The sequence below is a fragment of the Bemisia tabaci genome, chromosome 2 (assembly GCF_918797505.1).
Source record: "Bemisia tabaci chromosome 2, PGI_BMITA_v3".
NCBI classification, from domain to species: Eukaryota; Metazoa; Arthropoda; class Insecta; order Hemiptera; family Aleyrodidae; genus Bemisia; species Bemisia tabaci.
In genome coordinates, this window is record NC_092794.1 from 1,894,004 (window position 1) to 1,966,092 (window position 72,089).

The 72,089-nt window shown below is 39.6% G+C and overlaps 2 protein-coding genes across 2 annotated transcripts in view; both read right to left on the bottom strand.

Annotated features, from left to right (window-relative positions):
* Nucleotides 1-4,494: 4,494 nt before the first annotated feature.
* LOC109036004 (tetraspanin-9) lies at nt 4,495-45,326 on the bottom strand. The gene is made up of 7 exons (XM_019049896.2): nt 45,231-45,326; nt 40,059-40,171; nt 34,658-34,849; nt 30,549-30,728; nt 21,754-21,862; nt 12,431-12,558; nt 4,495-6,983 (listed from the first exon to the last, which is right to left on the bottom strand). Exons 2-7 carry the CDS (start codon nt 40,131-40,133, stop codon nt 6,897-6,899), a joined length of 771 nt encoding a protein of 256 aa, XP_018905441.1. The 5' UTR covers nt 40,134-40,171; nt 45,231-45,326; the 3' UTR covers nt 4,495-6,896.
* An 11,267-nt stretch (nt 45,327-56,593) lies between these two features.
* LOC109036003 (uncharacterized) overlaps nt 56,594-72,089 on the bottom strand; it is an 18,164-nt gene continuing 2,668 nt past the window's right edge. Inside the window, exons 2-4 of the mRNA XM_019049894.2 lie at nt 66,143-66,417; nt 62,993-63,124; nt 56,594-57,533 (exon numbers count right to left, since the gene is read on the bottom strand). Of these exons, the coding sequence (XP_018905439.2) occupies nt 57,444-57,533; nt 62,993-63,124; nt 66,143-66,385 (465 nt within the window). The 5' untranslated portion in view covers nt 66,386-66,417 and the 3' untranslated portion in view covers nt 56,594-57,443. The remainder of the gene's footprint in view (nt 57,534-62,992; nt 63,125-66,142; nt 66,418-72,089) is intronic.

Here is a 72,089-nt window from a genome sequence, read left to right on the forward strand (position 1 = left end):
GCGCGGTCAAATGGGTGCAGTCTCAACCCTGATAATGAAACCCTTTTGAAAATGTAATTACTGGTGTTATTTGTCTCTGGGGGTCGTAGGGGCGGAGCGAAAGAGGGGGTGGGGCGCGGGAGGGCAAAGAGGACCGGCTAACCAAGTTAGAGCTTAACACCAATCTTCTCCGCAGCGGGGAGTTCTTTTACTACCCACTTTATGGACCGCGCGCCGTTTTATATGTTTCTGACGCCATATTGCGCACGACCCGCGGGTTCTGATCCACTGGTTTTGTATTGGTTCCAATTACAACGAACGATTGTAGGAATTGTTTGCAAGTTGGCAAGAATAGACCCGTTAAATATATATAAAAAAGAAACAAAAAACAAACAAAAAAATCAGGTAAATATCAAAGGAAATTATGTTGTTCAGCTGAAGGATGGAAATCTAAATTATTTCTAAGTCTGTTCTTAAATAGGAAGTAGCAAGATTATCCGTGTTTACTTCAGAATCAGCTGCATCCGAGCAAAAGTTTACAGAATTGCCAATGTTAATTCTCACTAGCTAACTGAATCCTTCATAAGCATTCAAATTATCCTGCCCGTTCTCGAAGAAATTTCGTCAAAGATCCATGATTTGGAAAAATATGCAGTTTTTACAACTTTTTTACCATAAATGAACCTGAATTTGTGCAATTAGGGTCACCTTTCTTGGCACGAGAAAGAATAATAGAACTCAATTCAGACACCGAAACCAAATTCAGGGTTACGAACTCAATTCAGACACCGAAACCAAATTCAGGGTTACAACTCCATAAGAGTTGACCAAATGTAGCTTAACATTTCTTCGTACAGCAGTCCAAAGCCACCAATAATCAAAGTAAACAAGGTCAGTTCTGCTATTTCTTACCTGAGAAAAGTCTTTGCTTATGTTTTACATGTATTTCAACCACCTCTAAGCCACTTTTTTGCCATAAGCGATAGACGTAGCAGCTCACTTTTGCGAATGAAGTGTAAAATTTTGATCCCCTGCGGAGAGGAGGTGGATTCAGAAAAACCCACTTTTCTTGAGTTTTATCAAACCAAATTCAAAAATCTGTAGCGCGTTAGAGAGCTGACAGACGGCTTTTCAATGCTTTCTACAGATTTTCTTTACTTACCTTAGCTTAAGAGATATTGAACAAGTGAACTTCCTTTCTGGACGACCCTCGTATCAACAACTGCAAAAGACAGCATTAATGGGAAGCTGCAGAATCGGCCGCCGAATCATTAGCGATGACTACCACCACTACCTATAATGACTAAATCTTATAACCATTTTAAACCAAAGATGTTTGACGTTTTTTTTATTACATTTTCATATTTTCATTTTAGAATTGATGAGATTCGTAAATTTTTAGCTTTGAAACAATTTTTTGAAATTGAAATGAAAATGGGAAACTTTTCACACTAAACTCTTCAAAACTGCAGGGCGACCACGAGGATACGAGGATCTAGAAACTTCTATGAGCACTACTGAGTGATAAGCCTAAATAGGTGGTGCATGGAAATATAAACAGGAGGACCCAATCGTCGGTTTAGTTCACTACACCCTCTGCCAGGGAGCGCTGATGTCAGCGGTAACCGGAGTTGGGGGTCCTTATTTATTCTCTTGGTCCATGATTTCGATTTATAATTTTTTGCCTGCTCCGGGGATTGAATAACCTGGGACCTCCCTAACACTGAACGAAGACCTTACCTATTAAGCTATGCCGGCCGCCTGAAAACTTTGACGAAAAACCTGCATTTAGCTTCGAATTAAAAGTGCACTGTACAGCCAGGGTATCTCAACCAGTTTTTATTGATTTGTTCGTTTTTTATTTTAATTCATTTCAGTTTATTACTTTACTTCGGTTTATTTTTTTATCTAATTTTTTCATTTTTTCCTTTATTTCGTTTTATACTATTTTCTTAATAATTTTACTCTACTTTATTATTTTACTCTATTTTATTATCTTCCCTATTTTATTTTTTTACTATATTTTACTTTTTTAATTTACTTTATTTTTTTATTTTTTATTTTTTCACGCTTTGTTATTTTACTTTTTTCTCTATTTTATTTTATTTAATATGTATCTTTTTCAGACTGCATTTTATTTTTCACTTCATTTAGTTCTTTCACTTTTTTCATATTCTAACGTCCACTTCTTACGTCTATTTTTTTTACGACATCTCATGTCTGTACTCTATTTTATTTTTACTTCATTCTTGTTTTTATTTTACCTTATGTTCTAAATTTCCTTTTTTTACATACATTTATTCTTACAGTATTTTCCACTGTATAAAAATGTTTAGCACAAAGCAAATGTTCTATTATGTACCGATAAAATTATCCAGTAATTAGCTAATGTTTAATTTTCCCTTACTTAATCCTGAAAATCAAATGCGACCTGTGTGATGTCACCTAGCTTCCAGGTGATGTCACCCACCTTCAAGGTGATGTCACCTACCTTCCAGGTAATGTCACCTACCTCCCAGGTGATGTCACCTACCTTCCAGGTGATATCACCAAGCTTCTAGGTGATGTCACCTATTTTCCAGGTGATGTCACCTATTTTTCAGGTGATAATTTTTACCAGGGTTGGGCCGTGTTTTTTGGTTTTTTTCCTCTCTTTTTCTTGATTTTAAAGGAGATGGTCGCCAAATCACAATTTAAGGGCGGAGCTAATGAACTGATTTTTCTCAGGATTAAATCAAGTTTAGGAACCATTGACATATGTTTTCTAGAAATACCTTTCACGCTCTTTTCAATGAGCATAACAGGTTTTTTTTCTCAGATAATCGTGGTTGGAGATATGAAGCAAAGTTCCTCCTAAAATCAGCAAAACTACGCCTTTTTTTAGCTAATTTTTGAAGAAAACGTTCATTTTACGACCAAAAAATTAGGCTAGAAATAACAGAGGAGGGTGATTTCGGTAGGAAATTTTATGTTCTTTCTGCTGGTTTTTTTTGTTTTTTTTCGTAAAATTAACCGTTGAGGAGATATTTCCAAAAAACTGATCGTGGGTTTTCTCAATTTTGGAAAATTCGAAATGGCGACGCCCTGAGCACCAGCCAATTTTCCTGAAGTTATTATGGGCATTTTCGCACTTCTATATCACCTAGGAATCGAAAAATATTGGTTTGGTTCGAAGGGCAAACCAAAACCCGAAATTTGCTGTGCTGTGTTAGCGAAAAATAATAAGATCTGTCCAAACCGTAACTTTCTACGTTCAATATTAACCGAGATATCGCCCTTTGAAAAGTCAGGCTTTTGACGTCATCCACCGCGGCAGTGACACCCTTCCTTGGTTTCATCCTCTTTTGTTCGATCAGTGATGCAGAGGGTGCAACACGGAACTTCAACGACGTTAAACGTAATTGAGGTAAACTGACTGAAAGCCTCGCGGCGGGTGCGTTGTCTCCTGATATGAAGATCTTTAAAGAGTGAATCCGTCTGTTTCTTGAGTTTGTTTACGTTTTACGTTTTTGAAGTTTCGCGTTGCACCCTCTGAATCACTGATCGAAAGAGACCGAGAGTGTCACAACTGGGGTTAATGACGTCAAAAACCTGACCCTTCAAAGGGCAATATCTCGGTTAATATTGAATGTACAAAGTTGCGGTTTGGACAGATGTTATTATTTTTTGCTAATATACAAGAATTGAGCATCAAAACACAATTCTATGACCGCAACGCAACTGACCCATTCGATCAGGCAGTACGAGTACGCGAATCGCTAGCAAGTTTCCAGCGGCCGAAGAAAGCTAGCATCTGATCGATGAATGCGAGCGAGTTATATTGACAACAAAACAACGTACGGACCAAGGTATAAGCTATGAAACCTTGTTCCCCGAATACCGGCGAGTTTTTTTGGAGTCTCATCAAAAAACAATTAAGTGGCCTTGACGTCACAAATTTATACTACTATTCTCGGAAAAAAACGGGCCCGAGTCAGTATTTTTCAGGTTGTATATGTTTATGTCCGGAAGATCCTGGACTGTGAAGAGTATAAATATCTCGGAGTTTGGTTAACTAAGGACGGAAATTTGGATCGGCCATTAAAGATCGGAATGTGCAAGGCAGGAAAGCTATCGCGATGCTAAATGGGGTTCTCTGGGACCAGAGTATCTCCAAGGAGACCAAAAGGAAAATTTACAACGTCATCGTGAAGAGTATCGTAACTTACGGGAGTGAGGTCTGGCAACTTAAGAAAAGAACTGAAGACATGCTTAGGGCAACCGAGATGGACTTTTGGCGAAGGTCTGCTGGGATATCGAGAAGAGAGCGTATCCGCAATGAAAGGGTACGCGAGATAATGGGTGTGGAAAAGGACATCGTGCACGATATCAGGTCCAAGCAGTTGGTCTGGTATGGACATGTGCGAAGGATGGCAGATGATCGGTTGCCCAAGCAGGTCTTCGATTGGGTTCCTCCCGGAAGGCGACGGCGTGGACGTCCTGTGAAAGGTTGGCGACAAGGGGTGGAGGATTTTCTCCCAATATTTCGAGGCATAATAAATAAATTGTTTAAATATTTAAAGTAGTCCAAAGATCCGTAGTTTCTAGAGTAGGTAAGAGAATACAAAATATACGTGTGAGAGAGGAACGCTAGAATAACCAGAACAAGTATACAAGGAGAAAGAAAACCATTTACTATAACTTTTTTTACTGGTGTGTCCGCTCAAATCCAGAGGACATGCTATTTTCTAATTTGTACGTAAGTTAAGATGGCACTGTTCACTCCAGCAGCCACAGTGAGGGTCAAGTAGCTATACTAAATGTTTAAGTAATTTTTTTTCAAAAACAGTGCAACTTACCAAATTTTGAATAATTATAGAATTCAATGACATACTTATCAGCTATTTGTGTTTATTTTAAAATTGGACATCAAATGGGATCGAAATTAAATGAATTGCAAATTACTGGGTGAGTATACTGTTGATAGCTGATGAAGCTTTTATAGGCGCAGAAAGCGTTTGCTGTTCATCTTCCACCGATGTAGGCAATGAATAATACATCTACTAAAGTTAAATTACTTAAAATGAATATTTTAGTTAAAACGACTATTTACACTTTTAGACCTAAATAAATCAGCACCTATTTAAATCAGCAATATTACAAGTAAGAAGTTACGACAATGAACACACATTTTTGGGAAAATCTCTGGTTGGCAATGAGAAACGAATATCTGTTTGCAAACTTTTTTCCTTTTCATACCTTCGAATTAAGTTTACTTTTTTTATTTTTTTCTTCTTTTTCCTTTATGATTTTAAATCGGCCTTTAGAAATGATTCCAGTTAAATGACGTCATGTATTTATCAGGTTACCGTTCCTCCATAACTTTTGGTCAAAAATATTTTGTTTTACCTTTTGTATGTATCAGACATTTTCAAGCCGCTAAAAAACCAAACTAAGGCCATCGCTCGATACTTGATACTTCACGGTAAACAAGATTCATTTTGGTTCGTTCCTTCTTAATAATACCTATCTGTCCTGCTGCAAATCCACGATTCGAACGTCACGTTACATCCGAAAAGCAAAATAATATTCTTTTAAAGAATTGCTGCTCTCTTTTTTCTAGTTGTAATGTTAATAAATCAGAATTCCTAGATATATTCAGTAATTTCTTGCCCTTAAATTATTCCTTGAAATCTGACACTCTCAAAATATCATGAGGAAAGTTTCATGGATATAAGCTACACCTACTTTTAGCCTATCTCGAAAAACAGCCTGAAGATTGATTGAATTCAAATTCGAACCGGTATACTTTTTAAAAAGGGCGGAAACCCATTTTTCAAAATCGTTTTTTCTTGCATTTTTGAACTCTCGGTTGTCCTTACCGTACAGCGACAGTTCGCTCCTTTGAACGCGAGTGACAGTTGCACAGACACATCGATGTCTTGTAAAAAGAGCGTCAAAAATGCATAAAAAAATAAACCAGTTTGAAAAATCGGACTTCCGCCTTCTTTAAGAGATCCATATTCAAACTGCTATCAGTAAGGACATTTTGGGAATGAAGACGTAAGTATCTAGATTTGTAACTGACACGGCTCATTAAAAAATGACTTTCAGCCATTTAAAATTGATCAGAAATAATGATTTCAATTCACCATTAGTATCGATGGATCGAAATCGGTTAAACACTAGAAGCAGTACAAACTTTTGAATTTTTTTAATAATTTTAGTGATATAGATTTTCTCGTATGATCATTTCTGAATGATTACTTTGGACTTGCATTTAAGTGTTTCAAAAAAAATATTCACCAAGGTTGCTGGAATCTACGAGATACTAGAGTATGGTTGAGCTCAGTGGAAGTGAAAGCTGAGGATTCAGCCTCACGTTACCTAAGTAGGAGAAACGAAAACAATACATTTCCACCAGTGGCGAGGCGCGAATGATCGATTATCGATATTTACCCATTTGAAGCTATGTTAAAGATTCGACTATCAAGGTGTTCGTTAAGAACAGCCTGTATATCGATCCTTTTTCATCGGCATCAATGGTAGATCGATCGATATATCGAAGCACACGTCACGCCACTGATTTTCACAATAAAGGCACTCATTTTTCGGCGAGGCCTTCTGAACATTACCGAATGAGCTCGATCGATAAATTGATTAAGAAATCGAAAGTCAATGTCTTAGCAATGGTTTTTATCGATCAAGGCAATGCGATAATGCTCCAAGAATCGACTCTCACTTTACTCTCTGTCCCAACGTTGAGATCAAAGCGGCGAAGCGCCTTCAACGGAGGCCGTATGCAACCCGGCGGTATAACGGTTCACTCGACTTTACGACTTGAAGTTCAGCTGATAGTGAGCTCGGCTCCGAGGCTCGGGCTACGGTCACGAGGGGGCGTCTCCGCTACTCCGCCATCAGTTATCAGCCGCGCTTATTCAGATGTCCGTTACCCGGATTTTCGAGTCTTTGCTCCTCTTGCCGGAGGAACAAAATAACAGCAGGGACGCCAGCATACACAGGAACTGAATTCAGACAAGAAAAGACATGAGGTTACTGAGAGGTAGACCTTCGCGTTTAACGAGGTACATTGAAGAATCGGTTTAGGGTCGTATTCACAGTCGTTCCTTACAGTAGCGAGCCGTGATTTGCGATAAATCGATTGATCTCCCATTTAAACTAATGAAAAAGGATCGAAAACAGTGTGTTCGCAACGATCACCTTAATATTCGATTCTTTACTATAGCTTCTAATGGGGAAATATCGATTATCGATCACCCACGCCTCGCCACTGGTATACCTTAAACAACTCCTCTCTTTAGGAGACCCCATATAGTATACAACATTATAGATATGAAAAGGACATAAATGATCTCTAGAAAAATTCAACTGCATAATTCAGGAGCTAAACTTTTGCCCCAAGTAGCATTTTTCAACGGTAAAATCGTGATATCATGAAACTGAGTTGTGATCATTTTACGATTTTTTGTTGATAAAATTGCTATGGATCGTCAACATCTGAGCAATTATCCTCGGTCTTGTTGTGTTGCAATTTTATCCGTGGGCGAAAATTTCAAATGCGGGAAATTCCATGTCCCTACACTTTTATTAGCATTTAAATGTGTTCTACTCACATTTTTTGGGCTTCAATCTGAGGAAACCACTTTTTTCTAAAAATAACTAAAAAATTGCCTAGTATTCATTTTTTTCCTTTCTTTTTTTTTTTAATTTTTTACCTTTTGAATGGCGTCAAACTCACAACTGTCTCGCATCCCGATACTATGGTTCCTAACTTGCACTGTTACAACTCGAAGAGTAAAACGTAATTCGAGGACTTACACATCCATAAATGTTTAAGAACGTTCCCTGGTGAAAATTGGCAATAGGATATGCGTTTCAAAATACCATAGGTATTCTTATAGTAGGCTACGGAAGACGACGAAAAATCATATTGCTGGCTGTAGAAAGTGAAGAAAATCATACATCCGAGCAATAGTGATACAAAATTAAACAGCCTAGCTATAGTTCCTACCACCAGGCTATGCAGTATATCGCCTAGCTGAAGCCTTATCGCCATCGACTACAAAAGGATATCAGAAATTACACAGCCGGCTTTAGAAGCTACACGAAATCTTAGAGGTGGTTGTAGGTCTGTAAAGTATTTTGGAACACAGATCCTACTGCCAACTTTCACCAGGATTTCCTCATTGTAAAACAAAATATAAAAATAAAGAAAAATCCGCAGTGTAATTCGTTCACAAGCCGATGAGTGCAGTCGAAAAATTTTACTCACGACCGTCAGAGCTAGACTCTACTAGATAAATACTCTTATCAAAAAAATCGTGCAAGTAGCGCAAACGTAATCCGGTCAACGTCGGTGTTGTCTAAGGAAGCCTTGAAGTGGGAGGAAGTACCTATTAATCATTACCAGGTTGAAGTTGTTGGCGAATCGCAACATCATCAGTTGGCAGGTAATAATTCTGTTCACTTGGAAGCTAGCGACCGTCACGCTCGTTCTTTTTATTCTGAAATGTTTTTCATTTCAATCATGGATGTTATTTGTTAAAGGGTACGAACCAAGCTAGATATCTGGTGCTCATTTGTTAGTTTCCAAAGATGGTGGCACGTGCTGCGTTTTTGTTTCGAAACTCAATTGGAAAATTGTTGGAAAACAAATTCCGAAAACATTATAACCAAGTACGTTCTTAGATCCCAGAAATCGTCCAGAATTGCGAAAACACAATTTCCAGGGTAAATGATGAACTTGACTCCTAGACTTTTTTCACCCTGAAAATATGTCCCCTACCTATTTTAAATTTTCGTCCCCGTATTGATTCTCTTGACGTAGCCCGGAAATGACTCTGTTAAAGCGTGAAGTTGGACTCCGAAAGATCGTAGAACGTAAATGGGCTGGGATTAAGAAAAAATCAGCTTCAAAAATGTTTCTAAATGGCTAGATGCAGGCCCTAAAGTCTGACTGAGGAACCTTTATGAAGATTGACGGCGATGGGTCTGAACCGCAAATAGTAAAGGCTACTTCGTGCTCTAAAGTACTTGAAGAGAAAACACAACAGTACCTAGCGTGATCGTGGAATCTATTTAAAAGTAGAATTTTAAGTATACGAGGGAAAGGAAAAAAATAATAAAAATCGAACTCTCTCTGCGGTGAATGTTTACAACTATGCGTGAGTATCAAAATAAGATGTACTAGCCACACGAAAGAAATGATAACCCCTGTCATAGCCTTGGAGGCCAGTTGGGGAATATTAGAAAATTTTTCAATGGTATTGCTGAAATGATACTCACTTGACAAGATTCACCTAATTGAGTTGACTTTTAAATGAAACTGGGTGGGAATTAGTCAGCTAAGATATTCATTCGACGTCTCTAGCGTTGTGTGGGCCCTCGAAAGGTGAGGAACGAGTTACTTCTAACGAATCCCACGAACTGGTGGAGAGTGAAAGTGAAGCTGTTACAGTTGGCAACGCACGTGAAGAGGCGTTAGTTTTATTAATATTTGTTTCTCTCTTCGGTTTTTTGTTATTGCGTAATGACTTTTATTTTCATTCCAATAGGACAGACTAAAATGTAGACAGCATTTGAGGGTTTTTTTTTTCTTTTCTTTTTTTTGTAAGCGGAAGAGAGTAGAGGGAGTGACGAGGTGGCGAGGTTGGAGTTTTTTTACCCTGTAACATTTTCAGCAGGAAACCTTGGCATTAGATTGAAAATAAAGGCCTCGGGAGGAACTTAGCATGGTATAATCAGAAGGGAAATTTTGAGGAATCTTGAGTGAAATTCTTCAGTAAAATTTTGAAAATGTACCATTGCACGAGATTACTACAATTAGTCATTGCAACAAATGAAGAAAACAGGGAGAACAAATCCTATGATTTCAACAAACTTAAGTACATAAAAACCTACTTTAAAATTTCCAAAACCAGCAATACATTTCTTTGTACATTTTTTTATTAACTTTTTTTTCCGGGGCAAATCGCTTTAATCCCTTTCTGAAAGTAGCAAAGACCGCGATGAGTTGCGATTTGATCGGAAAATGTGTCGCGATTTCATCGACGTCGATTTCATTAGAAGTAGTTGATTAAAAATCGCAGTAAATTGCGATTTCATCGCAAAAATTTGCATTAAAACTGGAATTTTATCGTAGGTGATTTATCTCAATATTATGGAACAAGCGGTCGTCATAAATTGATATTACATTTCGATTTTATCGAACACGATTTTATAGGTGGGCGGAAATTTAAAATAGGTAGGGGACATATTTTCAGGGTGAAAAAAGTCTAAGAGTCAAGTTCATCATTTACCCTGGAAATTGTGTTTTCGCAATTCTGGACGATTTCTGGGATCTAAGAACGTACTTGGTTACAATGTTTTCGGAATTTGTTTTCCAACAATTTTCCAATTCAAATTTCAGCTATTTATGACGGTCGTGAGTTTCGAAACAAAAACGCAGCACGTGCCACCATCTTTGGAAACTAACAAATGAGCACCAGATATCTAGCTTGGTTCGTACCCTTTAACAAATAACATCCATGATTGAAATGAAAAACATTTCAGAATAAAAAGAACGAGCGTGACGGTCGCTAGCTTCCAAGTGAACAGAATTATTACCTGCCAACTGATGATGTTGCGATTCGCCAACAACTTCAACCTGGTAATGATTAATAGGTACTTCCTCCCACTTCAGGGCTTCCTTAGACAACACCGACGTCGACCGGATTACGTTTGCGCTACTTGCACGATTTTTTTGATAAGAGTATTTATCTCTAGAGTCTAGCTGTGACGGTCGTGAGTAAAATTTTTCGACTGCACTCATCGGCTTGTGAACGAATTACACTGCGGATTTTTTTTTTTTTTTTTTATCTTATATTCATTTTTTTAACAATGGAGAAATGTGTTTAAGTATTGTATTATGTGTAAGTTCTCGAATAATGTTTTACTTACTCTTTGAGTTATAACAGTACAAGCTTGGAATCATAGTGTCGGGATGCGGGACGGTCGTGAGTTTGACACCATTCTAAGGGTAAAAAATTACAAAAAAATAACCCTGAATATTGGGCAATTTTTTAATGTACATTTTTAGAAAAAAACTGTTTTCTTCATATTTAGGCCAAAACAATAGTAGTAGATCACTCTTATATGGTAATAAAAGACAAGAATGTTCCCTACCACAAATTTTCGCCCACGTGTATTCGATGGCTTTACATAGAAAAGAGAATGGGCTAGCTCTTTGAATGTTCATCGGTTTTCCGCGCTCTTTGAACGTGGCATTATTCAACGGTTATATATGGAATGACGTTGTCACTGATTTTATCCAATTATAGCCGTGTTACCGAGGAGGATAGCGAGTGGAAAAATGAAGTTTTCAGAAAATGAACCTGGTAGCGTCTTGCAGATTTCATTCTATGAACTAGCAGACTCTCTTATCTTCGTGGAATTGTCAATAATCATTCAGTCCATCCAATTTTGTTGAATTATCATAAATCAACGAATTTTAGCTCCCACTTGATGAAAAAAAAAACATGTTCAATTTCATATTAGCAAGACAGCAGAACTTGTATTCTGCACGGTTGCACAGAGTCGCTTTGAACACATAATAAACAAGTTAGATATTGGTAGAAAATGGTATCATCTTACTCAAGACAGCATAAAGTGCAACTATATAGTGGATTAATGTATGGGCTGGGCTGGACTTACTTCAGTTTTTCTGAGACGACTTACACTTTTGTGGAATGAATGCTTTTTTACAACTTCATATGTAAACGAATCAGACGCACTTTGCTGTTTTAGCATGAATTATTTCTTTCACTGAAACTAAATTAAACTAATTCTGAGAGAAACTCAATTTCTACACTGAAAATACAATTTAAAAAAATTGGCAGGTCGTCCGTCCGGGCTGAAAGAACAAAAGTTCTGGGTGATGGAGCTGTAGTTTCAACTGCTTCAGGTTCAGGTGCCAATGAAACATAGGCGGGTCTAGATACCTCGAGCGAAAGGGGGCGAAAGGGGGGTCCGAGGAGGCTCCCCCAGAAAAGTTTACGAATTTTGAAGCATCTAGTTCTAGTATGTTATTAAAGTCTATTTCGCCACGAATAATTACCAACAGTAAGCGTTTTTCCTTCTTCTTTCCTCTGTTCCTTCCATCTCTCTTTCTTCCCTCTTCTTTCCTCCTTTTTTCGTGCGGACGGGGGAGGGCACACCCCTCTTGCGCCCCCCCTGGATCCGCCTGAGCGATGGAACGGGTGCGATACCCAGAACTTTCGGCCCCTGCCTCCAGAAGGGACGGTATGTTTCCTTAGTCCGTAAGCACGGATTTCACATTCAATGTTTTTTTTTTCTTCAGTGTAAAATTTTGGCGTCATTGCTCTTTTCGTGAAGACGAGAGTGGTGCAATAGTGTAATGAAAAGTCAGACTATACTTAATTGCAAGCTGGGAGCCTGATAGAGGTTTAGCTACCTGTGCTGAAGCTATGACGAGTCCGACAGTGCCGACGAGATGGAGCCTCTGCATGAGCCATATTTGAACCTGCTCCGAGCAACCAGTTTCGTGCCACATGTCGGGGTTCCCGCTCTGCCCGCAATTCTCTGCAATCATTCATTTTAAAGCCTCCATCAGGCAAGATCCAAGATCAACGCTATTCAACGCAGGGGATAGAGGGTGATTAATTGCGTCAACTTGGCCGCAATTTCATTCCTGGTCCTCACTGTGGAGCTCGCGACAGTCAAGAGTATTGAGCGAGAGTGTCAGAATGGACTGAGAAATCAAGTAAACTGCAAGCTGATTACTTAAAATAGACGTATTTCTATCAAACGGAACTATGTACATTAAGACATGAACCCTGAGACCCATAAGAATACATGCATAACATGACTCACGTCATAATGCAGATAGTTCCGTTTGACAGAAATACGTCCAAATGGGAAACAAAGCAGTAGACAAAGAGGATGAAGGGAAAAAGGAACGATCCTTTTGGTTGGAACCAGTGGCGGACCCAGAGGGAGTCGGAGGGGGGGGGAGGGAATTTTCTTATGTTGGTTGGGGGTCTGAGGGAATATTTCCCAGAAGGAGGATGGGATGGGAAGGTCGGAGAAGGGGACCCGGGACCACCCCGGAAAATTTTCCAATTTTTTGTAAAAATTACAAAAAATTGGCCCTCGCAGATTAAATTTTAAGCAGTTTTAGCACTCAATGTGTGCATTATTTGAAAGTTGAGAGTTCACGAATAATGCCTCTTTTAGCGTCATTATATTTTAGTACATGGACGAGGTAATTACCTCTGCGGTGATGAGTACCTAACCTTCGGTCCGGTCAATTTTAGTTAAATATTGTTCCACCTTGATACCATTCCGGTAAATTAAGAGCACTTTTTTTCCTCTCCCTTTTTTTCTCTCCCCCTTTTTTCCTTCTCTCTTTTTCTTTTCTTTTTTGGGCCGAGATGGGGGGGGGGAGGGTCTACTGTGGCCCCTCTCCTGGCTCCGCAACTGGTTGAAAGAGGTGGTTGTTATGTACTGAGGGGGCAAGGATGGATTAACCGTAGGGCCTCTCGTGGGTTGCCGTTAGCTAGTCAGTTACTTAAACTTTCTTTGTAATTGGCAACCACCCGACCACTCGCTTCCTACAATAGGGTTGCTCTTCTTTCTCTTTGTCTTCTTTAGGTCTATCAATTTCAATAATCAACCTGTTTACTTTTGCGATATTTATGGCTTGATCAGAATAATATGTTTCTCTGAAAGTCACGTATCAAGCTATCAGTTGTTAACCCCGCTCATGCTTATTTTTTAAAAGAAGGATGTTGACCAATTTGTCTTTTTTTTTCAATATTTTTTTACTCGTTCAAAAGTATTCTGGTTCTTTATTATTCTATTTTCTTTTTTTCTGGGTGGTTCTCTGACCCTCTGGAGAACGATTCGATAGTCAAATCGATTTTGTTTTGTGTGTAGAGTGAAAGGTCAGTTAAGTTTGTTAAAGCCATTATAATATGTATAAATGAATAAGATATAACTTTTCGCATACCATTGTTGATTTTTCAAAGCCTGAATATTGTATTTGAAAACACATTTCATGACTAATAATAGAGTTACTTTTACATAATTCAAAACAATTAAAATGTTGGACCGGTAGATCTATTCTAAAAGGTAACATCCTAAAACCTCTCCTGTACATGAGAAAATTTCGCATGCGCCATAGCATTGTTTCAAGTAGCAAAAACTGCACTTGACTCTTTGACTGGACCATGACCGAATATTTTCTTCAAATAGCTGTCAAACTGAAATTATTCCGTCTGTATTGGTGTTCAAGCTTAGAAAATCCCCCTTCTCTCTCCCGCCATTTCATACATTTACTGCGAGAGCTTTCCATTATCCATATATATCATTGGATAAATAATATTGACAGTACCTATGTTGGAATTTTTTGTCAACGTGCGTTAAAAATTCAGCACAAAGCTGAAAATCTCAATACAGTTTGTGTAAATAATATTGAGTATAGAAGTGCAAAGATCAAATTTGCGTATTATTACGGGGAGTGAAAATGTGGCAACCTGTGAACGACAATTTTATAATATTAACCATAAGGAAAAAGCTTGTGCTTTCTATTATGTCAAAGGGAGCGACACCCGTCACATGCTCCAAGTTTCGCGAGTCTGCCAGGCGCGCTGATCGTGCTCTGCGGTAATTGCATTTAAATTATGACACTTGACTTGAAATTTCACTCATATTTACCAGCAAAGTGCACGTGACAATATTCGCAGATATGGATCCAATGTCCACGAGGTTTTTATCCAGTAAAGGTGAATCTCCAGCGTTAGTCCCGGCGAAATAACCACCATTTTAAGCAGCTAAATTTTATTTTGAGGAAATCGCTCTCTATATATCACGGCAGAGGGATTGGCTTAAAAGCTATTGCTTTATATGTAAAATTTCACCAGAAAAACGATGAGCACAATAAAAAGTTTTGAAAAAAATTGCTAAGGGGAGAAAATGCGATTTTAAAATCGTGCCCCTCAAAAACGTTATTTGAATCCGGGCCGTGGCGCGAACGCCGATTTGTGACGTCACACTTTAGGTGACCACCCTTGGTTTATTCCGAGTTAGTCCGAACAATATGGCTGCTGCCCGGTTTGTTTATTTAGCGAAAGTTTCTAGCTGTATATTGGGATTTAGTGGTAAAATTTGACGAGAAATTTGTTGAAACATTTGGTTTCGTCACAAATTAACTCTTTCTCGATGAAACAAGGCGTTAAAGTTCGCGAAATTTAGTCACCGGGCGACCGCGAGTGAGCATCGGCTATCGGAAACGACGGGCTCGTAAACAACCGAAGATTGATAACAGGAAGGATCCAAACAACTCGGAATCTTTTAATTTTCTCTACCTTTAAACCATTTCTGACTTCTACAAAGCATCTGACAATCAGTTTTATCGTATTTTACAACCTGGAGCTAGAGTCTATCGGCTCATTGTGATGTGTATTCAGAGCATTCTGAAACAGAAAGTCAGTTCTCACAAGTTCACACCCAGACATTCTTTTCTTGGATCATTCGCTTTTCATTTTCGCCTCAAATCAAGTGTTTTGTAGTTTCCTTATCTGAAGTATGCGGTTTTGAATTCATACAAGAGTTTGAAGTTCACCTTTTTTTAGCATTAAAGCCTGTTGAGCCCTCAAACTTTACCGATATGATTACCTACAGTTCAAGGTTCCTCTGGTCCGTACCAAGTGATTACACATCAAAGATGTGTCTTATGGTTCTTCAAATTAACAGTTCAGAAGTAAATTAGAGACTACAGTAACTTAATCCACTCCTGTCCTTTCCTTCAGTGTTTGTTCGTGTCTGTTCTTTATGCGTTACCACTCTAGTGCATACACCGGTAATGTAGGTTAGTTAGGTATTATCGCATATTTTCTACTAGCAGTACCTTCTCTTAAGCGTTGTAATTTAGCAAAGAAATTCCACCAGTTGCAGAAAATTGTGTGCGTAATGAATAAGTGAATATGAATACCTCCTTTTGGTGACTCAAAGTTTCTCAGATCCGTCTCAAGGAAGTTTTGCATATAGGTGCATGATCAGTTTTGCCAGATGAAATTACTGCTCTTGCAGCTTCAAATTTATACTTTGATCTCTGATTCACTAATAAATGACACTTTATGGTGTCATTTATATTTAATCAGTTCAAAGCTAATTCGACAATGAATCATCAAAGGTCCGATGGAGGAAGGAATTTTCCGGTGAGTGCCACGGCTGAATCAACATTCCAACTAGACTTGCGAAGGTATCACCCAAACAGATTCATGAGAAGTGATACCTATATGGTAAGTGGTATTATATTAAGGCTTTCATTTATCAGCCGTGGCACTCACCGGAAAATTCCTTCCTCCATCGGACCTTTGATGATTCATTGTCGAATTAGCTTTGAACTGATTAAATATAAATGACACCATAAAGTGTCATTTATTAGTGAATCAGAGATCAAAGTATAAATTTGAAGCTGCAAGAGCAGTAATTTCATCTGGCAAAACTGATCATGCACCTATATGCAAAACTTCCTTGAGACGGATCTGAGAAACTTTGAGTCACCAAAAGGAGGTATTCATATTCACTTATTCATTACGCACACAATTTTCTGCAACTGGTGGAATTTCTTTGCTAAATTACAACGCTTAAGAGAAGGTACTGCTAGTAGAAAATATGCGATAATACCTAACTAACCTACATTACCGGTGTATGCACTAGAGTGGTAACGCATAAAGAACAGACACGAACAAACACTGAAGGAAAGGACAGGAGTGGATTAAGTTACTGTAGTCTCTAATTTACTTCTGAATGTTAATTTGAAGAACCATAAGACACATCTTTGATGTGTAATCACTTGGTACGGACCAGAGGAACCTTGAACTGTAGGTAATCATATCGGTAAAGTTTGAGGGCTCAACAGGCTTTAATGCTAAAAAAAGGTGAACTTCAAACTCTTGTATGAATTCAAAACCGCATACTTCAGATAAGGAAACTACAAAACACTTGATTTGAGGCGAAAATGAAAAGCGAATGATCCAAGAAAAGAATGTCTGGGTGTGAACTTGTGAGAACTGACTTTCTGTTTCAGAATGCTCTGAATACACATCACAATGAGCCGATAGACTCTAGCTCCAGGTTGTAAAATACGATAAAACTGATTGTCAGATGCTTTGTAGAAGTCAGAAATGGTTTAAAGGTAGAGAAAATTAAAAGATTCCGAGTTGTTTGGATCCTTCCTGTTATCAATCTTCGGTTGTTTACGAGCCCGTCGTTTCCGATAGCCGATGCTCACTCGCGGTCGCCCGGTGACTAAATTTCGCGAACTTTAACGCCTTGTTTCATCAAGAAAGAGTTAATTTGTGACGAAACCAAATGTTTCAACAAATTTCTCGTCAAATTTTACCACTAAATCCCAATATACAGCTAGAAACTTTCGCTAAATAAACAAACCGGGCAGCAGCCATATTGTTCGGACTAACTCGGAATAAACCAAGGGTGGTCACCACCTAAAGTGTGACGTCAGCTCTCAGCCCGCGCGATTCAAACAGCGTTTCAGAGACCTTCAATTTTTGGCGTTTTTGAAGTAAGATTTCTCAGAGCCAGAGGGCTCAAAAAAATCTGAGAAAAATTCTGTATACTCATTTCACCAAGGACTTTCATAATATGTAATAAAAAAATTCAGCCGAACTGGCATTGACGTCATGGACGCTGGTGGTGCATAATATGCATATGCGCGATTGCAGTGGGGCATGCAGGTCAAATTAACCCTCATGTGGTTCAGCTGAATGTTTAGGTACATGATTAAATCAACCGGTTTTCTGGTAAAACTTAGAGTCCCTTCATACTGTGAGTTAAGGCAATGTGAATCCATTTCTGATTGTTTACCGTATTTTAGGCCTCCACAGTGTCACAAACAGGAATAAAGACTACATTTTCACCAATTGCAAACATTATGATCTGGAATGAAACGAGGAATTACGGGTTCGACAAGGAACAGACGAAATGAGAGAAGGAACGGAGAAAGAAATTCGAGAATGAGCCGATCGAAGATTACGAAAAACGTTCAATTTGTGTAATCTTTATTCCCGTTTGTGACTCCATGAGGGGGAGTTATCTTAACTATCAGTACCTATAAAGGGACTCTAGTAAAGCTGTAAAATTTTAAGTTATCAACGTAAATCGGAAATAACGGGATATTTCGCCATATTTTGGAGGATTTAACTAATTAGCCTAACATCAGACGTTGCCCATTTTTTTTAAAAAAAATCCTTTTTTTTTAAACCATAAAACTGAACAACATTTTGATTTGAAATGATTTAAGTATATTTTTCATAATTTGAGTAAATTCAGAGATATTATGTAAGTCGTTATGTTGTTTGAGTCTCCGAAAAAATGAAACACGAGAGGAGGTTAGGCAACGTTAAGTACAGGTAGACTGAATCTTCTTAGCCTCTTTTGGTTGTCACCAAACTTACTAAGGATATATTTGTCTATCATTCTTCACTAGGTATGTGTATTCAGCCGGTGACTTTTGGTTCATCCAAATACATTGCCCGGATGATTAATATAGTTAAGGTGTCTAAATACTTCTGGTTCTAGCATCTATTCCGAAAGAGTAGCAGTAGCGAGGCGATTATTATCGATTATTATCGGCATTTCCTCATTCGAAGGTATGGTAAAGAAGCCTGAGGAGTTCGTTGCGGACATCCTGTTAATCGATTTTTACTTTCTCGCTCCTCTAGGGTAGAGGAAGTATTGTCATCCTGCGAGGGGGAAAAAAAGTTGAAATTCCATCATTTCTAGACGTTTTAAGGTCCCAGGAGTCAAAATAACCATACTTGAAAAATGTGTGTCCGTCCGTCCGGCGTCCCTCAGAATCCCTCAGCGATATCTCAGAATCTATCTGTTCGATTTCATTCAAAATTTGCACCGAACACCATATCTATGGTCTCCTTATGCACGTCAAACGATTTTGGGGTACGCCAAAATTTGGGGGGGGGGGGCTAGGGTCCGAGGTCATTTTTTAGCAAAATCACATACGGAAAGCTAATTTTAAAGGACTGTAAATTTTGAAAAATGCCCTTAATTCTTTAACAGTGGGCATCAAGCACACCACCTGGGTCATTAATTTAAGTTCCTAAAAGATCTTTGGACTAAACTCAAAATTCAATGGATTACGAGGCCCAAAAGTAGGGAACTTTGCTCCGCAACATCACACAAACAGATTATTTTCAAGGACTGTAAATTTTAAAAAAATGCCTTTAATTCTTCGAAAGTTGCCATAAGAGCACCACTTGGGTCATTAATTTAAGTTCCTAAGAGATCTCTGGACTAAACTAAAAATTGAAGGGTTATGCGTCAAATAGCGAGGAGAGCACTTTGATCACACGAAGAGCTCACTTTGACGGACTGGAGATTTTGAAAATATGCCTTTCATTCTTTGGAAGTTGGCAAAAAATCACCACCTGAGTCATTAATTTTAGTTCTTAAAGGATCTTTGGACTAATCTCATAATTGCAGAGGGGCCAATAGCGAACGCTCAATTCTCCGATAAATGAGTCGGAACGCTCCTGAATATTAGTAGAGTCCCTTTATACCCAGAGTTACGACAACTCACTTTTGGTTGGGCCAGGATTGGGCTGAAAGTGGCCTAAAAAAAAATCCAACTCTGATTGGTTCTCGCTCATGGAGGCCGAAACGAGTGCACCAAGATGGCGGTACCTCGAATGTGAACAAGAATAATGAAAATATTACCTAATTGTGGTTTATCAAGAGTAAATTGTTATTTCCATAGATCCAAAATGAAAATAGATTAAGAAATTATTCACAAACCAATCTCATTTTCTTTTTAGGTAATTGATCACTTTGTTGATGTTGTTGTTTTTGTGTGACAGACATCGCAGGATTCCTGATCCTTATCCCTCAATATCGTTCGTTTGGGTGCACTCGTTTCGGCTTCCATGGCCAGCCAAGGACGGCTGCCAGTCAGCTGATAATCGAGTTGTCGTAACTCTGGGTATAAAGGGACTCTAAATATTAGCAGCAAATGCTTTGAGTCAGGTGATACCTTGTATAATGGTGCATTGTATAATGCATCATATACTATCTCCAAAATTACTCCGGAGGTATACACCAAGAAAAATAGATACTTACATACTGTGTATCATCGAAGCTAACACTAGAACTGACGCTTAGATCTTTATTAGGAACTGATATGTTTGTTGTTGATGAACTTAGAATCCCGGCAGATTCCATCATTCGTGGTTCCTTTTTACGCGGTACTGAATACAAATGTAATAATAATACTGCACGAACATGATTGATTTAATGATTAATGATTACACAAAAGCGAATTCGTTTACATTTCACCGACGCATTTCAGGGGAAAACTTGTTCCAATTTGTTCTTGTTGATGTTCATCATAGAGAAAAAAAAGGAGGTGTTTGCATTTCGGGCATCTTGGAATTTTTTGATGACGTAGGTCGGTGCAGCGACGTTTATCATCGAATTCCTTGGAAATGGTGTTTATGGAAAAAAATATTTCTATAAAAAGTGCTTGACATTATATAATGAATTGATTTAAGCAAAATAATGGGACATTATGGTCCGTTTTTCATACTTCGAATTCCGGATTTCGCTGGCCAGGTAGTACCGACCTACGTCATAGGGTAAACAAAGCTCAACATGCAAACACCTCCTTTTTTTTCTCTATGGTTGTTCATGGTTGTTGTTGTTTAAAACACGGGAATACGAGCAGGTAAGGAGGTGGCGCTCTCTGCTGTTGTCGTTTCGACTTACGAGGATACGCGCTAAGGAGGTGGCGCTCTTGGCGGGTGGGTAGTGAACCATTTCCAGCAGGGAGATTTCGACCGCCAACTTTGAAATTTAGGACAGATTGCCCCGGCATAACCCGTTTTATTTTAAGACTTTTTAAACATCGAATAGTGATTCTACCCATCGAAGTAGGTTTTTGATAGCTTTTTACCGGGCTTAAGGAAAGATTATAATATATAATCGTACCTAAATTATGATGTCAATGTATCCAATAGATCCTAATGAATCGTAGAAAAGCTAAGATTTTTAAAGATCGCCGTATTTACTAAAAGGCATCATTAATCAATTATTTATTTGAAGATGCCTCATAATATCGACAAGTCGCTTCTGAATATATGAATTCATCACATATCGTGAAGAGATTTACGATAATGTCTAGTGGTTTGATTAAAAATTTCGAATCTATTGTCGTTCGATCAGAATTCCAATCGAACTTTATGATTTTGTGAAATTGGCAGTATTTTTCTAAATAATCCAGTGAAAGCGACTATGCCGGCGCTCCGCGCCGGCAAAAGCGAGAAAGTCTTGTGCGAGCCTTGCACCATGATGCCGGCGCAAAGCGCCGGTACGCGGCGCCTGCGCCGGGCATAAATTGGCCGGGGGCCAATTTTTTCCATAGATTTTAATGCCAGATCAATCGATATACGTACGCCACGTCACCGAAGGGTAAGTGATGGGAACTTTTCTCATGCAGAGAGGCAACGAAGATAAATAAAGAATGCGCGATACGTATGGCTACGACGCTGCACTTCCTCTGATTATCTGCTGATTGAAAGATATCCAAACCTGTTGGAGACGGCCAATAAAGCGTATGATGGGCCTTGCGGGAGAGTTTGGCATCGATCTCAACGGCCGCGGCAACGGTCGAACTGAAACAGGATGGCTTTATGGATTTTATAGTTCAATAAAGAGGAGCAGAGAGAGCCCAGCGCTTACCTGATATTTGGTAATCCGGTTTGCAGCACGAGTCAGGCACATACTTTTTCTCCGGCCAAGCTGCGATGTCGAACCAGTCCTCATAACCACGGACGCCGCAACAGCTCAGCTAACATGGTAATCAATAACGTGATTGTTAATGAATCTTGCAGTATTATCAAAATTATGAAACCACAAAAAACCTAAAAAAGGGTAAACATCCCGCCAAGCCTGTGAGATCTTATATCACAAAATTAACACGTATGTACGTATGTATCTAAAAAAATTAAAATTAAGGAGAGGGGGAAAATAGTATAGGTAATCCCCTTAAAATTACAAAAGGAGGAGAGAAAAGTAGCTCAAACTCTGTTTTCCATTTCAAACCTCAAAATGTCTGACATCATTCGAGGTCAAGATTTTTTAAGTAAAGGTACGCCTCAGAACTACTAATTGTAGGAGCAAATGGGTAACTCCGCTGAGAGTCCCCTTCAGTTAGTCTTGGACGCAACCAGCTTTCCTTTGAAGCTAGTTTAGTTGCCTGACTCACTGATACTAGGCTCTTTTCATGTCGTGAGTTCCAGTTTTGAGCATCACTAATGCAGCTTCCTCGTGATGAAAAGAAGAAAAGGACTCATCCCGCTTATTTTTGTTCCCACTTCAATCCAAGCTGATTATATTCCCTTTTCCGAACCCGTGCTCATGTCATTCATAATGTGCGAGTCTCTCCACCGACAAATATCTGGACGTATTTCTATCGAGCAGATTTATATGCAGGTGAGAAATATGGGGTGTGCTCGTTAGTTCTCTGCCCGTAAGAGTGAATGAGAATAACGAAGCGCCAGTGACGTCAGCGGCAATGATCGAGCGCAAGCGCAAGGGAGAGGTCGTCGTCGGGGTGCTTTAACTCATGAGCCCTGTCCACAACGCTCTCGTCCCATGCCCGCGACTCATGAATCCCGCATTCAGTTGCCACATAGTTCCCTTTGCTCAATTCAAAATCCCGCTTTTCCAATTCTTCTAAAGGAATATCACGCCCACTGACCACATTGTTTCTTATCCAGCTTTCTAGAGCATACCCCATATTTCTCACCTGCATAGTTCTGTTTCATAGCAATACGTCCAACTAAGCTACGTTTGATCATTTAAATTCATAGACAAATCGATAGAAAAAGGAGACAAAGAGAAAATTAAGCGATGCTATTGCTGAAAGCAGGTGGTTGCAATGAACAAAGGAGGTACCCAATAGATTAACACTCATGGCGACCCACAAGAGATCATTCAGTTAGGCTATAATAAAAATCTCGTTTTAACTAATAACCCAAGTAGCAGTGATTGCGATAAGTTGCGATTTGATCGGAAAGTGTGTCGCGACTTTAGCGACGGTGATTTATTAGACAATATTTGTGGCTACAAAATTTGGATGAACTGCGATTTAATTGCATTTTGCAATAGAATCGCGATTTACCGAAATATCGTCGAACAAAAAGTCGTGATAGATTAAGATTAAATTTCGATTTTATCGAACGCGATTTTCATAAAATTGCGATAACGTTAAGGATAATCGTCCAGCGGGCTGATTATTGAAATTGATAGACAAAGCAATAGACAAAGAAGACAGAAAGGATATGGAGGGGTCCTATTGGTGGAAGCGGGTGGTTGCAATGGACAAAGGACGTAGGTAATAGACTAACTAACGGCAATCCACGAAAGACCCGATAGTTAGTCCATCATTTACTCCCTTAGTCTATAAAAACCGCCCATTTCAACCAATAGGATCGCCCTACACTCCTCATGTCTTCTTTGCCTATAGCTTTGTCTATAAATTTCAATAATCGGCCCGGAGAGGTTGATGATCCTAAAGATTTCATCGCCAAAAGATCGTTAAGTAAATGTCACTTCATTTCAAAATATCGCAATTTATCCGTTGAAAAATGCTCCTTGGGAGGATCGCTCAATTGGACGTATTTCTGTCAAACGGCACTAAGCGCCATAGGGGGAGGAAGGTAGAGGGGGGCTTGGATTGGCGGCGGAACCGGGCGTCGCACTCATTCCGTCCTATACTCGCAACGCTTTTCCATGGCGCTTAGTTCCATTTGACGGAACGCGCTACCCGGCATTCTAAATTCTTCAAAAGGAACTCAAATTAGCGTTTAATTCCGTTTGACAGAAATACGTCCAATTCTCCCATTGTATTCTTTGTCTATTGCTGTGTCTTTCAATTTTAATAATCAGCCCGCTGACTTGACCTGGTCTTGGCTCCTGCTTCTCTGAGCTATGTCATTAAACTCGAAAGATTGCCCCTGCCAATGGCTCATGGGATTTTTCATTAACTCTCACGAAAGAAGTGAGCCATGCTGCTTAGCGGGACCAATTTTGCCGCGAGATAGCGCTCTTTTGACGGGACATCCCGCTGAATGAATTAGAATGCACCTGCAGCGTCTAAAAAATCATGGATTGAGAGAGGTGAGCAAGTCGGTTCAATGCAAGCATGTATGCCTCATAACTTAGGTGACGAGAATCATCACTCAGTTTTAGACTTATAACGCGCTGCTGAAGCTCAATAGCATGATTTTGTCTCAAGAAATTGTTCGTCTTGATATTGGTGTACAAGATTAGCATCAAGTAGCACTTTTCAATGGAGAAGTCGCGATATATTCAATTAAGCTGCAATTTTACACGATTTTTTGAGATTAAATCACTAGGATTATCAACATGAGAATCCTCTACCTTGTCACGATTGTATCTCTAAAAAATCGCGTTCGATAAAATCCAAATTTAATCTCAATTTATTACGATATTTTGTTTGATATCATTGCAATGAATCGACTTTCGAAGAAATTGCGATACATTTTTCGATCAAATCGCTATTTAAGTATCGTGATCACTGCTACGTGGGGTATACATATGTATACAGGGTTATCCAAAAGTCACTGACCACCCCTGTAACTTTTTTCCAAATTGAGATAGAAGTTGGAAACTTTGGCAATGTTCCTCGGTCTAAAGTAGCGACTTTTTGGTCCACCCAAAATTTTGGGGGGCGGCCCCCCCTAAGGGGGGCGGGGGCTAACTATTTTTTTTAAATGGCAACCCCCACTTTGTGACACCTCATTCGAAAGATAATAAAAAAAGAAAATTTTTGGCTCAAACCGCAGGTCAAAATGTTGATTTTTGACAAAATGGCGGCCGGTCAAAGTTCAAAATGGCGGAAATTTGGCATCTCCGTTTTTTATCGGCGGATTGGTCTGAAACTCAAAATCTTATGGTTTTTTGGGACGAAAAAAAACAATTCTGGCAGCGGTTTTCCAGAAAGTCAGTCCTTTTCAAAATGGCGGCGGTCAAAGTGGCGGCCTAGAGCGAGAAGTGGATATTTAGGCTGCTTATCGTTGGATTTGCATTAAACTTGGTATCCGGGGGTATTTCGGCACGAAAAGAACGAATTTTCCATTGGAAATCTGAAATTCTGACGAATTTCACAATGGCGGCGAAAAAGTGGCGAGAAATCAGTTTTACGGCTGTTTACCGATGGATTTGCATGAAATGCGATATCGATTATTTAGTATTTAAAGATTTAATGAGAGATTCCTTTTCATCCTGCCAAAAACCACCAGGATATCGAATTTCATGCAAATCCATCGGTAAACAGCCGTAAAACTGATTTCTCGCCACTTTTCCGCCGCCATTGTGAAATTCGTCAGAATTTCAGATATCCAATGAAAGATTCATTCTTCTCGTGCCGAAATACCCCCGGTTGCCAAGTTTAATGCAAATCCAACGATAAGCAGCCTAAATATCCACTTCTCGCTCTAGGCCGCCACTTTGACCGCCGCCATTTTGAAAAGGACTGACTTTCTGGAAAACCGATGCCAGAATTGTTTTTTTTCGTCCCAAAAAACCATAAGGTTCTGAGTTTCAGACCAATCCGCCGATAAAAAACGGAGATGCCAAATTTCCGCCAATTTGAACTTTGACCGGCCGCCATTTTGTCAAAAATCAACATTTTAACCTGCGGTTTGAGCCAAAAATTTTCTTTTTTATTATCTTTCGAATGAGGTATCACAAAGGGGGGGTTGCCATTTGAAAAAAAAAGTTAGCCCCCGCCCCCCAAAATTTTGGGTGGACCAAAAAGTCGCTACTTTAGACCGAGGAACATTGCCAAAGTTTAAAACCTATCTCAATTTGGAAAAAAGTTACAGGGGTGGTCAGTGACTTTTGGATAACCCTGTATACAGCAGTGATTTTCATAAGGCAGTGATACATAGGGACGAACCGGCCCTTCATTTACACCAGGCCTGCGAGCCGAGGGCCCCTCGACCCCTATTCATGGGAGAGGGGGGGGGGGTGGTTAAAGAGGCTTTGAGCGGTTTTTTGACATTGCTGGAAGAGTGTTGAATAGGGCCCCAAGTTTTGCCAAACTGGGCCGCTGCGAGGATCTCTTGCTGCTAGTGTTCAGGAACGATTGTCCTCGCCAGAGATGTTCGATCAATTACGTAATCGATTATGCTTCCGGTATTTCACCCAGTTTTGACAATCGTTTGCTTCCATCAATCGAAATTAATAATTGATGATAATTGATAGAATAATTAGCATCAGATAAGAACGGGAAAGTAAATTTAAGCGATAAATTTCGATTGTTCGCATGCACTTAAACGTACAAAACCAGGTGCTACCAACTTGCAAGATTAACTTTTGGTGGTACACTCAATGAGTGTAGGTATACTGTGATATTCTTGTGATTTATAGACAAAATTGGTGAGATTTACGCTTTGACGCGAATTTTTCGCGCTTGAACCGTACAATATTGCATTATTTTAACAGCTGTCCTTGCTTTTTCACTCAATAAATCCGTCAGTATTCTCTTCCGCTATTCAGCCAACGTCACGCATCCTAAAAATTGGTGTCTTAGAAATCAATGTTTTTTCAAACCAAATATTTTACAATGAATTATTTTGAACATTACTAAACTTGATGCAATAAATAAATACAACATTGACAGCGGTCTGACCTTATTAATTTTCAACCCGTTATTAAGAGTGCTTTCCGTCAAAAACTGTTTAGTGGACAACAATTTCTAATTAACATGAGACTGCACACGAAAAAACGCAAACCGTAATACCACAAAACTCTGTCACTGCTTAAAGAGATGTCTTAAGAACATTTTAATACTGAAATGGCCTTACCCTAGTAGTAGAACCATATGTAGAAGAAAAAGATAAAGATTATGTACGAAAGTTAATTTTTTTTTATATAATGCATGCATACGAAAGTGTTGAAAGTGAACATTTTTATGTAATTATTATAAAAAAAGTCATAATTTTCGTGAGCTTTTCGCAAACATACTAAAAAATCTTGTAATTCACGAAAAACTCACGAAAATGATGACCTTTTTCTTACATAATAGATTCATAAAAATGTTCACTGTTAACACTTGTGTATGCATGCGTTATATAAAAAAATAAAAAAAATTACCTTATTTAGCTTTTATCATTTATCATAATATTATGGTCAGGTTTGAACTTCGATTTTTTTTTAAAAGCGTTACACGTTTTTTATATAAAACTACCATTTAGATAACAGATATGTTATTTTTTACACTTTTTTTAGAAAAACAAAAATTTGTTCTGCTACTAGGGTACAATTTTACGCAAAATATAAATCATGACAAGATTCCAGCTCAATGAGCGTAGTTTTGGAGAGGAAGGAAACAATTCATCAGTTTTCATTTGATAAGTCCGGGGCTCAAACTTGGCGAATTCAAATTGAACCCTACGTCCTCCATTGACGCAAAATGTAAAAAAGGATCTCGCAACAAAAGACTTCTCATGGGGACGTGTATCACGATCGATTTTTAATTTTTTTATTGTTTTAAATTCGTCCATGGATGCTGATCAAAAACCATCATTGCACCAACTTTCTACGAGCCACTGTTTTGAAAACAGTGGCTCGTGAACACACTCGAAAAACAGTGCGAAAACTCGTGCGAAAAACAGTGTTTTCGCACAATCCGCGGAAAACGTTTCGATTATTCTTTACATAAATGAAGGTAGTTTTCTTTTTACCTTGTCTTTCTACCGTACAAATCAGTTTCTTTGTCTCTTCCACTCTATTGTCCTTACTGGACAGACACGTATTGCGTTTTGATTTTAGCCGGCCTGTCATGGAAATTACCGTAACTTAAATCACGGAGTGTGCGAAAACGGTGGCTCGTAGAAAGTTGGCGCGATGATGACTTCTGATTAGGATTCATAGACGAATTTAAAACAATAAAACAATTAAAAACCGATCGTGGTACAAATTCCCCCAAGGAATGTGCTGGGTCCTTTCTCGCAAATTATTCTTTGGAACTTTGTACTAGAATGTGTTTAGGGGGGGGGGGGGGGGGAACAAAAAAAAACGAGAGCGTGGATTTAAGTAGAAATTCGACGAGTATAGTAAAAACTTTGTGGAATCAAGATCTCTGAACTGCTGCAGAGTCTCCCTCTGCAAACTTAAACTCCATTAACTGAGGTCAACGTTTGAATCAAATGGAATCAACTATTGAACTACGTTTAATGAGGATCACTGTTAAAAATCACCTTTTGATAAAATTTAGCTTTCGGCAGTGGGACCAATGTTCCAACTTTTGAGTTTCTCGGCATTATAATCCCGTTGCCCGTGAACGATCGCATACTTTTCTTCAATCTCTGTAGGTGACTCTAAATAATTTCGTCAGTGCAATGTTTGTAATTGAAGCAGCTAGTGCATGGATTGCAGCTGTTATACAGTGCCCGATAGTTCATAAATCATACAATGTTGAATCAAGAGAATACAAATCAACCATGATAGAAAATGGTGGAGGGGACCGGACTATTTCATGGTAAAGAGTTTCACTCGAGTGCACATCGTGATGCTGATGGAGGAAGCGCAGCAAGCCACAATGGTTTGCCGAATGGAGTGAATAAGTTACATCGGGCTTTCGAATCGTATCCATTTTTAAATTCGTGTATTGACTCAAGGCATGTTTAAATTTGTGCTACTGCTGCTGATTGTTTGCTGCTTATCACGTGACCAGGTTTTGACTCGTGCGTTAGGAGACGTTGATTTTGACGACGACAACGCTTGGTCTCACAACACTGAAAGCCTTGTGCGGAGAGGCACGAAGTCTCGCGGAAGTGGCGGTGGGCATGGTAGTAGTGGAGGTGGAAGTAGAGATGATAAAAAAAAGGCTTTTTGCCAAAAGAAACCGCTGTGTTGTATTAATGGTGTGCCTATACACGTTGATGACCCAACTTTAGAATGTTGGGTTAAAAATGATCAATACTAATTCTTCTTGATCGCTCATTTTATTCCTCCTTTTTATCGTAGGTTATACCTCGTAAAAAATTCGGTCCCTGGCAAACTACACAGCTATACCTACTGCCGTGCTAAGGAGAAACGCTGTATGAACCTTCAGGTGATGCCAAATATACTTCAATAAAATGCGTATTTCTCGGTGAGCTTATGAATATTTTTGTTCCAATTTTACAGTAAATTTTGTACACAATTTCACCTAAATTTTCTGAAAATTTCAAGGAAAAATACTAACAATTCTCCTCACAAATAAGCATTATATCGAAAGAAATTTGGCAACCCTATCGAATGTTCATCCTGTTGTGATCCTTAGCACGGCAGTATACGGGCCCGTCTCCTAAATTGAGGGGCTTGGAGGACAAGGCGCATAGGTGCAGTTTTTGAGAAACTTGAGATATGAATGATTTCCAGTCGAACTAGTCTTAGCGCATACCTATTCTTAGACAAATTCGCTCCCAAAATCCAATTTTTAAGAATCAAAAAGTCAGAACTTGTTTTACGCCATGAGGATCTGCGTAAGTTCGAAACTTCAAATACGTATTTCTCGAGAAAGCAAAAACGGCACTTTTGCGCCTTGTCTTTCAAGCTGCCTTAATCACGCGAGGCTTTGTGGGGAGGAGTTCTCGCAGTTATAAGAGCAGATGAAATAGTACTTAGCAACAGGTACGTCAGGTACCTATAGGATTGTACAATTTTTCACGGGTTTAAAAAGTTTTATTGGTCTATCATCCCTAGCGACTTTGATTAATCGGTGTTCAAAGAGAAAGTATCAAGAGAACCGTCACCCTCTAGATATTAAATTAAATGCAGTACTTTACTCTGCGTCTTTAGGTGGCAATTCTAATTTTCAAATCAAATTTTTATTTTTACTCACGCAATTTTCTCCAAATTTTGTGAAAGGGTTTGGGTCAGCGTTACGGCATATTTTAGGAGTCCAATGTAGCGTCACGAAGCATCATATGAGGCTAAAAGGGCTGTAAAAACTGCAAATGTACGATTGTCATCTAGGGACGGCTGCACCTTTTTAATGTTTCAATTGGTAAACTTTTCTACTTAATATTTCCTCATGTTGTAATAATTGGCCATCCGTACACATTGCCAAGATATTTTTGATAAGGTAATTTCAAATTATTTTTCGACATCTTACAAAATAGGAAAATTCCTTTTCCACCTCTGGCATGCCGCCACAGCACAGGAGCACAGTAACAGTTCCGATAGCACTTGTATTGCTGGAAGTCGTTTCACGATCATACTACATTTAAGCTTTGATTGGGTTTCACCGAAAATGTGCGTTGAACTTTACTTAATGTTAGGAAGTGTCTTATCAGAGCCCGTAGCTTCTAGCTTATTTAAGTGCTTTTGTACATAGGTAGGCTTTTACATGTTCAATGAAAGATTTGAATATGAAGACGAAGAGACCCACATTCTGAAGCTAGAAGAAGAAGAAGAAGAAGAAGGAGAAGATAAAAAAACTGCGAGAAAAATCGTACTTTATTTTGCATGTGCGTCCACATGGCTTGAAGTCCAGCAGATTTGGGCATGCCGTAATGTTGCTCTATCCCTGTAATTAGCTCCTCTCGAAGCATCCGACTCAGGTCATCGCGGAAGAAGAATACGAGGGTACCCAAAATGAACTCCGTGAAGAACAGAAGTACTACTAGAGTAAAATACTGAAACCAAGAAAAACATTACCCTTAACGAGAATGATGAGAACAAACAAAGGAATCCCAGAGAGTTTCCACGTTAATGTAGTTTTCCAGTTACGTACTTACATTCATTTCTTTCTGAATTCCGACTATATCTTTCAGTGTGTAGAAGCTACGTGTTGAAAATGACTCTTTAGAGCACAAACAGCAAATGGATTACATTTTGCAATTAGGAACTAGAAATTGTGCCTCAAGTTAAAACCATCGTATGTAAGGTACCTACCATTAGTTTCTTTGTCCAGATAAGTGCTTTTAAAGATGGGTAGGAAGTTATAGTTCTGAATTGCAAAATGAAGTCCGAATGAAACTCCTGGAGAAGGGAAATGAATGAAGAATACGCAAGTAATTTTTCCGTGATTCTGAGGAAAATGAATCAAACGTTTAAAATAGGTAGGCAGCAGTCTATTAAAAATTTAAATTGATGCTGTGGAGGTAAAGGTTGAGTCTTCGAGGGAAAGATTATATGGAAACGTTTTTTTTTCGTAAACGAGTTTTGTTCAGAGTCACTAATATCTTAATTTTTTTTAAAATGTCACTTACTTTATTCACTCAATGGAAACCTTAAATTGAAAATTACAAAGGAATACCAATTTTTGCTCTTACAACTGGCTGAACTGTTTTCAAAATAAACTACCAAAAATCCCCAAAAACATTTTCGGGTAAAACATCCAGTTGAGGAAATTGACGTGTTACATCTTAACCAAAAACATTTCCGTCCACCCCTCCAAGGAGGTTGATAAATCTAACTGTGAGATGAGCAAAAACATCTTTTAAATTCTCAGGGTTCACCAAGACCAAATATGCCTAAAAACTTACTCTTTAGGTTTTAAAAGGGGTTTGACCCCCCTTGAGGGTTTAAAAAGAGGAAGAACAAATTAATCCTCTAACAATAGGAAAATGAAAAAAAAAATCGAAAAACAGATTTTGAGGTTCATAAGTAGCTAAATCCCTAGCATGAACTTGAAATCACAAAATCGGTCGAGGATGTCTAATAAATTTTTCCCTTCAATTATGAGTTTCACAACAAGCACGACTCGCTTGATCCTTTCCATACGCGAGCCGTACGAAACTGATTTCTTCTTACTTACTGATTGTGAGGTGAGCGGGAGCATTTACTTTTTCCTTCATACAGGGTGTCCCAAAAGTCCGTACCCCCCCTCGTAACTTTTGAACGGTTAGAGATAGAAAACGAAACTTTGGAAGTTTTTATTTAAAGGGGTCAATCTTCTGGGGGGGTCAATATTTTTGTCCCCCCTTCAAGGGTGGGCGCGGGGGCCCCCAACTTTTTTTTCATATGGTAACCCCTATCTTGTGATACATCATTATAAAGTGCCTAAAAAATTAAGAATTTTGGGCGCGAACCGCAAATTCAATATCTTAATTTTTGACCGAGTTATGATAGGTCAAAAGGGGTCAAATTTGACCTATTTCAAAAAATCATATCTCTACGGTTCAAATTATCGAAAGAAAAAAATAAAACAGGAAAATTTACCAAATTGTAGCACTTTCAAGTATAAATACAGAAATTACTTCAACTAATTTTATAGGGGGGTTTCGGACCCCCAATTACGTAATTCTAAGGTCACCGCGGTTTTCTCGCGAAATGAGCCAATTTTCCTTACTTTTCCTCAAACATTATCTTAGTAAGTTCAAAATTAGTTCAAATTGCGTTTTCAAGTACCCAAATTCTCGAACAAAGTTCAAAAAACGAATTTTAAGGTAAATTCAATTCACACCATTAAATTTCATTTCTTTGTTTTTTAAAACTCTGTTCGAATTTGGGGACTTGAAAACGCAATAATTTGGAACTAATTTTGAACTTACAAAGATAATGTTGAGGAAAAGTAAGGAGAAATTGGGCTCATTTCGCGAGAATAATCGTATGACTTTAAAAATGACGGCGTATTTGGGGGTCGAAACCCCCCTTAAAATTAGTTTGAAGTAATTCTGTGATTTTTACGTGAAAGTGCTTACAATTTGGTAAATTTTCCTGTTTATTTTTTTCTTTCGATAATTTGAACCGGAGATATGTTTTTTGAAAATAGGCCAAATTTTGGCCCTTGGGCCTATCATAACTCGGTCAAAATTTAAGTTATTGATTGCGTTTTGCACCAATAAATTCATAATTTTTATGCTCTTTCTAATGATGTAACCTATCACAAAGATAGGGGTTACATTTGAAAAATAAAAAGTCGGCGCCCCCCCCCCCCTGAGGGCGAGGACAATAATTTGACCCCCCATAGAGATGGTCCCCTTTATGATAGAGACATTCACAAAGTTTCGTTTTTTCTATCTCTAAACCGTTCAAAAGTTACGAGGGGGGGTACGGACTTTTGGGACACCCTGTATACGTACATAAACGGGATGCAATAAGCGTGATTCTTGCGTTTGCAGAAACCATTTCAATAAGGAGACCGCGAGAGCCTGTACCGCGTCCACCTCCGAAAGGGATTCCTCCAGAATTTCACGTATTTTAATAATTTAAACGATTCATCTGTTCGTCTCTCCTCTCCTTCCGTCCATTGACAGGGGCTCAAAATTTTTCGGACTCGCTGACTCGACCGGCTCGATGCGTTAACGTCTTGGTGGACCCTGAGAATTTAAGAGATGTTTTTGCTCATCTCATAGTTAGTTTTATCAACCTTCTTGGAGGGGTGAAAGGGAATGTTTTTGGCTGAAATGTAACACGTCAATTTCCTCGACCGGATTTTTTACCCGAAAATGTTTTCGAGGGTTTTTGGTAGTTTATATCAGCTCGTTTTTGGATGGACAAAGGTGTGGCTATAAAATATTATGTAGGTACTATTAGCTATTTGAAAATTCTGAATGAATGGAAAGTAGGTAAACAAGTTGTTATATCTGCTAAAGCACTTAGACATTCAGCGGAATTTTTAATCGCACCCACTGACTAACGATCCGTCTGGAAATAGGTAGTTGAAAGTAGCAGAGTTACCCAAGGTAGTCAAATGCATCTGTAGGTACCTATTGGAAAGGCTCAAAAGCCGGGATTTTCCAGAGGAAAAAAATCGCATTCGAGTGCAGTTTATATCAGTATCGAATGCGGTATTTTTCCTCCAAAAAAACCCTGCCTTCATTACGTTGAATTTCTTTGTCAAATTTGGTACATGAATTCTTTGAGTCTCATGACAACAGAAGTGCGATCTCAAAATAATTACGAGTAGCTGCAATAATTGTGGAACGAATTGATGCGATAGGTACATAATACCTATACCACGTCGCTCTGACACAAAAAATGGCAACTGTCGAATCACCTTCTCACGCATGCAGGAGCTCCATCACAACCATCTCTATCTTTTTACTTCAAGTGCATACAAAAGAATTTGCTGCTCCAAATCAAAATTGGACTACGAATTTTAGGCTTTCATGGAATTTCCGGATTTCAACTTTAGAAATAAGCTCTGACTAAACTCTGATGGATATCCTCGCCGAGTATTATCCTTTTTCTGTTAGAATCATTCATTTTCCTCTCAACTTCTAATTGGTTAAGTGTGTTTCCTGGCTACAAGATTTGTAATAAAACACTCTTAAATGTAAGATAAAAAATCTACTTAAAATGGGATTAAGGCCGCAAAAGTAAGAACATAAAATAGAAACATGGGATGTTTCGCGGTCTGAGCCTCGCCGCAGTTAGGTACTGTGAAACCCAAAAATAAAAAAGAGTCTCAAAATAACAGCAATGCGGTGAGGCTCAGTTTGTTTCTTTTTAATTATGCTTTTTTTACCGATTGTCGAAACGTCTTGGGTTCTTAATTTTATGTTTTTATTTCTGCAACCATAGTCCCATTTTAAAATGATCTCGTGGTATGATTTCGATTCGATTAAGTTTTTTTTTTTTTTTTTTTATTACGTGAATGTAATGAAGAGTGACTTACGGTGATAAGCATGCACTTATTTTTGAACCAACTGCCGCAGCAACCGAAGAAGGTGATGAGAAAGGTGATGGCTCCCAGGATGAGGCAGACGGAGTCGAGGCGTGCTACAGCATGTTGTGGTAGAAGAATCGAGTAAGTCCGGTGAGTCACTCGTAGCCATAGGCCCGTCCCGATCAGCCCACAACCAGACAGCTGAAACAGTCGGTAGGAATCCGCTTGCCATAAGAAAAAAAGAAATGATACAGATTTTAGATTTAATCCTCATATTAATCCCTTAAAAATCATTTTCCTGTAAACAAACGACACATTTTTTGTGAATCTACTGTGAATGGATTTGAGTTCACAAAATATGTAACATTATTCAATGCAGGAATATTCAAGATAGTTGAGAAGAAAATTCAAATACCATCGGAAAGGCAGGAGGAACCAACATTTTCGACTCGGTTGCCTTCTTATGGATCCGGAAAAATTACCTCGAGGGATGCTTAGAGGTGCCAAACGACCAAACACATGTTACATGATTACAACGATGAGTGTTTTCTGGGGTCAAGATGGAGTACCTATTTTACGCAAACACGTAGCTACAAAAAAAATCAAATTGTTTTGAAAAAGTAGAGTAGGCCAAATATTTGCTGTTCGGTTGTCTTCCTAAGAATCTACAGAAATAACTTAAAAGGTACCGAATGTCTCGGAATCTTCTTTGACCGCATCCAACGCACAGGCTTTTTAGGATTAAAATATAGTATTTTTAAAGAAAACAGGTCGGCGTGATAAATAAATTAAAATCCGTCTAAAAAGCAGGAAAGACCAACAATTTTTGGGTTGATTGCCTTCTTAAGGATCCGCAAAGAATACTTAAGCAGGTTTTTGGTGGTGTCACATACCTCAAAACTGTTAATACGACTGCAGACTGACAAAGATAGCTAAAAGTGCCAAATATCATCATTTTTAACACCGACTTAGGACTTAATTAATTATATTTCTCGATAAAAAGCAAACCAAAGCACGAAATATTTATGATGTAGCTTTCCAAGGATCTGTAAAAGGTATCTAAAGTTGTCTTCACTTTTGAAAACTTTTAGGATTTCTTTTAAATGAAACTATGTGAGGAAAAACGGTATTTTTTCCATGAAAAATAGGTATCCGACTTCTACCTCGTGTAGAAATGTAGAATGTATTAGAACGATTCGGAAAAAAATTGTAATTCATGCGTTACAATCATCTTAGGGTCCTCTAAAAAATGATTTAAAAAAATCTGAGAGATAATTTCATGACTCAGGGGAGGCTCCGAACCCTTTGGTAGAAATCGGCACTCTATACAGTTCATAAAACAAATATTAGACTGCGTGAACAGGTTACGATGCTTTCAAAGTGACTTAAAATTTTTTTCAAGCATACTAAATGAAGTTTATAATCCAAAAATACTGAATTTAACAATTTTACTCGAAAAAATATTTTCGTCCAACTTAAAAGAATCGATTATATTCAGCGGTCCCGGGCGGATTGGGACCATAATATTCCGGCGCACCCGGATCAAAAAAATCCAAACCACCCCCCCCCCCCCCCCCCCATTGTTCATGAAACAATCCTCTAGCCTCTGACACCAAAGACTCAATTTTCAGTCTCTGTAGATCATTTAGATACGATTTAAGGGTGCAAAATCTACACGATCCCTCGATCTCATGATTACGGGCGCGTGGTGTACACTAGTCGATATTAATTGTGTTAGGTATCTGCGGGCTGTACCTAGGTCTGACACAGAAAAAAATAGATTTCAGCAATTAATAATGCGTACGCCGTAGTTTACGCGCAATACGTGGAGTATTCCTGCAGTCTTGTAGGCGCTAACATGCGTCGCACGCTGATCGCACCGCACTGTATTTGGCGCAATGCATGAAGTAATCCTGCAATATTGTAGGATTGATATGCGTTTCACGTTGACTGCACCGCTAGCGTCTCTTATTTTTGAAAGTTGAAATATTTAAGTTGCCGTTCGCTCAAAATATGCTTTGATACGTCAAAATCATGAAAAAGAAATGTAAAAAAACCGGCGCTCCGCTTCGCTTATGCTATACTAAGGATTTCCTTAAACCCCCCTCACTCACAATATAAAGCATACGAGACCCTCTGGAGGAAGAAATTCTTCGAAGAAGCTGTTTTTAGGATCGCCTTTAAAAGTCCCTGGGGCGATTGCAGATATGTGTGTGTGTTTTTGTTTTTTTGTTTGTTTGTTTGTTTTTTTTTTTTTTCATACTATCTCATGTAGGTGTGACCCTATAGAACTGCCGCGGGTCCAAAATGATCCAAGTCGGTCAGGCTAGAGTGTAAGTTTGATAATTTGCATGTTGACAGTGTAGGCCCGGAAGCCCCGTCACAAAAAATTGTTATCTTCGACCTCCGGAGGGAGCTATGTTATTCTCCTGTGCATGCTCGAGACTCGGGAGACTGAGCCACTGAAAGCCTCTTTCATTGGGATACTAAGCACTAAGCAGTCGATGAAAGAGAACAAGCGAAGCTATTAGCGTGGATGTATGCGATGGTGTTGGACGTTCGAGAGACTCCCGCTCCAGCTCCTGGTCATTACGTCTGGATCTAGTCCATTCGTTGCCCGATAAAGCGCGCCAGTTCCGGACGTGAGCTGGGAAATGCCTCACCTTCTTGCCACATTGCATATCATCCATCGAAAGGGATATATTTATCTGCAGCCTGTGCGGGCTGATTCTCGAAATTTATAGACAAAGTTATAGACATAAGAGACAAAAAGGATATGGAAGGATCCTGTTGGTGGAAGCGGGTCGGGGTCGTTGCAATGGACAAAGGAGATAGGTAAGAGACTAACCAACGGCATGCAGAAACCCAAGAGAGGCCCTGTAGTTAGTCTATCAGTTATCTCCTCAGTGTATAGAATGTACACTCTCGATGTTTAGCACGAGTCAAACAAAATTCCTGGCAATTCAGCAAGTATGGGTCTTGGTCTCTGTGTTATAATCATCTTCAAAACCTCGTTGAGTTCCGTTGGATGTGCATCCATTTCAAAACTTGTTAAGTACCTAGTTTTTTGTTGGTTTGTTTTCTAAAATTTTTAACCAACCGACCAATACAATATCACGAGTGAAAAATAACCTTCCGACAATTTGAATAGATACCTAATGATCTATACTTTTTCCATCAAATGACACTGCACCTATTTTATTTATCCAGACATTTTTTAAAACAAATTTGGGTTCAGTTTAGTTCTTTTAAATCTAGATTTTAAAAACAGCAGACTCCACCCAAACCAAGGCGTATTTTAATGAGTGGAGCGTCTCTATTCTATGTGTTTTTTGTTTTTTAAACGTCTTTTATTTTAAGCGCTCAGCCGATAGTCAGCGTTTATTGCTTTCGACCCGCCACTTGGGCTTTAGAATAGTAGAGCGATGCAGCGGTTTGGGGGGGGGGGGGCAAAGCACCATTTTAGATGTTTTCATTAATATGTATAGAACTACTTAGTTGTATTATTGCATTTGTATAAACATACACAGGTAGCATATAGTAAATTAGATCTAAGACTCTTCAAAATCGCGCTGATCGCTGAACGCTACTCTAATAAGAGCTGTCTCGCTTGTATTACTTTGTTTCACCCATAAATTCTATTTCATAATTCATAGAAAAATGTATATTTCTTACCACAGGAAAAATTAAAGTAATTTAATTTAATTCAATGCACGGAAGATCTCTTGGCAGGGCCGGATTAAGGGGGTGGCCACATGGGCTGCGGCCCATGGTGGCAAAATGTAGGGGGCGGCAAATTCTGCAATCTTTTTGAAAGTAGGTATCAAAAAAAGAAGAAAAAATCGGATTCAGAAAATGAATTACAAACGAGAAAAGGCGACAGAATCTCTGATTTCCTGAGAGTAAAAGCATAGTAATTTCTAATTTTGTTGTCTTTTGGTGATACAAGAGATAACACCTTTAATTAGTTATGAGAGAAACCAAACTCGAAATTAGACCTTGAGCGGAGCGGCGCAGAGAGCAATGATGACGAGAACTGAGATGGAAAGGAGAAGCCCTCGGCGCAGCAGTCGGTATGAAACGCATAGCACCTACAAGACTGCATGAATATTTCACGCATTGCGTCAAACAGTGCGGTCCGCAGCGGTCGACGTGAAACGCATAACGCCTACAAGACTGCATGAATACTTCACGCATTGCGCCAAACACAGAAGTTAAAATTATTAAACCACATTTATGTTTGTTCTTACAGTTCGTTTCTTATGAATGGAGGGCCTTGTCCAAACAGGGATGGGTTAACGGGTTCACTTAACTTTCGCTTAAAGTTCCGTGAACTTTTGTTGGTGTTGACAGGGCTTACATAAAAAATGTGCCCAACACGAGTAAACGCGTCTCATACATCCCTCCCCCACCGGCACGTTCACTTAACGAATGAGAAGGGGGCGGAAAAATACAGGCGGCCCATGGGCGGCAAGTAGGTAAATCCGGCCCTGACTCTTGGCAGGTTGGCGTGTCATGGCCCACGATATCCATTTGCATTACGCACACTGAAGAAGTGGAAAAGTAAAAACAGGACATCTAACCAAATAGGAATTAAAAATTCCAGAACAGTAGAAAGTGCGGATCTAAGTGCATCTTCCATTCCTGCTTCGGAACAATATCGGAGTCCCTCCTCACCACCCCCTTCCTCGTGGCAGTGCCCCAATCGCCCGCTGTTTATTTAAATGAGGCCCGTATCATCTTATTCCGCGTTTCACATGAATACGATTTACGGTGCTCCGTGAGAATAGTTTTGAGGTTATGCTGATACATCCACAATACACCAGGATCGGGAGTCGTTTTTTTCCGCGTTCGGCTAGAAATCCCAATGCCGCGATGAGCATAATCGCCGGAAATAATAGGATCTGAGGGAGGAATTGGGGAAATCGACAAAATATGATATTCGAGGTGAAGAGAAACGCTGTTGCTAAGTTTTGTTGGGAGCGATCTCAAAGCTGATGAAAATTATTCGTAGCTTGTGATATTCTCTTGGTAGCCCAGATGCACGGAGAAAAAAAGTTCACACCAAAGTTTTTCAGTCCAAGATTTTAGGCCATAGAGGCCTGATATAGGCTCGGTTAATCTAAAATTGATTCCTTTGATCAAATGCTTCGATTAGCCAACCCGAAAAACCTCGGTGCTCAATATAAAGCGAAGTTCAGCCCTCATAACTGCATTACCTATTTTCTCATTATATCACAGAGTTTCAAAGGAAACGTTCCTGAAATAGGCAGCATAAATGAATGGATTCTACAAAAATTAGCTTAACTTCTAGATCCTGGAAGTATGCATGCACTCATGTCTAACATTGTTCTCATGCTGCATTTAAACTAACAGTGCTTTCTTGCATGATTTAAGAAAATTTACTCACCCAAACAATTGCATTTAAATTGCAAAATAGACACCTGACACAGGTGTTGAGGCTTCTGCACATGACTGCAGACATTGAGGATATACCCTTGAAATTGTTTAATTCATGGAGATCTGCAACAAACCAGTAAGAAATTGTTTAGTTTATTTTCCTATTAATTTGCAATTGAATGATTTGCAGGATGTGACTAAAACGAACTTTCAATCTGCATTGATCTCTCTTGTGAAAAACAGCTTAATCTATGGGATCCTCAATATTACCTATCGTTTAACATTGTATTAACCAATTTTTCCAGCTAGTCTACTTTCTACTATGTTTGTAAAATAGAAAACATTGTTACACAATCAATATACATAAAGATGGAGCGATTGTATCTAATAACAGGGGGGGAGTAGTTGAAGCCGCTTCGGCACTCGCTGTGCTTTTGTGGCGAAAATAAGCGCAGGAATCCATAGCGGCAAACGGAAAATTGATTAGAATTTGTCCTTTTGTTTTTCGCACACTTCTTGCCCTCAACTCGTTTTAAATGCCTAAAACAAGCAAATCAATAACGTTGTGACGGCGACTTTTAATAATAAACCTACTTTGGCTTGGTAACAAGCAATGACCTAAGATATAGTTACCTAGTTCTAGTGTTGCTTATGATGGTGGTCCCACCAGTTCAAACAGGCCTTTACAGTTCCAGCCCAAAGAAAATTAATTGGTGGATGACGGGACCAAAAGTAATCTGAGGTTTAAGAAATATACGCGCATAGGTAAATGAATTTGTACAAAAATCAACCTAGAATACTTTATTTACTTAGTTTTATTCCGTTTCCGCTCTTTATTTAGATTTCAACTTGTCCTGATTTTGCCGCCAATCCTCTAGCCAATCGGAGAGTTGGCTTCATTTTTTTCTTCTAGCACTCCGTTTTTATGTCTTTGTGCACAATCCACTTGAGATTTGAAACGGCACCTACTCTACTTAAAACACGCGGAAGGTGTATATCATGATGGTAAAAATTGCAGTAATGTCTATCTCGATTTGAGGCGTTGCAGACTTCTGTCCATACTTACTGTATTTTCTACGTGAAAATATACTTAACGTCATTTCTGTAAATTTGGTAATTTTTATTCTTTACGTGAGGAAAATTCTGTGAAAATTTCGATCTAAGATGTTTGTGAGTCTCCTTTTAAAAAATAAAGAAGGTGCGGAGATTTTGAAACACTGCAACCGAGGTACCTACGCATTTTCGCAGTTTCACCGTCGATCTACGAATCTCTGCGCTGCTCCATGTAAGGTACGCTTTCCTGTGGTCTAATATAAATCTACAATTCCTAAATCGTTAGTAGATATGTCCCAGGATTTAGTGAAATCAGCCATTTTAGCAAATGCCCAGGTAAGGTAGGTATTCAAAAATGTTATCTCAGATCAAAATTCGGAGATTCTTCTGAAAATATAGTTGAGGGTCTTTGTCACAGTCGCTCTTCGTTCATCATTAGGTACTTACATGGTTTTTTTCAGAGTTCTTAACCTTAAATTAACATACCTCTCAAAACTAAGCAGTGCTTCAAAATATCAAGCGTATTTTAAAATTTCACGTAAAAAAAGTGTCAGGGGTTAAGCCATTAACCATGGTAAGCTGGAGCTATATCATGGATATTGCCATGATAAGCCATAAGCCATTTTGTCAAAAATCAACATTTTGACCTGCAGTTTGCGCCAAAAATTTTCTATTTTTATTATCTTTCGAATGAGATACCACAAAAGGGGGGTTGCCATTTGAAAAAAAAAGTTAGCCCCCGCCCCCTTAAGGGGGGCCGCCCCCAAAATTTTGGGGGGAACAAAAAGTTGTTACCTTAAACCGAGGAACATTCCCAAAGTTTCAAACTTCTATCTCAACTAGGAAAAAAGTTACAGGGGTGGTAGGTGACTTTTGGATAACCCTGTATATGCATAAACAACATACAAGAGAGAGGGACAAGATCGGGAATGAGAGAAAAATGCAGCTGCCGGAATGAAGAAATTGAGAGGAAAGCAGAGCAGAGGATATTGTTTCATTACTTTAGGCTACATAACCAGGAACCGGGAGCCACCGACGTGACTGAAATTCTTTAAGACCCGCGTTCGAGGTTCGAGGCAATAGGGCGACCGAGCGCGAGCATTCACTGAGGAGCCGTTTGATTTTGAGTTTAGTCCAAGTTTCGGTTCTTGCCCGGCTATTCGTAACTTGTTGACTGGTAAAAATATCTCAAACAAAACGTTCTCGTCTATCTCTTAGCGCCGTTGTTCCAGCACTCCGATTGGGACCGTAGCTCCAGGCCACGTTCATCATCACCTAAGCGCCCAGAAAATTTTGTTTATTACTTCATCGACCAAGTTTCTCGGCTCGATTCTATTTTTCAGTGCCTTGAGTATGACTCAATCTTAATAAATGGGAGATCTGCTTCTTGAAAAAGAGATCATTAACTGCAAAATTAAAGTCTTCGGAAAAATTGGCTTCGATGTATTGGAGAGGGAAATTTTATTCAAGGTACCCCCGTCCATCTCTATAAAATCGCGTTCGATAAAATGGAAATTTTGTTGCAAATTTATACGATGAAACCGCAATTTATAGCAATATTTTATTGGATCAAATCGCAACTATCGCGATCTTGGAGTTGTTAATACAATTTTCAACATACTAATCATCCAAAATGCTCTGACAAAATGTTTTGAGATTAACATATCCTCGACTAAATGAGTAGGAACTTTCTCATTTTGGGTCTGGCAAGATAGGAATACGCGCCATGGTCTACAGATTTGCGTGGTTAGGTTTACGCATACGACAAACAAATTTTAGACAGTGATGCGCTAAACAAGTACTATTTTACCCAAGACAGCAGTAAGTACACTTCTCTCAGGGTATAATGTAATCTTACTGCTGTTATGTCCAACTTCAACTCAATTTTTGTGCCCTCACTGTTTTCATTTTTGTATTTTTTATCATTCATGCGAGCATCAACAAGAAAAAGGACCTACATAGGTGCTTTCATCAAAAGCTTGATTTTCGCTGTCATTTTTAAGAGATAAAGTTTTTAAATGAGGTATAGCCATCGATTTTTAAACACCCCAACATCCTCCCCACGTCCGACTCTCCTCAATCGAGATTCTCGGTCGTCTGGGGAAATCCTCACATAAAAAAATCGATGGCTGATACCTCGTTGTAACACTGCATTTCTGTGCTTTTATCTAAAGTAAAAACTCGAAATTAGGACATTGGTACCTACCACCGCAAAAAGGCGAGTTCAGCGTGCGGTTATTTGTTACACAAAATATTAGGGCAAAAAGAAAATAGAACGCTTAGAAATTTACAGTTCAAACAAATGAGTTTTGAAGCAAAAGCTATTTAAAGTTTTAATTTGGCGAGTGCAAAATTCAAAGTTGCTGGATCTGGGATGTAACATGCACTTTGTCAGCAAATTGATTTTTCGATGGTGCGAAGCATTTCTTTGGGGAAAAATAACGAAGAACGTATACGAGATTTTCACAAGTGTGGTGACTGATACAAAGGAAACAGTACTTCATCAAAGAAAATTTGAGAGTCGTGTGGTTTCAAAGTGAAAGACCATACATGTAGTTCAACAAAGCCAATTTATACATATGTCTGATCAAGCGAGAGAGAACTGAATATGTGAGAGTGGAGCATAGTAAGAAAAATCGTTTTCACATCCAAAAAGGCAAACGAATATATCTACACAAAAGTGCGCGCAGCTTGGAAAAGTATTGTGAACGCAGATGTAGGTATGAATGAACACCGAATGATGCAGAAATGCAATTATGACAATAAGGCGGGTAGAAAAAATTGAAAAAGCGTTGATATTCAGTTAAGGAAGACCACAAAAGAGGGAAAAATCAACAGGGAGGATCCAAAAAATTAAATATAGACCTCCGACCAGCAAGTGCATTTCAAAATGACGATTAGGAGGGGAAAATAAAAAGTAGAAAGTCACAAAAGTATGAATGAACGCACTCAAAAGTGGTGTCATTCCCCCCTGAGTACTTGATGAGCTCCCCCCTTAATTTATTACTGAACACCCCTCCCCCCTTCAAAACAGGCGCGCGGATTTTCAGAGGGGGGGGGGGGTTCTGGGTGGGCTTCCCCCGGAAAGTGTTGACCATTTTTTGCTCTCTAAAGGCAATTTGAGGTTATGATAAGCAGTTTTGTCTCCTTCTTCACCGCAGAAATTTGCTTGGTTTTCACGTGTAAATATGTATATCATTGTTTTTTAAAAAATTAAACGAAACTTTTTTTCAGAAAAAAACGGGAGGAGAAGAAATACGGAGGGGAGAATGAAGGATTGGCGATTAAAGAAAAATGGGGGGGGGGTGAAGAAAGGGGGATGGAGGAAAATATTACCGAGGAAAAGCAGGTAACACTTTGGCGGATTTACGCTAACTACCCAGAAAAAAGTCAACCCCCCCCCCCCCCCTAAATTGTAAACTAGACAAGTTGCTCGTCTGCAAACATGGCTACTGAAACCAATAGCACTTACATAAAGGCAAAAAACAACTTTGCAGCACGGAATTGTTAAACTTTGAAAGCCAGACAACGAACGCAGCCCAAATTTGAAGTTTTAAAATGTCAGTTAGGCTGGTGAAATAAAAGAAAGACAGAAAGTTGTTCATGCGCATAAGGGAGGACTTGATCTAAGAGAAAAAAACAACGGAACAATGCAGAATCATTGAATTTTGGAATTGAGATCAGGAATCCGGCTAAAGCCTCAAGTTTAAAAATGTCAGTTTGTCAAATGATAGTAAGAAACGAACTAAGTCGTAGTCGTACTAGCCGTCGTAGTCTAAGTTAGAGATCTAAAATATCAATCGAAGTCAAAAAAATTGGCTAGCTATTTAAGCGTCACAGGGCGCACTTAAATCAGAAAGGAAAACCAACGGTACGGCGCGGAATTGTTGTAATTTGGAAGAGACAACGAATGAGGCCAAAGTTGGAAGTCTTAAGCTGTCAGCGATGGAGGTAAGGAAAATTAGGAAGCTATGAAAGCGTTGAAGAGCACCGGAATCAGGAGGGAAAAACAAGGGTGCGGTGCGGAATTGTTGAACTTTGAAGGCGGCCGAAGTTCGAAGTGGGAAGTTTCACGATGGATGGCGACCGGAGCCGAGCGAGGAAGAGGCTGTAATCTGAAAGTTCTTACCTGGCTCTGGCGTGGCGATGCGCTAGCCTTGACCGCTCCCGCAGAGTTCACCACACACGAGTGTCCGCGTCGCGGCGCCTGCGCAGAACCCGCTCGCCGACGGGATCCATTGACGAAACCCCGGCCACGCGCAGGTCTACTTCCTCCTTCGCTCCAGCCTTCCTCCCCCTCCCCCTCGCCCAGCGTGGAGCGTTGTTCGCGGGGCCACCGGCCGTTCCCTGCCCCCCCCACCCCGACGCACGGGGCCCGCTCTATCCCTTCCTTCCCGGGGCCCGATCCACAGATTGCCAAGTCGCGTCGCCTGGAATGCCGGTCTCTTCGAAATTCGGGGCTGGAGGATCGTTGCTTGTCGGCTGGCGCGCGTGGGCAGAGGCACGCCATTTCTATGGGTCGTATGCGATAGTGGTTCGCTGTATCGTTTGGTTTAAAATAATATAACATGATATCAAACAAACATATTAAGATTGAGGATGGAAAAGCTGAAAATGAGAAAATTCTTAACAATTTCACTTTTCATTGCCATTTTATACTCATAAGAATAAAACATCCAGAACAAAAAATCTGTTCCCTCAGATTACTCAATTGACTTTTGAGGCCATGATTACGTGTTGAACCAATCGATATCGATACATTCTCATCTATTCGATCCATCGAATACGATCCATTCATAGTCGTTCCTTAAGGAGCAAGCAAGCGCCTCCAGTTGATTTAAGCACGCACTGATTAAAGGAGCTTTAAGAAAGCCTTCCAAAACAGCATCAATGATGAGCTGTGGGTTTTTTGAAGGGGGCGGGGGGGGGGAGGACACATACACAGGGAGTCTGAAGAGGCTGGTCCAGCCCTGAGGGGAGGGAGTGTTTAGAGACCTTAGTATAATGTCCTTTTACATAGAATAATGAGAGGGACAATCTCTGCCAAACTCGAGGAAAATTCACCAGTTTAAATGGACTGCATTTTGCCATTTGGAACTATAAATGGGCCTGTTGCATGCAAGAGATACAGCCGCGCGAATAGACTTTTTAGAGGTTAAATGACACGAAAATTACGATGGTCACATTAAAAAAGTCTGAAATACACTCCTTACTGCGCAATTTGCGTTGTTGTTTGTTAACGCGCTTTTTCAAATTTCCCGCGTCTGGGGGCAGTTTTCTAATCACCGGAAACGAGCAAACGGCGGGCTCGATGATTTCCGGAAGATGTCGAGTCGTTGTTGTTGTTGTTGTTGTTATTTTTTTCCTTCAGTTTGTTTACAAACCCAACGTGATCTCTTATAGTGGTCCATATACGCTTTATGCAGTAACCAAATCGATCAACTTTTAAATATCCAACGCAATCCTTCTACATTTCATTTCACGATATCACGAGCTCCGATTTTTAGGTTATGTTGTCAGTTTTAGTTGACCGGAAATAGCCGCGAGTTGCCGTTAATTGTTTCCGTCAGAAAACTGCCCCCAGACGCGGGAAATTTGAAAAAGCGCATTCCTGACAACGCAAATTGCGCAATAAGGAGTGTATTTCAGACTTTTTTAATGTGAGCATCGTAATTTTCGTGTCATTTAACCTCTCAAAAGTCTATTCGCACGGCTGTATCTCTTGCATGCAACAGGCCCATTCTGGCTCTTCAAACACTTATGTGCATAGGGAAACTAATGGCAAATAAGTTGTTTTTAAACCGGGCTAGAATTTATAGCTCCAAATTGCAAAATGTAGTACAAATTCGAAAGGGTCAATCCATGCTAACTGGTGCCACTTTGAAAAAGTGACCCCCCTTAGAATTTTGGCATACTTAGTGTACATGCATAACTTAATAAGAAACCAAAATTTTAATTTGAAACGACCACCCGTTGGGCTTATATTAGACACGGAAAGTTCGCGAAATTTGGCCTCTTTCGGAGGATGTCACCACTTCATTGATGTGCATGTGCAACTTCGGAACGGTTCATCCAACATCAATCGTTTTGGTGTCGTTGGAAAGCCCTGAAAGAGAGCTTTTCAGACATGGATAAGAAAATTGGGCTCAACTCACAATTTTAATTTTCGAAAGTATTAATCGTTCCACTCCTTGATGGGCAGACCCTTTATACTCTATGCTTTGCCGATGACCAGATCGTAGTAGCTCAAGATGAAGAAGATGCAGATTACATGATAACCTCTGCCCGATAACCTCTGGGAAGATAAGCATATGTGGCGTTTGGGGGTCGTAGAACGTCAGAGTGCGTTGTAAAGCGACTTTATATAAGTATATATATATAACTCGTTTGAGAGTCGAGTTCTCTGAACTCGGGCCGAGCGACATAGGCACAAAAGATTCTTGTAACGCGATCCGCCGTCTTGGCCCAAGTTCGGGGACGATTCCCGGAACTCGGGAGGGGAGACTGCGTAAGCCGCGGCACGGTGTCGCAGGTCGCACCCTGAACTTTTCCTCCTGTAACATTCGACTCCACCAAGTCTTCACTCTGAAATTTTGCACACGCGTTGTCGAAAGTGTTGTTGAAAGTGTAACATGTCGTGAAATTTGCAAAGAAATCAAAAGGTCCAATTTCGAGTTAAATCGTTTTGCAAGTTAAAAGCGCCAGAAAAACATTTTGAGTCAAGACTAATTTTGTTACACATATCTGAAAAGCGCTTTATCAGGGCTTTCCAATGACACCAGAACGTTTGATGTTGGATGAACCGTTCCAAAGTTACACATCAATAAAGCGGTGTCATCCCCCGAGAGAGGCCAACTTTCGCGAACTTCCATTGTCCGAAAAAAGCCCAACGGGTGGTCGAATCAACTTACAATGGAAATGTTGCATGTGTGAGGGATTTGCGATTTGACCATTGATTCTTATGTAAAAGTTCGCGAAAAACACGATGGTGCCACTGGTTTTCTCCGAAATCAACTCCCAAGCTCAAAAAAGCTCTCAAGTTAAGGCCAAAATGGAGGGAATATCCCATCCTACCCTGAGAGTCCACCTCTACATCAAGACAAACTCTCCATGCAAAGATAGGGAGCAAATACATTGGTAGGGTTGCCACTTTATTTGGGGACTCCAAAACTGAAAACACGGCATCACTGCTAATGCATTTGCTCCCTATCTTTGCATGGAGAGTTTGTTTTAATGTAGAGGTGGACTCTCAGGGTAGGGTGGGATATCCCCTCCATTTTGGCCTCACTTTGAGAGCTTTTTTTGTGCTTGCGAGTCGATTTCAGAGAAAACCAGTGGCACCATCGTGTTTCTCGCGAACTTTTACAAAAGAATCAATGGTCAAATCGCAAATTTCTCACACATGCAACATCTCCATTTTGGTATTTACTAAGCAATGTTAGTACACTGCGCGTGCCAAATTGCATTCTTAGGTGGACACTTTTTTAAAGTTTCACCAATTGGCATGGAATGACCCGGAACTGAGTTCTTAAAAGGGATCATAAACATTTATCAGTGCAAAAAGTACACAATACGAGACAACATATACTGCGATTTTTGTAAATTTCAAGAGGAGTTCGCACCTAACTTAAGGTTTGTCGAAATCGTTGAGTTATTTTTTTCGTATTTTGAACTTTCCGCAGTGGCAAATCATTGTAATTTCTATCAAGGACTCATTTCCAAAGTTGTAACGGTGAATCTCATGGAGAAAAAAAAGGAGGTGTTTGCATTTCGGGTATCTTGGATTTTTTGCATCATGTCCGAGGTTGGCAAAAATTGTTCCCACCACTATGCTATTTATGAGGACAGGATACGAAGGTCTCCGAAACCTCCTTCTCCTCCTCAGGGCTGGGGGAGCTTTCTCAAATCTCTATCGGGAGTGTCCCTTCCACAAAGAATCTTCAGCTGGCTGATTATTGAAATAAACAGACAGACTCATGGACGGAAGAGACGAGGGAAAATGAAAGGATCCTAATAGTAGAAGCGGGTGGTCGTGATGGACGAAGAGGGTAACCAATCGACATCCTGACAGCAACCCGCGAGAGACTCAGTAATTTAGCCATCATTTACCTCCTGGGTCTATTAGAATCACTTATTTCAACCAATAAGAACGCTCCACACTCCCTATGTCTTCTTTAATTGTCTATTGATATGTATATCAATGTCAATAATCAGACAAGTAAGTATAGGAAGTTCCTTCTATTGGATACCGGCAACAAGGGCTCATCTTGGCGTTGCCGTCTCGCCTGATTTGTTCTATGAACTCTGACCCCCGATTTCATCGGCCACCAGCTTTCGTGCAACGCAAACACCTCGCGCAACTTTCATTCGCGCGCTTCGGCGTTGACACTTCGGTGGATGCCCGATTCTCGCGTCGTACAGTGGTTCCTCCTTATAGAAAAATTGGCAAAAACCTCATAACGAGGTGCAGCGCGCGAACTGTCTCGAAAACTGTGTTTTTTTCGCGCCCTTGCTATGTTTCAACCCCTGTAACTTCTAAATATGGTTGAATATGGTTGAAATATTTTCAGGGCAGTTACAATTTACCTTTGACTCTCTGAAAGTGCCTGTATTATTTTAACATTTCTTGACAGATTTTTTAAAAGTCCTCTTAAGCCAATAATTCTGTAGTTATTTTTAAATTCGAAGAACATCCGGTTTTATCCCCGTCATTCAATAATTTTTTTTCTTATTTTTTTAACTACCCCAAGAAATCACAACTATATGAACTAGAGATGACGGGTATTAAAGCCTTTACTCTAAAAAATTGATTTAGAATTAAATAGGATCAGTTGAATTTAGCGTAAAAAATGCCTATTTTAAGGAATATCTTCTACAGGATAAAAATTCTGATTTTAGCAGCCTGCAGCAATCTTAAAAATGAATGACAGTAAAAAATACCATTGAATTATGTTAGTGTGAACCCTTAGCAGTAGGAAAATAACATTGTTTATGATAAAAAATGTTCTTGAGAAAATGGGGTTTTTGCCGCTAAAAAACCACTGTGCGTCGTGTCACGGTCCGCTCAGCGATGGAAGGTCTGCCCAAGAGACAAGAGACCCTCCACTCGTATCTTGGCTATTGTGGAAGCTTTTACTTTCGGGACTTCAACAAGTAACTGTTGACTTACCTACATGTTTAATGTTTAACAACGTGTTGGCAGTTTCGTTTTGCAAACAAGCCAAAACAAGTCGAAGTTTCGGAAACTTGTTTGGCTCATGACGTCACCCGAAGCTTATCATCCACCATGCAGGTGGCTCAACAGCCGAAAAAGGTGTGATGACTGTTGCTCCCTTATAATTGTCCATAAGGAAACGTGGAATTCTTGAAAGTAAAAGCTTTCACATTTCGCCGTGAAGCCAGTGGAGGGTCTCTTGTCTCTAGTCAGCCCACGCATCAGAATGACGTCGAGATCAGTGCCGCGGCATGAATGGTCGATTATCGATATTCCTCCATTTGAGGCTATGGCAAAGAATCTATTAATAAGGTGTTCGTTGCGGACACCTTGCTTATCGATCCTTTCCCATAGGTAGGTTGAAATGACGGATCGATAGCAGACATATCTCAAACCACGTCACGCCGCTGGTCAAAATTAAATCGAGCGATGATTGAATTCAGATGTGCTGCGCCCCGCGTATGTTGTTACCAGCATCACATTGTTTAAATCATGTTGTTGGTGATTCAATTTCATCCACGAGGAACTCTTATTGATACTAGAAAGAAATCAAGTCATATATGGGGCTAAGATCAATTTTGAACGTTGCTAGCCCCCCCCCCCCCCCTTTTCTCCTGTCACATGTTCAGTGTTGAGAAAAATATTATGAATGTGCCTATCTGAATCAAACCCAATTCAAATTTTTGATTTTACTAAATTTGCTTAGGTACCTACATCCGATTCGAACAGAAGGTTATTTTAACTTTAGGCATATTAAGCAGTGCTCTTATTTTGTTTCTTTAATGCTGAATTTTTATTTCTTCATTCATCACAAATAGTTTGCTAAGTAGGTATCGGCAATTGCTATCTGCCTGCGACATTCACAAGAACTTAGTTTATGTCATATCGCACGAAGCTTATAAACATGAAGTTCTTTTTTAATTTTACAGCCAAACGAAAGGGTCCTTTGGATGGCGTGCCGTATAATGCTTTGCGATTTATCGATTGATTTCCCATCTGAACCTACATATGGAACAGGATCGATAAACAGAGTGTTTGTAACAATCCCTTTAATAATCGATTCCTTACCATAGCTTATAATGGGAAATATCGATAATCGATCATTTACGCCTTGCCACTGCGTCCCGGATTGGAGTTGAAGAGCCGGAGGAAGAGAGGATCGGGATGCACGTTACTTACGGGCATCATTTTATCAAACAACTTACTCATCGAATCTAATATCAAAATTGCTCATTCTGCTCCGTCCACGCACTCTTGACAAATTCATCCAGGTTTGCCAAGATATATGTACATTAGATGTATCTAAGAATACTAGAAGGTTATTGGCCGCTGCGCGGCCCAATCTCCAGAGGACGCTCCGCGTTCTCTCAGGCCCGCGTCGACAAAAGAACGACCCAAAAAAATGAGAAGAGTTTCATATCCGACTCTCATTTATCCAATCTTCCTCTGGCCGGAAGCAATTGGAACAATATGATTTGAATGAAAAAATCTGCATTTATTTCAAACTTCACGCCAAGACTGAAACGAAACGGAACGGAGCGTTTCGTCGCTTTTGGATAGTCTGTAGCAAAGTAGCATACCTTCGATTCACTTACCCTTCCATCAGACCAAGATTCAGCATTTCCCGCTACTTCAATTTTCCGCTGAATTTGAAATTCTCGCCATTTTTCATGGGCGGGAATTTCAAATTTTGACCCCCTTTCTAAGCTCTCTGGTCACCTCTAATATAAAAATACCTGGGTCCTATTTTCAAATTCTGATCACAGCGGGCTCATCTAGTCACTATTACCTGTCGATAACCGCAAAAATCATGGAAATCAGTTCAGTAGAATTCTCAAACGAACTATGAATAAAATAAAAAAATTACATTGTTTAAATGGGAGAATTCGCAACTTTACCACGTAATATATATAAAAAAAAAAAAAAAAAACTGGGTCATATTTTCAAACTCTGAATAAAGCGGGCTCGTGTACACACAATTGCCGCAAAAATCATGAATATTGGCCCGGTAGAAAGCTGGAACGAAGCGTCACCAGTTACGCAAATTTAGGAGGTCCCTGAGCTTATAGTATAAATTATTTCTTTATCAAGATTTATTCATAGTTATTGGGTTTTTCTGGCTTTTTTTAACCCCGCAAAACAGTGTGAGCCAGCGTAATTCCACCATCCTGTTAGGTACCGAGAGTAGGTATTAGAGAAACAATTTAAGGGTTTTTTTATGTTTTCTCTCTTCAGATTTATTCTAGGGGTTTCACTTTGAAAGGATATTGGGATGTAGAAGGCAATTTCAATTACGAGTTGTTCGCGTTGATAACCATATTTGAGAGGTTTGGAGGACAAGCCGTACAAGTGCAATTTTTGAACACATGGAGATACTCATGAGCTCAACTAAAACTAGTTTAAAAATATATTCTGTGAAAAATTCACAACTTAAATCCAACTTTAAAGCATCAAAAAGTGAGTTTAAACTTTCCTCCTGCCACAAAGTGACATGTACTTAATTGTGGAACTTCAACCACGTATTTCTTGGGCAAGGGAAAAGGGACCATGCTTCAACGCTTGGGCTACGAACGTATGTCTAACTATTTTTTCTGAAGTGGTACGTAGGTACGCTATAAAAAAATGAGTAAATCGAACATCGATGTATAAACCAGTATTCCACATACCTACTATGGACTTTAAATTGCTTTCTTCCCCCAATGGGCCTGTTGCAAACTTTTGCTAGAGCAAAAATAAGAGTTGTTTCTTATAGATAATGCCTCAAAAATCACGATGAGCGCATCGGCAAAGTCTGAAATGCAATCATAACTTCACAGTCTGCGTAAGAAATTTGCGGTTTTTTGAGCTTCCCGCTTCAAAAGCGATACTACGGCACAGGTGAACATTTTGTAAGAGGAGTCGTTCCATCGTCGGCAATACTCATCATGGCCGACGCCAATCCGCCAAAACACGTGTGATGGGACGAGATAATACCTGAACTGGATTAGACCAGATAACAATTGGCGTGTTTTACGTTCATGTTTTCCACGCCCGCATTGATTGACCTTGAACTCTCCTCGAATTACGCGCAAAACTGCGCGCAAGTGTCGGTCATGATGAATATCGCCGACGATGGAGCGACTCCTCTAACAAAATGTTCACCTGTGCCGTAGTATCGTTTTTGAAGCGGGAAGCTTAAAAAAACGCAAATTTCTTACGCAGATTGTGAAGTTATGAGTGCATTTCAGACTTTGCCGATGCGCTCATCGTGATTTCTGAGGCATTATCTATAAGAAACAACGCTTATGTTTGCTCCAGCAAAAGTTTGCAACAGGCCCATTTAGAACTGAAAATTTGTTTTCTTCTTTACCAATGCTTTAAAAACCTTCCTCTCTTTTTCCTTCGTCTCCTGTTTTTCAATTGTCCTCTCTTCTAGCTCCCTCTTATTCCGGTCTTTTACTCCCTTCTTTTCAGGATACATATAGGGAACAGTGCTGCCATATTCAAGTGCATAGCGACGGTGAAACCACCAAAGCACGTATCTCGGTTTGCGACGTCGCAGACTTCCTGTCATACTTTATTTTTTAAATGAAAAACTACTTAACATCCAGTCTTGAAAATTTCTGTGATTTTTCCTCTTTGTGCGGAGAAAATTCCGTGAAAATTTCAAGGAATAATATTGATTTGGTCTACTTCAAAAAAATAAAATGTGAGCGTAGATTTTTAAACACCGCAAACGAGATACGTGGTTTGGTAGTTTCACCGTCGATAGACCCGGGATTCATGCTCCTGAAATCCTGGCAACAGCTCGTGTCCACTGGAAGACATCGAACTGCACGGATTGAACATGAGTCAGCGCGATGCTGTTCGAAAACAATAATTACAACGAGTGCTAATGTACGACTCCAGCGTCTTGTTGCTGCGAGCCCGCTGAGCGGAAAATTGACGGGTGGCTCCTGGGATCTGCGAGAAAAAAATTGATTAACTCCGTAAAAAGTAAACATTTGGACTGCGGAGCAGCGAGAAAAACACGACTAATCCGCGTCACCTACGCCGCGCGTTGCACAGTGGATGGAGCTAATGGAAGAGGTCGGACATGACTCCTTCAGTTTCAAATTTTCATGTTTATTTGGTCATAAATTCAATTTTAAGGGTGTTCCTGAAAGATAATTTCCCGAAAACCCATTAGAATATTCTTGAACGTTTTTGTTCCATATTTTCGAAAATATAAGCTTTCAAAGTTTCCAGATTTTGTGCGGCTTCTCCTATTGACTCGATCCAGTGTGCGCCGCTCGAGATGGGTTTGAAACGGGGAAATAGAACTGCGTGCTTTCTTACCGCATCACTGATGAGGCCCTCTCAGACACTATAGACGCTATTTGTGCCACGTCACAGTCGGTATCGATTGTATCGAACTGGATCCAAACAATCAAACATAACCTTACTATTCAACATGAAACTAAAAAATTTCAGAGATAATTCGCCCAGTTTGAGAAAAAAGTTGTGTTAGAGACAGCTTTTTTAATCACGGAACGTTCCCGCATTGTTAAGTTGACGGGATAAAGCAGTTTCAGAAAGGTGAAAATACCCACGAGGGCCACCATAATTTAGGCCACTCCTATGCCTCTAGTTCGATACAATCGATACCGACTGTGACGTGGCACTAATAGCGTCTATATCGTCGGCACCGGCCGCGGCGCTGGTTATTCAGCAATGTCAGGAATCGAGATAGACTTTTCTTCCGGAGAAAACAATGGAGTCCAGTGGCGGATCCTGGGGGCCATGGTGGCATGCCCCCCCCCCCCCCTCTCCTCGGGCCGAAAAGGGAGACAGGCGATGAAAAGAAGGGGGAAAGGGGGTGAAAAAAAAATGCCCCTAAAAATTTACTGAAATGGTTTCAAAATGGATTGTTTCTTAAAATCATGTTGACATTGTCTGGCTGTTATGAGGCTCATACTTGGTCCTTTACTTTCATGGATGTAAGATTCGGAAGCCACGCGATGTTTCATTCGTAAGAAGTCATTGGTGGTTGTTCCCCTCCTCTCTCTTGCCAACGAGTTCAAGTTCTTCGCCATTGTTCTGGCCGAGAATTCATACCTGTGCGATCTCCCACCGGCACGGATCTGACTCTCCGTTTTCGCTCATTCGCACGTTTGCCGTGTGAAAAATAACTGATCGATGCTAAAAGCACGTTGCTTTGTGGCTTTTGACTTTTACTGAGTGTACCTAGACCAAATTTAAACACTAGACGACTACGATTCTGCCAAGCAAGCAAATTAACACTTTTATTCGCAGCTCACAGTCATCGGAGGGATTTTACAGTGGCTCATCGAGGAGGAAGACATCAAAAAAGAGAAAAGTAAAAAAATAAATAAGAAAATTGTGAACACACTTCGAGCGCAGTTTTCGACTTATTAATTTAGATTGGATATATCAGTGCGAGTGTACAACACATCCTTGTTGCACACACGCACGCACCACCACCCTCACACACATACATAATGATACTATAGATATGCAGAGATAGTGCCGCACTGATTGATGGAACCAAGTTGTGATTCTTCTTTCTTCAGTATATTTTTTTTACTATGTCATGAAGTCCATACAGGCAAATTTCATTGTTCCCAAAACAAATGACCTATATTTTTATTTCATTTTATTTTTATTTTTTTAACAGAGAAAGAGAGAAAATGAAAAAAAAATCGTCCTTAGCCGGTGACTCATCTTACGCTAGATAACAAAATGCATCGAAACCATTTTCAAATCACTAAAAAGCATCTCGTCCAAGTCGAGAGTTCTACTTTTAAAACTTTGGACTCTATAAATCATTACATTCGTTTAAATAATTGGAATTCTTTAACTATCAAATGGTAGAACCACCCCTCAAAAGGAAACAAGGGTGAATTGACTACGGCCAACTGGGTGTCCGTACCTACACGCCCAAGAATTTCTGTCCACGGGGTGTCCGCCATTTTCACCATAGGGATAAACTAGTAATGTTATTTTCGCAAAGTTATAGTTTGCTATTTTCGCACAATAAAATTACTATTTTTGCAAATTGTTTTGTCGTCCTCGCCACGAGAGTGGGCATTTTAGCAAAAAAAGTGAATTGCAGAAATCGCAAACCATGTTTTGCCATTTTAGCAAATATTTTTCTTCCGCGTGTATTTATCAGGATTATGTCTGATCATGTCCGCGAAACATTTTTATAACCGTAAGAAAATAGTTTTCAAGGTCTAGCTATCAGCCTTTACACATTAGATTGCTCCTTATATCGGGCCACTTTTGACATAAGAATCACTGATACACGAAATATATTTTTTTTATAATAAATGTTTATTTACAATTTTTTATTTTTTTAACAAAAAGTCTTGAGGAACACAACCACAAACACCGGTTTGCATCCTTATTCTTCTTCATTTTTCTTCTGTCGAGTCAAATTACGTCGGTTCTAATCGGAGAACCTATAAATTGAGGGGCTTGGAAGACTAGGCACATTAGTGCAGGTTATGAAAAAGTTGAGATATTAATGCGATTTCAAGTAAAACTAGTTTTAATGCATACCTATTCTGGGCAAAATTCGTTGTCAAATTCCAATTTTTAAGCATGAAAAAGTCAGTTTGAACTTTCTTTTCACCATAAGGGTCTGTATAATTTTGAAACTTCCAAAAGTAAAAACTGCACTCATGCGTCGTGTCCTCTAAGCCCTCTAATTGTGTCCTCTAAAATTTGGCACGCGATTGAAGTAAAATAATATCATAGAAAGGAAAATATAGACAAAAATAAGGGTTTATGAAAACCCGATGGACTTACATGTGGATATTTTTAAGCTAAGGCTTCATGAAAGCTCGATGGACTTACATGTGGATATTTTTTAACTAAGGCTTTATGAAAGCTCAATGGACTTACAAGTGGATATGTTTAAGCTAATTGGAACTATTTGTAGAATAATTAAATCAAACGGAAGTTCTTGTATCGGATCTACATGCTTCATAGTTCCTTTTCATTTATATCAATGGAAGATAGTTCCTTTCAGCATAAATATGTCCTTTGAGTCACTAGTTTCATTTAGCATAAATATGTCCGTTGAGTCACTTTTGCTCTGTCATGGGTTGAAAATTCCACTCATTCCCATGACATGCTCAATCCTCATCGCTGTAAACCAACTAATCTGCCGCCAATATTGTTCAAAACCTCTGTCGCTCCACGAGAGAGTTTCTTAACAGATTCTACAGGAATCTGCAAAAAATAAAATATTTTTAGATAATATATACATAAGGAAAATACTGTTTTAAATTATGCATGTTGCAAAATAAGGTAATCCGCTTCATTTTAAAGAACACAGAAAGGGACGCTTAAATATTTCGTAAGCTACTGAAAGGGGGTGAGGGTCTCAATTTTCGGTCCCCATCTTCGCCTCCTCGGCGATGCGCTTTAAAATGCGGGCACTTACAATATGCAATTTTGAACTAGTTTCTCGTGGGTTAATACTGTTCAAAAAAATGTGGGAAAATAGCTAGGAATTATATACGCCCACTATTTTTCAAAAATGCTAGAAATACAAATTTCTGAAGAAGCTCTTTGTCTAATGGGTCAACTGTTATTGGCTATATCAACTGGCACATAAATACAGTAAGTATTCGTAAAATCGCACGAAAATCACGTTAGAAACTTCAAAAAAGTCTAAAATCTATTCCTTAGTGCGTAGTTATCTGTGTAGTTTGCATCACGCTTTTTCAAGTTTCCCGTGTCTGCTGGCAGTATTTTTCCCAGTTCCGGTGACCGGTTTGCACAGATAAAAGAGTCAGAAAAACTATAATCTGAGTAAACAAACGATTTCACTAACATTTCTTATTGTATGATTCAATCGTTTTCAAGCATTTATTTCCTTTTTCTGCAAAAACAAAAGCTTTGAATGAATTAAAATTTCACGCAAGAAGAGTTTGTAACAGTTCGCGACATTGTTTGTTTATTTACGTACAGGGTGTTAGAAAAGTCCCCTCCCCCCATCTAACTTTTTACCTAATTAAGGTAAAGGTTTGAAACTTGGAGAACGTTCCTTGTCAAAGGAAGCTACTTTTAACCCCCCTAAAATTTTCAGGAGGCCTTCCTAGTGGGGAAGTAACGGACCCCAACTTTTTATTTTCAAATGGGAAGACCCTTCGTGTGATACCTCGTTCGAAAGACCATAAAAAAAGACCACTTTCCGCGCAAACCGAAGTCAATATATCTTAACCCGTTTCAAAATGGCGGCCGGTTAAAGGTCAAGATGACCGAAAATTGAAACCTAGGTTTTTTGTCGATGAATTTGCCTAAAACTCGGTTCTAGGGGGTATTTTAACAAGAGAAAAATGAATTTGGCGTTATATTTTCATAGAAACCAAAATAATTGTCAAAATGGCGGCTGTTTGAAGTTCAAAATGGCCGAAAATGGTTTTCTTTTCTAGCAATCTACCCACAAATTGTTATTCTCGTGCCATAAAACCCACAGGTTCTAAGTTTCAGGCAAATCCATACGCAAACAACCGAGATGCCAATTTTCGGCCATTGTGACCTTCAACCAGCCACCATTTTGACAATTTTGGTTTTTATGAAAATATAACGAAAAATTCGTTTTTCTCTTGATAAAATACCCCCTAGCCCTGAATTTTAGGCAAATCCATCGACAAAAAACCTAGGTTTCAATTTTCGGTCATCTTGACCTTTAACCGGCCGCCATTTTGAACGATAAAAATTGAGAGGGAAGAGTCCTATCAGACACTTCAAAAACATAATATTCACCTCTCGTTTTAGTGGTGAAACAACATTCGATTTGGAACTCGCTGACACCCAACGGTATATAACCTCCGAAAAGGCTCCTCAATGATTAGAATAATTTTCTCTGTTTAAATATCCCGTGCAAAGAGCGCCGGATCTTCCGCCCGGATCTTTCTTGAGTTGCCACGGTGCTTGGCCCTTTCCGTCCGTTTCCATGGACAGAAGTCAAAGCGGAGAGAGATGTGACCACGCTGCGCTGCCAAAGGTTCCGGCTACCTGCGAGCCTGCGACTCCGGAGCGGAAGATTCGGGTTCCAACGGAGCGCTAACTTGTTTTACAGTCCCTGCCCCTCCCATTTCAAGGGGTATTTAACCCCCCTAATTTTGGAGCACAAAATTTTCTTTTTGCGGCACAAAATTAGCGCAAAATTATGACGTGCTTTTTTTCTCTATATTCGAAAGTGGGGGGCTATCGTTTCTGCAGCCCCCCCCCCCAATTTGAAATGGTATTTAACCCCCCTAATTTTGGAGCACAAAATTTTCTTTTTGCGGCACAAAATAGCACAAAATTAGCACAATATTATAACGTGCTTTTTTTCTCGAATTCGAAAGTGGGGGGCTGCTGCATCTGCGACCCTCCCCCTTAATTTGGGGTGGTATTTAAGCCCCCTGATTTTGGAGCACAAAATTTTCTTTTAGCGGCACAAAATAGCACAAAATTATGAGAGTATTACGGCATACTTTTTTTTCAAGAAATCAAAAAGGGGGGCAAACATTTCCACAGCCTCCCCCAAAAATTTGATGTGCCCGTTTACCCCCCCCCCCCCCAATTTACAAAAATTAAGCGTTTTTTTGCGGCACAAAATAGCACACAATTCGCAAACACTTACGGCATACTCCATTACAAAGAAATTCAAAAGGGGGGCTAACATTTCTACAGCCCCCCCCCAAAAAAAAAACTTGATGTGCCCATTACCCCCCTTAAATTTGAAAAAAATTAATGTTTCACTGCGGCACAAAATAGCACAAAATTAGCACAAAATTAGCACAAAATTATGGCATACTCCTTTTCCGAGGAATCGAAACAGGGGGCAAACATTTCTACAGCCCCCCCCCCCCAATTTGGAATGCTGCTACCCCCCTTAATTTTGCGGCACAACATGTTTTTCTTGCGGCACAAAATAGCACAAAATTAGCACAAAATTATGGCATTCTTTTTTTCGAAAATTCAAAAGTGGGGGGGGGCTACCGTTTCTATAGCCCCCCCAATTTTGAGGAGCATTTCCCCCCTTAATTTTGCAGCACAAAATTTTTAGTTTGCGGCACAAAATAGCACAAAATTAGCACAAAATTATGATATATTTTTTTATTCAAGATTCGAATGTGGGGGGGGGGGGGGGGGCTGTAGAAATGGACCCGCCGATTGCGCGCTAAGGAGTGGATTTTAGATTATTTTGATGTTACCAACATGATTTTGGGCGAATTTACCCTTCGGAACGGTATTCATGCGGTTGGTTGTATCTCTTGCGTGCAGCAGACCCGTAGTGAAACCGATAGGTACGTATTCTCTTTTTCGGCACAAAAATAGGGTACACCGACAGTAATTCCTTTTTGGGGACTATCATACAAAATTCCTCAATTACTCCTTTACCAATGTTTTTCTCTAATGAGCCTGTTGCAAACTTTCGCAAGAGCAAAACTAAGAGTTGTTATTCATAGAGCTTGTTGCAAAAATCACGATGAGCGCATCAGAAAAGTCTGAAATGCACTCCTTATTTCACAATTTGTATAAGAAATGTGCGTTTTTTCGAGCTACCCGCTTCAAAAACGATACCACGGTACACGTGAAAATTTCGGTAGAGGAGTCATTCCATCCAAAACCCCTGCTCACAAGGATATTACAAAATATTCAACATAGCCGACGCCAATCCGCCAAAACACATGTGACGGGCGGACGATGATTCTAACCACCTGATAACAATCGGCCTGTTTACATTCACATTTTTCTCGCAATGATAGCTATCCGCCTTGACTGACCTCGTGCTCTCCTCAACTTGCGCGCGGAAGTGTCGGCCATGTTGAGCAGGGATTAAATGGAATGACTGTTCCTACGAGATGTTCACCTGTGCCGTAGTAGGTATCCTTTTTGAAGCGGGAATCTTAAAAAAGCGCAAATTTTTCACGCAGATTGTGAAGTTAGGCGAGTGCATTTCAGAGATTGCCGATGCGCTCATCGTGATTTTTGAGACATTATCAATGAGAAACAACTCTTATTTTTGCTCTAGCAAAAGTTTGGAATTACCTGACATAACCATCGTATTACTGTAAAATGCCATGTTGGGAATTTTCGAGCGACAATATACTTCACCAATGTTATGATTTTTATGTTAAGATTATTCTTGAACTCATGCACTTTTACCCTCATCACTCATCCGAGATCATTTCGCACTTCAGATGTTGCTCTCTCTTCGGTTTTTGAACAACACCAGATATATAGCTCCTACAAGTCTTCCCCTCTCTGATTTCGGCTTCTCACTCATTAACCCCCGCCGGCCACTTTAAGTCCGTCTCTTTGTCCGCGCCCACGAAAGCACGTACTGCTTTGAAATTCGTTCCAGTTTTTGTAAGGAAGCATTACCTCCACGCTACGTTGTTGATTCAAGCACAAATTATTTAACATTTCACGCGGACGTTCAAGTCCTCATACAGAAGGGTGGCAACGTTGCGCCAAGTCTCAAGATTTCCATTGAACACTCTTTGAATTGATTTTCACTTGAGGATATAGTCAACCCCCTGCTCTCTGAGCTTAAATTCAAAGGATACGTTGAGTATGCGTTGCCAATTTTCCAGAAAATTTCCAGTCAAATCAATAGGAATTTCTGTCAAATATATACAACGACAGGAATATACAGGGTTATCCAAAAGTCACTGACCACCCCTGTAACTTTTTTCCAAATTGGGATAGAAGTTTGAAACTTTGGCAATGTTCCTCGGTCTACAGTAGCAACTTTTTGGTCCCCCCAAAATTTTTGGGGGCGGCCCCCTCTAAGGGAGGCGGGGGCTACCTTTTTTTTTCAAATGGCAACCCCCCATTTGTGATACCTCATTCGAAAGATAATAAAAAAAGAAAATTTTTGGCGTAAACCGCAGGTCAAAATGTTGATTTTTGACAAAATGGCGGTCGGTCAAATTTCAAAATGGCGGAAATCTGACATCTCCGTTGTTTATTGACAGATTGGCGTTAAACTCGGAATCCTAGGGTTTTCCGAGACGAGGAAAACAATTCTGGCATTGGTTTTCCAGAAAAGTCGGTCCTTTTCAAAATGGCGGCGGTCAAAATGGCGGCCTACCGCGGGATGTGGATATTTAGGCTGCCTGCTTATCGTTTGATTTGCATGAAACTTGGTATTTGGAGGTATCTCGGCACGAGAAGAACGAATCTTGCATTGGATTTTTGAAATTCCGACAAATTTCAAAATGGCGGCGGAAAAATGGCGGGATATCAGTTTTACGGCAGTTTACCGATGGATTCGTATGAAATTCGATATCCTGGTGGTTTTCGGCTGGATAAAAAGGAATCTTTCATTAGATTATTGAAATACTAAATAATCGATATCGAATTTCATGCAAATCCATCGGTAAACAGTTCAGTGAAAGTTCAGTTCGACAAACCAGTTCAACATACAGAAAGTTCAGTTTGACAAACCAGTTAGACGAACAGAAAAATCAATTTGACAAACAGCAATTTGATTGCAGTTTGACTGTACCATAGTATGTAGGTAATAGAACAACGCATCTCCACTAGTTTCATGCTGAAAAGAAGCTATATTCATAATTAGTTTTTCTCTAGTTCACTAAGCCAGCCTTCTGTAGCATTAGACACGTTCGGTCTCTCATAAGCGTTTCGTTGTAAGCTGAATGTTTTTTGAGTGAAAGACTTACATTCGTGACCTTGTTGACAAATTCGGAAACCTTTTCAACTCCACCTACGATGCTTTTTCCGACTCGGTTGAATTTGTCACCATCATTGCCATATTTCTCTTCCTCAGTTATAGTGTCCACAATCGGCATGGGCTGTAAGTCAAAGAGACAAGAAATAAGAGTGAAAAACCGTCAAGTTATAATAGTTTCATAAAATAACATTGATGTTGATGGTTTGAGCGTGCTCCTTAGCGCAAGAATTTCCTTCCAGAATATGCTTACCTACCTTACATTTTCTTTCTTTCTTTTTTTTCTTTTTTTTTTTGCATTACTACCCAAATATTTAAATGTGTCTACAGATGGTTTGACCTCGATATACTTAGACGTAGGTGACGTGAAAACACATTTAATAATAACATATTATGCGTCCTCTGAGAAACATCCTTAATATTCGACGAAGTCATAAACTTTAAAAGGCATGAATGCATAATGAAAAAAGAAAACTTACATGCTTTTATGTCCAAAAGATACATTAATTTACATGTATCACAATTAACCTGGAAAGATAGTTGAAGCCTTAAATCCAATTTACTAAACGTAAAATGCAGTTTAAGTTTACCTTAAATTTTTGGGTTTTTTTTTTTCAAATCTAAAATTAATCTCTCGTAATTTTTCAAAGTGATCTTTTTTTTATATTTCCGAAGCACTTCCCACGGCATACAACAAATAATATACAGCGACATCCAAATAAATGACAAATCCTCTTAAATGCCAGCATAGTGCTGACACAGAAGAGAGCTAGCGGAAGTTTAAAAAATAACACGAATGTAAATCGCCTTCAATTATGAAACAAGCAACTTGTCCTACAGTTGTGCATCTGTTGCTTTGGTAGCCGGCCGGCGCCTTCTGCAGTTGAAGTCTTCATCAATATGATTTAGTCACGCATAATGACTACAGGGTGTATTTTACCCTGCTATACTACGTTTGAATATTAAAATTCTGCAAATTGTTCAGTCCTTTAAGTTTAACCCTATTAGTATTCTATACTTGTGTAAATATTGTAGTATGCTTAAGTATGTCAACATACAGAATAGGACTACCAAAACCTATTGTGCCTAGCTTAAATAAATGTGTTCAAACCTTGAGAAAACATTTAAATCCCTCTCCTCTTAAATCTTATTCTTTTCCCTTCTTCACGTTTTTGTCCGATGTCTAATACGTACTCATGTCACAAATGGATCGGTCATTCTAAAAAATACTTAAGCGCCAGAAATGAAAGTGCAAGAAAAATAGGAAAAACTATATTTTTTGACCCGTTTTAAATCTTAAAGTAAGGAACACGGTTATTAACGAACTGAATAATTTAATATTTTGGAGCTTTGAGATTTGAGACGAGTGGATCCAGTTTTGTGGTGTGTTTTCCTTGTATATTTTAAATTTGGCACTTAAGTATTTTGAGAATGAGAAATGAGCCTGTTACAAAATTGTTTTATTGCTTTCGTCGAGAGAACTAAGGATCCTGATGTCGCAAGAGTTTTCCTGGAGTTTTTTGCCCTCCAGAACCCCCCCCCCCCCAAAAAAAAAAAAAATCAACTTAAAAACGCTCCATAATTCGAATTTCAAAACAGTCATTTTTAGGCGGGAACGGATCCGGTACGTTCGTGACGTTATAGTAGGTACATGACAAACCTGGTCTCTTCATCATTTACCATATGTATTTCTCCCCAAGGAATTGGCAGTCGCTCAATGAAGAGACCAAGTTTGTCATGCACTGTGACGTCACCAGTGTACCGGAACCGTTCCCGCGTAAAAGATACCGTTTTGAATGGATCGGTTCCTGAAACAGATTTTTTTGAGTTGGGGGGGGGGGGGGGTGAGATCAAGATGTTTTAATAGCACCATCGTTCTTTTCGTGAAATTTGCCATTGGAATCAGTTATCAATTCGTGAATCCCGGCACCTTGCAACAGGCCCATTGTAATGGATCTTATTCGATACACCGCACAGGTGAGATTGTATATCAACATAGATTGGTTTATTGTAAACATAGCCTCAAAAGTCAATCGAGTAATCTGCATGAGGGAATGGGTTCTTATGATAGATTTTTTATTCTTACGAGTACAAAATGGTACTGAAAAATGAAATTGTTCGGAATTTTCTTATTTTCAGCTTTTCTTACTTAAATCCCAAAATTTTTGTTAGATATTATGTTCTATTGTTTTGAAGCAAACGATGTATGAAACCACTATCGAATACAGTCTATATGAGGAGGCCGACGTTGTGAATCTATGAGACTGGGAATGGGGTTAAGGTGAATCTACAGCGGTGCGTAGTAAGAAATTTTTCCGCGCAGGGAGCGCCACCGCTGTGTTTTGAATTTTTGGTCTACGCTATCAGAGTCCGTACAGCTCCACATAAGTCCTTATTGAGCTTTTATGAAAGTTAAGGGAATTTCTGTTGAAATCGAAGAGTCATAAGTTCCAGCTATAACATTTTTCTTCCTATTGACACGATAAAAGACGTGAAAAGTAATATCTGAGCTCTGAAACTCGATCCCAGAAAAAAGTAGGGTTAAGCATGATGACCTTGGTGCAACCGATCGCGAATGATCATTCTCAGCGGTTGCAGATATCTCTCTCTCACCGTGAGCTATCTCTCCCTTACTTACAGATATCCCATAAGAGAAACTGGGATCAAGTTTTAGCTTTTATTATTGAACTTTCGAGGCTCCCGTTTGTTTCTAGGCATTTCAGACCTATGCTGCTAGAACTTATGAGTCTTAAAACTTAATATACAGGGTTATTCAAAAGTCACGCACCTCTGACCATGACTTTAGTTCTGATCGAGATATCGATTTGCGGGTTGTGACGTTTTCCCTCACATTGAGAGGGAAACTTTGTAGGTACTTTCTAGTTTTTGTCCCCGTCAGGGGGAAGGGGGGGGGGCGGGGTGCGACACAAAAATTTCGAATGGCCAACCCCCTCATGGCCAATGGTGCGTGACTTTTGAATAACCTTGTATCTATTGTGACATTCAAATAATCGCTGATTTTGGAGCTGGATTTCAGCAGCGCGAGGTGGTAGTCGGACCTGCAGCTGAAGATTCACCTCAATAAAATATAGCTGTTACAATAGCTGTTTCAAGTGGCAAGGACGTCGCGTCGTGGACATACCCGAAGGAAATTGAGGAGTGCGCTTTGGACGACGCTGAGACCGTCGCTATTCTTGGGCTTGAGCCGCTCCACGATGCCAGGGCCCTCGCTCTTGGGGTCGGCGGCCTCGAGAGCCGAGCCTGCGACAACTCCGCCCTCCGGCAGGGGTGATCCCCGCGCGGAAGTCCAAGCCAGCAGCAGCCACGTCCAAAACACCCACGCCGCCGTCGCCGCCCATCTTCCACTCTTCACTATTCCTCGCATGGCCCGAGATCCTCCGCCCAATATCCACGCACCTGCCACAAAAAAAATCAAAACTTCAGAGTATTCAGTGGTGGATCCACAGTGAGTCGGAGGAGGGGGGAACATTTTACTGGGAAACACTTCGTATGGAGAAAGGGGTCCGCAAGGCCTCCCCCGGAAATTTGTTTTAAAAAAATAGGTCGTTTCAGATTGAATTTTAAGCCGTTTCGGTATACAATTTGTGCATTATTTGAAAGTTGAAAATTGACGAATGATACCTCTTTCATCATAATTCAATTTTAGTATAGGTATGGACTATTAGTCCGTTGCCTACATGAAAAAGCCTTGCAACTTTTGATTGGAATATGCCGCTTTCAGGGCTCATTGGTGGTGCCCTCAGGAGTAATTTTGGAGGGGGCAACACTAAGACTCGCACCTGGAGCATGATGGCGGCCGTTAAGGTCCGTCATTTTGGTGTTTTTCAAAGCGCCGTACCTCGGTTGCTATCCATCGGATTTCGAACAACTTTTTTTTTCAATGATGGTTATTTTCTACGAGAATAAATTTTCTCAATACCAATTTTCCCGTTGGACTTGAATTTTTTTTTCTTAAATTGGGAAAAACTAACATTTTTCAATTTTTTGGAAATTTGTAGGGCAAATAACTTTTTGACTCGCGAAAAAATGGATGTTTCGTCTCCTCTGATGGAATCGTAGAATTTTCTGATATTTAATTTGATACGAAACAATTTTCTTGCGATAATAAATAAATTCTTGAGAGCAATTTAAGTGTTGCGCGCAGCACCGCGGGACCCGTTTCGGCGTCCTAGACGGCCGACGCGACCCTTCAGTGCGCTGTATTTCGGATGCTGTGCGATTGGTTTTAATCATTTTTTTTTTTTTTATGAGCAGATATGCTCATGAAGAATCAGCTCCTTAAAAAATTTTGAGTCAACGTGATAATTTTTCAAAATTTTCAAAAGAAATGAAAAGTGTGTTGTTAGATAATCGATTCTCTTGACAATTTTGAAAAATTATCACGTTGACATCAAAATTGTTTAAGGAGCTGATTCTTCATTAGTATATCTGCTCAAATAAGAAACGATTAAAATCAATCACACAACATCCGAAAACAGCGTTCAATTTAAGAAAAAAAATGTATGTCTAACAGGAAAATTGGTAATGAGTAAATTCATTCTCCTGGAAAACCCCATTATTGAAAAAAAAGTTGTTCGAAATCGAATCGATCGATACCAACCGAGGCACAGGGCTTTGAATGCGTGAAATTTTAATGCGTTTCAATCCTAGTTTCGCGCTCGAACTAAAACACTAGAATGTAATTTTTTCAACAGCAAAGAAATTTTGGTCCGGGTACTAGAGCTCATTACAGAGGGATGAAGGGTGCCCATTGTTCCCACCCTGACAATGAATGGGTTGCGGGCCTCTCTTCATTACACAAAAGGGAGTGTCCAGCGAGCGGTTCGGCCAAAGACTGACAAAGACCAAAAGACTCAGTCCGAGACTGATGCGTTGCCATTTAAACGGATTTTAATGCCGAATAAAAAGTCTCAGGTTTTGTGAAATGGATTGAGGTATTTACTTATGCGGTGAGTAACCCTTGGTTTGGAAAACTTTGGGAACGTAGTGCTGTTTTGAAACCATTTCAGTAAAATTTAAAGAGCACTCTTTTTTCTCCCTCCCCCTCCCCCTTTTCCTTTTTCTCTTTTTCCGTTTTTTGCAGAAGAGGGGGGACGACAGGCATGCCACTATGTCAACCCCCCCCCCTCCCCCCCGGGTCCGCCACTGAGCGTATTTTGTCTGAAACTTACAAAGCGTATAACCTGTCTGAGCGGTCCCATTGAAAGCCAATGGGAATTTCCCTGGAAATCCGTAGGAATAGACAACTACGAACGAAGATTCCTCTGGGAGCCCCGAGGCTTCGCCTGGGTCACTCTGGCGTCTCATGGGCTCTTGCTAGTCTCTTCATCCACCCCATAGGTATCCCCAAGTGTATTTTCCCATTCTATGGGTATCAATAAGTCCAAATGATATCATCATGGGATCTCTAGGGGGATCCATCAGAATAGCAGGGGCTTCCCATAGAAGCTTTTCGGCAGGGTATCTCGTTACTATAGACGTAGGTGTCTAAAATTAGTTCGATTGATTATTTGTAAAATTCCCTTAAAAGAGCACCCCTTGTTTAAAATACGACAAAATGAAGAATAACATTAGTATTTTACGTAAAAAAATCAATAAGTATTTGCCTTGGGGGCGACTTTTTATTTTCAAATGGTAACCCCTATCTTGTGATAGGTACATCATTAGAAAGAGCATAAAACATTATGAATTTTGGTGCAAATCGCAAATCAATATCTTAATTTTTTAACGAGTTATGATAGGCCAAGGGTCAAATTTGGCCTATTTTCAAAAAATCATATCTCCGGTTCAAATTATCGTAAAGAAAAAAATTAAACGGGAAAATTTACCAAATTGTAAGCTTTTTTCAGTAAAAATCACAGATTATTACTTCAAACTAATTTTAAGGGGGGTTTCGGACCCCCAAAATACGTCATTCTAAAGGTCACACGGTCTTCTCGCGAAATGAACCAATTTCCCCTTACCTTTCCTCAACATTATCTGAGTAAGTTCAAATTTAGTTCAACATTGCGTTTTCAAGTCCCCAAGTTTCGGGCAAAGTTTTAAAAAAAATGAAATTTAAATGGTTACATTGAATCACCTTAAATTTCGTTTTTTGAACTTTGCCCGAAACTTGGGGACTTGAAAACGCAATGTTGAACTAAATTTGAACTTACTCAGATAATTTTGAGGAAAGGTAAGGGGAAATTGGTTCATTTCGTGAGAAGACCGTGTGACCTTTAGAATGACGTATTTGGGGGTCCGAAACCCCCCTTAAAATTAGTTTGAAGTAATTTCTGTGATTTTTACTGAAAAAAGCTTACAATTTGGTAAATTTTCCCGTTTAATTTTTTTCTTTACGATAATTTGAACCGGAGATATGATTTTTTGAAAATAGGCCAAATTTGACCCTTGGCCTATCATAACTCGTTAAAAAATTAAGATATTGATTTGCGATTTGCACCAAAATTCATAATGTTTTATGCTCTTTCTAATGATGTACCTATCACAAGATAGGGGTTACCATTTGAAAATAAAAAGTCGCCCCCCCCCCTGAGGGGAGGACAATAATTTTGACCCCCCTAGAAGATGTTCCCCTTTAAGATAGAGACATTCCCAAAGTTTCGTTTTTCTATCTCTAACTGTTCAAAAGTTACGAGGGGGGGGGGGGGGGGTACGGACTTTTGGGACACCCCGTAAATATCTCGTCAAGGAGTTAACTCCAGATTTTCCGACAGGCGATTTGTTTTCCTTATAAAACGTTGACAAAATAAAATATGGATTGCATTTTGCAAATAGGAACCAAGAGCATCACAATGTTCCTATGAATGTGCAACTTGCATTCATTGGGGAAAAAAATTACTGAAATCATGCAAAACATTAAATTTACAAGGATAATTTTTCGTCTTGAATTCATAGTTTATTAGGAGTAAAGATAAAACTTGTTTAAATGATCAGTTTATATTTGCAAACAGGTGAAAAATTTTCATAATCTTAGCGACATCGGAATTCTTCTTAGTTACTTTTTGGAAAATGAAATCCATCTATTGAGGGGTCTTTGAATTCATATTTTGTCTATAGGGTTCATTTTTGAATGATAAAACACGAGAAGTTTTCATTTCAGTTTTCAGGAACACTTACAAAGACACAATCCAAGGTAAGTGAACAAAGGTATGATTTTTCGGTACAGACCACTCAAAACTGACGAAATGCTCGTTCGCGTTGATTTTTTTCCAGTCTTGGCGGAAAATTTGCCTATGGAAAAAAAAAGATGGTTAAGAATCGGATATTTTGGAACTGGAACTTGCCATGACAAAAAGAAGGCGCATGAAAATCGAATACAGCTACATCAGAGCCCTACTTCAAAATTCTCAACAAGTCTAAAACAAAACCAACGCAACTAAGCGCTCCTCGATTTTAGGCGCTCGAGTAGGGGAAGAGCATACCTTCGTTTCACTTACCTTGCGCCCCGGCATAAATATGACGAGGTTATGTATCTGTTTACATTTGAACCACCGAACAACGATACACGAAATCGAATGGCGTAGCAAATAAATTGGATTGTTGAGTCTGCAACTTTTGTAAGTGGCTGTTTATCTGCAAAGCGGAATTAGGCCAATCAACCTACAACAACAACAACAACAACAACATATCTTTAGGTTATGTCCACCAGGAACCAAGACTACAACTCTTCGGCAGACCGATAAGCCCTTTGCACACGTTGCAAGTTTTGCTGTAAGTGAGCCGAAAGTGAAGGTCATCGATGCGCTGTTGAGCGCTCACGCCCGATTTTAATTTCAATTGCGTTCACACGTTGCAAGTGAAAACGGCGCGCGCATTCTCCTTTTGACCAATGAGCGTCCTTCGTTTTGTTGACAATATTCACCGGCACATGACTTTTTTTGAAAAGTTAGAGGTTGCCAGCCAGGTTGGCCTAGTGGTTAGCGCGTCTGACTCTAGGTCAATAAGTCCCGGGTTCGAATCCCGGTGGTGGCGACAAATTTTCATGGAACTGACGAGTGGATCTGTAAGCAGAATTCGCTCGGCCTTAATCCGTGAAAATTTGTAAGCCCGAGCATGGATGTCTACCAAACTCCCTGATGTCTTCGGACAATAAATAGTGCCAATAGGTGGCTGTAGATTCCTAAAGGAATAGAAGCCACTAAACTCTCAATAAAAAAAAAAAAAAAAAAAAAAAAAAAAAAAAAAAAAAAAAAAGTTTGAGGTTATTGTTATCCTAGTGATCATAATGCAAGGAAAACTTTTTTGAGGACTAAGGTTCTTTTCGCTTTACGTATCATGGATACCGACCTCCTTTTGCTTTGGCAGTTTAGACTTTCCTACTAATAATCGCGGCCTACCGGGAAGAGTCAAAACGGAGGCGACGCGGAGAAATGAGATTTTGGGTTCGGTAAGTTTTTCTTGTTTATAAGTATTACTCCAGATTTTGATTTGTTATCCATCTTTTATAATAATACTAGCCGCTCTGGACGCGCTTTGCACGTCCGTCACGGCCAGCCAAGGGGCTGCGCCCCCTGGACCCCCGATCACTCGCTACGCGAGTGACATTCGGCTCGCTCCGCGAGCCATTTTTCTCAGTGATCGGACATTTGATCACTAAGATGTATACATTTTGGAGACTCTGGAGGCAAAAATAATTTCGTCACAGAACCTTGTTGCTGGAGCATGCCATCATTTGCAAATGAATGGATGTGTGGAGATGAAGCGATGATGGGGATCGATCATTTCTTCAAAAGCGCATTTGACTGGGACGTCATCCCATCGGGTGGACACTTGGACAGTCCATGGATTTCCTTCCGCGATTTGACTCGCTGAAGTAGCAAAAGTTCATCTTTACCTCTTAAGAAGATTATCGGTGGCGTAGGGGTCTAAAAACTGTTCAACGATAGTATAGTTCGAGTTCCGAATCGCAATGAGCCCACTCGTGTATTTTTCTTATATTTTCATCGTATATAAATTTATCTGATGTTTTTGTTTTAGTCTCTCTGACTGCATATTAGTAATCATATCCTCATTACATTTCCTTTCCCTTTCCTTTTTCATTTTCTGTAGCATCTTGGTCCATTTAC

Bases quoted from the DNA above. Each gene is read 5' to 3' on its own strand.
- LOC109036004 (XM_019049896.2), bottom strand. From the start codon at position 40,133: ATGTCTGCAGTCATGTGCAGAAGCCTCAACACCTGTGTCAGGTGTCTA. The intron at 34,850-40,058 runs GTGAGTAAATTT...CGACTGTTTCAG, and splicing joins ATTTAAATGCAATTGTTTGG to CTGTCTGGTTGTGGGCTGAT. The intron at 21,863-30,548 runs GTACGATTTTTC...TTACCATGTTAG, and splicing joins GGACGCACATGCAAAATAAA to CTGAGCTGTTGCGGCGTCCG.